We start from the raw sequence: 60,948 nt of genomic DNA, 5'->3' as shown, positions 1-60,948 counted from the left end.
CTCAGAAAAAATGGCAGACCTGTAGTAACTGGAAAGGATCAGTTTCTGGATTAGAATACAACTGACTTATTACATGTTTTAATTTTTTCTTCTACGGCAACTTGCGTTCAAGCTTACAACTTCTTTGATAAAAATTAAATGTTTTCTGTGCCTTGCTCCTAACCAGTGTGTCCCTCCCTTCCAGCTTGGGCTGCATTTTCCAAGCTTACCTCACATTACCTTTTCTTCTCTGTTTATTATGAGGACAGGTTATGAAATGCAGCAAGCCATGCAACATCCTTTGGAAAGTGTTTGATTTGATGCAAATTTAGTGCTGGGATCATTCTGAATAGATGGAAGCTCTCAGCTGCTGCCTACCCTTCTACATCTTGGAAGAATCTTCTTGTGGAATGGGTTAATGGTGGGAGGCAGCTGCCTTGCTGGGCTGAGACACCTGTCCCTATACAGCCCTTTAATCTCTTAGCTACTTCTACAGGATTAAACCATAATCCTGAACTAGCATGGGCAGTGGCAGAATGCAGGCAGTTGTCATGTTGTCTGTGCTGTTCAGAGGAAGGGGTGATTGATAAACTTGGGCTTTTACTAACTTTGGGTTTGGCTGCAGTAAACTGCAGCAGCCCAGCCTAAGGAGCAGCAAGAAATACATCCTCAGTCAAGCACAACTTGAATGCCAAGTACCACCCTTTAGAAAAGCAGACTGCAATGGGTAGATTTGTCTTTTATCTGGGAACTTGAAGCTGAACACAGCCTCCCCTTTGTTTTAGGGGAGCATCTGAGTTTACCTTTAGTAAATACCTGTTGCTACAGAATTTCACAGAATCAAGTCCCATAAAACTAATTGATTAGGCTACATTATTCCCAGACAGGTCAGTTTTTAAAGTTTTCCTCCAAGTACTTCATAACTGTTTGGGTGTTCAGGGATAGAGTAAGTTGTATAAACAATGAAAATTAATGCTGGTTTAGGCACCTTAATTCTTCACCCCCTTTGAAATGTTTTTAAACACAAAGTTGACCTTGAGTTTCCCCTTTGAGAAATCACAAATGCACAAAATGATAGCCTTATGAAGTGATCAAGTAGTTGCTTGTCTACACAGCAAATCAGTTCCTGAGCTAAAAATAAAAAAATCAGGAGCAGTCCCTTAGATCATCTGGTTAATTTCTCTTTTTCACTTATATAGAGAAACATTTAAATATTATGAAGGGCTGGATAACATAAATGAGGAGGAACAGCAGGTGTTTTTTAAAGAGGTTCTAATATTTGTGGGTTTACATTCTTTTCTCACATTTGAAAGGATCCCAGCCATTAATATGAGTTCATCCAGGTTTCAGAAGACTCCTAGAAGCTTAAACAAGTGCACTGAAAAAGTTTCTGTTTGTAAACATTTATTCTTTTGAACTGAAAAAGGCTTGCATCAGCACACATTGTACAGACTTGCAAATTACACAAGTTGAAAAAGTTTTGTTTCATTTATGTGCAATGAATTTTTAATGTCCAGTGAGCATCTGCAAATGATGAAAACTTAAACCATTAAAAAGGTTTCCAGCACTTATCAAACACAATTATCTTAGCGTGAAAAGGAAGAGAAAGAGACCCATACTGGTGGGAACACAATTAAAGTGCAAACATTTTGTCACTTGTATGAAGATACATGAAGTTTCTTCACACTTTTGTTAAAAAGAAATATTAAAATGTGATTCAGTGAACATTCTTTGTAACCTATTCATAATCCCCTTCTAGTAATTATTAAACTTGCTGGATCAGAAGCAAATTCTTCAAGGGTACAAACTTGTAATTTTTTTGACATTGTTTGAATGTATTGCAAAAGAGAAGGACCATCTAAGGAGTTAGTTACTAAAATGGTATTATTTTTTCCTTAAAAAAAAAAAAAAAACAAAAACAGAAGAAGAAGAAAAAGGAAAAAAAGAGAAAAAAAAAAAAAAAAAGAAGAAAACACAAGGAACAAAGAACAGGTTAACTTGAAGATCTTGGGTAGTTTGCTAGGAAATGAATCTAATTCCTTGAGAATGGTTCTCTTTTCCCCTCCACCAATCCTCAGGTTCCTGCCTTGGAATGGACAGCTGTGTGCTGGCTGTGAAAAGGGATTATAAAATACAAATCTGCATATGGTTTTTATGAACATCTGCTGTACAATAGAACTTTGGATCTGATACAAGATTTCAAAAATATAAAACAAAACTACTATAAAAGTAGGGGCATTTCAGCAGCATTCTTTACGGAAAGCTGCCTGTCGCAAAGATCATTCCTTGCTATTGTCTGGGATTAACTCTGTAAATTTTTTTCTTCATCTTGCTGGATTCACTGGGTTATTTATTCTTCAATGGCAAATGTCATGTGACAAAACATCCCAGGAGTCTCTATGAAGAGAACAGAAACCCCATGACATCAAACCAATCGAGGAGGGAGGACATGGAAGTAGTCAAGGCCGAGTGTCCAGCGGTGTGACTGCTACTGAGAGCTGGCCCTCTCCAGGACGTGCAGGTCGTAGTGCTTCTTGCTGGTTCTCAGGCGGAACTTGCTCACTGAGGTACTGCTCTGTCTCTTGAGCGCGCTCTGCGCGGCCGCCATGCTGGGGAAGGTGGCCAGCACCGTGTAGGTGGAGGCCAAGTCCCCGGCCCGGGAGGGCTCCGTGCCCCCGCTGCTGTCCCCGCAGAACCGCCGCTGCTGCTGCTGCTGCTGCGCCTGCAGGCACTGGGAATCCCTCAGCCACCGGATCTTGGCACCCACTTTCAACAGTTCTCCAAAGAGTTTTTCTGCTTCCATGCGAGTTATGCCTTCTGGCAGCTCAGTAATTTCTAGAACTTTCCCCACAACTGAAAGAAGAAAAAGCAATGAATGTGAATTGGTTAATGCACCCTTAATGAAAAATGACTTATTTCATACTTGTATTTCCAGCTGGTTGATACCAAATCCACAAGCTTTGCCTTCCTGATATTCTAGACAGCCTTTGGTTTCACATTTAGCACTGCTTACAAATACAATTTGCTTACTTGTACAAGTGTGCAAATAAAAGCTGAGAATACAAAGAGGGTCCTCAGAATAAAGACAGGAAAATAACAAAATCGTCAACAATTTATTTTTCAGTAGTTTTCAGAACTCACTATAGCATCTTACTGGCCTTGCCTGGTAACACTTCACACATCACCATGCCAAAAAACCTAGTCTGTCTTATCTCAAAAAAAAAAAAAATCCTTTCCACTAAATTGTTAGAAAAAACTGATTTATCTAACTTTCTGTGAAGAGTTGAGAGTAGGTAGCAAAAATTCTTTCCTGTAAAGGTATTAAAATAGATACCATCAGATTTTATTTGGATGACATCTTTACCAATTCCAATGAGCTAGTCTGTAGATCTCATACTATGTCTCCCACATCCATATGCTTATACATATTAGAATGGGAAAAACTAAAAAAACAAAAACAAAAGGCACAAACTAATTTGTGGTTTATGTCTGATTTAACTTGTTAATCAGTAAAAGGAAGCAGGTGTGTATAATTAATATTTAATGTAACAATATCATAGAAACTAGGTCCTGTAAACGGATATACTTACTCTTTTAGTACTCTCCAATCTTGAACTCTGGCCATTTCTCCAGCCTTCAAAACTACACTTTTCCCATTTAACTTCCCTTTTCCCCTCTCTTCATCCTTACATTTCCAATGTTTGCCATGTCCATTTCTGTCCAATTACTCTTCATTCTGGCCCTTCTCACCTTTTCTTGTACATTCCCAGCCCATCACCACAATTCATTTTTCTGGAGGACTGTGTCAATCAGCAATTCTATACCTGGTTCTCCTGCACCAAGATCTGCTGAAGCAGCCTTCTTTGCTGGTTTCTTTCCCCTGTTTCCATGTCTGTTTCCAGGCTGACACTGGCAAGATTGACATAAAGGGTGTACTTTAATGACAATCCATCAGTATCTTAATATTTCTAGTCAGCTCAGTGAAAAGCAATGCAGAAAGATGTCTGGAAAATAACCTGCACTACCCATGGGACAGAGAAAATTTTCACATCCAATTTTAGTTATTGAGTTTGATAATCTTACAGTCGAGCACATTCTATCCTTCACTACAGAAGAAAGGGAGGCAATGATGGGGGGAAAAAAAAAAATCACCCTAAATCATCTTGGAAGAACATCCTCCTGCCCCAGCTGTCACATCCTCTAAGCTGACATTGGGTACAACTGAGGAAGGTAGAGGCAGGGGGTTTGTGTGTCCCAAGAATTAAATAGAGAGAAAGACTTCAACTTTGCTAACACCAATATTTTGAGTTTGTTTTTCTTATAAGGAACTCTTTGTTTAGAAACTACAGCATGTATTTTTTTAGAAATTGTTACTTGAATGTAAGAAAATAATTTAGCAAAAGGTCGCCTTTAGATTTTTGAATTAGCTAGTGAATTGCTTAAAATAAAAAAAATCCATCATCTACACTGTGCCTAAAAGCTAAAGTTCAGATAAATGTTTCTCACTTTTTTAATACAACAAACAAGAACAATGGGGAGTATTGACACAGAATAAAACTTATTGCAAAGCAAGCACCTTCCACTCAATGACTCTCCAAGTGCAACAACACATTCCCCTATTCAAGGTGGTTGTAATGGTAGTTCTGAATTGATTGTTTTTTCATTGTTGCCATGAGATTGTTCTCTTTTAAATACCTGTTGGCTTGTTACTTGTCCACGTAATAAAGATGGATTGTATTGCAGGGGTTGGCCAAGCAATGGGTATCTGGCATCTCCTTAAAGAGAAAGGTAATTAGAAGGTTTTTTCTGTTACAGGAAATCTTCCTCCAAGTCCCTCTCACACTGAATGTTACACAGAAGAGAAAGCAGAACCGCTGTGCACAAAGGTGAGTGTCTGGCTGGGCTAACAAACTCAGAGCTGCCCTGACTCCATCAGTGTCAGCCACGTCCTGATCCAGAGGTGAAAAGGTACAAACTTTCTGGTATTTACGAATTACACTCAAAACTGCAGTCTTTGTCTGTTTCAAAATGAGCTGAATAAGTATAAAGCTCCTCTCAGCATGCTAATTTAGTAATTTTCATGGTTATAGCCCTAATTAGAGCCAGGTCCTTCTTCAGATTCCTATTTGTTGCAAGGATGCACAAAGACAATGCCCTAGAAGTTTTCAGTAATCACAGCAGATTAAGGGAGCTAAGAGGTGTGCTTCAAACAGGCCACCTGGAATTTTGACAACATCAGAATACAATGCAATGACAAAGATTATGCAACAAATAAGACAAAGACAAGAAAATAAGGCTCTATCAATAAGAGATACATACAGAATTTTCTGTAAGTTTTGTTTTAAAGTAAATCTTTCTATAAAATGAACCTGTTAATTTTGAATTTGGGAATTTTACCAGGATATTTTTGCTCACTGACAAAAGGGGTTTATATCACTGTATTTTAAACAGTATCTAATAACCCATCTCAGTGAAAACTGCCTATTTTCTGTTTTTCTGTTGACATGGCAGCAGAGGATTGAAATTCTTCTACAAGGAATTTTTTGTGTCCTTGGGTGGGTCCTATCTGAAATACTGAGGTACAGTCCTGGCTAGAGGCTCCATCCCATCATGCTTCTTGTTCTACAGAGGAATGAAGAATACGTGCTTAGGCAGTGGTGCAATTCAGTGCATTTTCAACTTATGATTTATGTTTAAGACTTGAAGCTAAATTCTAGCAAACATTTTATAAATATTTTTTAATGCTGAAATGGGAAGTTTCACAATATGAGAAAGTCAGTGTGCTAGAGAAACACATTAATGAGGAGATAGATGAAAAGCCTTTGAAGATATGGGGGACAGTATCAGTGCAGAAGATAAGGTGAAATTTTAAATGTTTCAGTGAATAATTTTGGTGATTCTGCTTCACCAGCAATACTACTAAAATGACCCACAACTCATCAGAAGATCCTCATATAACTTGTATTTTAAGGCACTAAAATAGAAATCACACACGCGTTTTAGTTAACTAAAAATATACCTTGTCCGGGGACAAAAGGTCTAGAAAACTGGGACACGATAGAAAGAGGAGCCAGTGTGGGACGGATGTTCTTCATGTTTGACAGCTGGGCTGGTGCTGGTGATTGGGCTGGTGAGGTGACAGGGCTGCCCAGTTGAGGACTATGCTGCAGCTGGAATAAACAACACATTAGTGTTTCAAAAATTACTACCTGAACAAGCTGAACAACACCCACAGCCTTCAAAGATTTAAATGAACTTAAAATAGCTCTATTAAGTACAATGAGAGCAAGATTTTTATTCCCCAGAAAGAACTTTTGAAAAAAGACAGAATTTATGCATATTTTGAGTCACGCTGGAGAAGCAAACAGCACATCCTACCTGTGCAGCACCGTCTAAAGTGCTGAGTTCCGTGGCCTTGTGCCCGCGGGGGTGATCACAGTAGTACTTGCCGCCTTTCCTCTGCGGCGGTGACGGGTTCCGCGGCGCGGCGCTGCCGGGCACGTTGAGCTGCATCATCACCACCCCCCCGGCGGGCGGCGGCGCCACGGCTGCAACGCAAGGAGCCACAGGGACCCGTCAGCACCAGCAAAGGGAAACAACACACTGAATGTGCTTTGCTAAAGGAGCTGCTGGTTCTGGAAAACGAGCAGTATCTTCTGTTCAATAATTACATTTCCACTATCAGCTATAGTGGAAATAGTTTACTTAGAGAAGGCTTTCCAGAACAGGAGATAGTGGAACCACTGAAACTCATTGCTGGGAATGCTTTTGAAAGAAACAGCTCTGTTTATTAGTAATTGACAGTATTCAACATTCACTGCAGTTTCTATCAGAGCACTGTTCTGCAGAATGTGATATTAAGCAAAAATATGCTTCATTTAAAAATATAAGTTTCCTAATTAGTTTTACATGATGTACAGCAATGAAGACAAAATGTTTTCTCTGATAGGATGGCATGTATCAGCAAGACCTGGGATCAACCTTTAGTCTAGGCAAGCTTACCCTCACAAGTTCTCCCTAGGAATGCTTTTCTGCAAATTGATCCCTGTATTGTGTCCCACTTGGGAACTGTGGTAGCCACAGGAACTCCAGAGTCAGGGGGAGAACAGCTGGACATCCAGCACTGTTCCACAAGGTTTTAAACCAGGAGCTGTAAGGAGAGGCTGCCCAAGAGAGAAACTATCTCCCCTCTCTGCCCCAGGTAATTTATATAATGCCCTTTTGATTTGTAAATGGTTGTTGGTGATTTCTTTCTCTGCTCTACCCATTGTTTACAGCATTTTTCAGAAACCACGATTAAAACACACAGTTTAAACATCATTTAATCATCCATCTTTAAAGCAGGATTCTGCAGTCTTCTCAATTTACTGCCACATCATAGCACCAAGATATAATGATAAAATGCAGTCATCTGGTGTTTTTTATAATAGGCTGTTGTCTTCGCTGTCCCTGGGCTCCACAAAAAGAGAGACTTCTTCAAAAACCAAACAATGTAGAATAAGGAACTCATAACATTAAAACTACATTAGCTTTTGTAAATTGTATTTGGAAATATTTATTACATGGGTAACTGAATTAACAATGTTTTTACATCTATACTTTCTTTTTAATGGCAAGAAGTTTTACCCAGGTGTTTGATTGCAATCAAAGCATCAGGTATCTGGCCAGCTTTAGCAGAGGATATAAATTAAGGTATCCCTGCAAGAGTCACATTGTGAATATTTCCGTTTTGTTGCACAGCATAAACAGAGCTGTATTTTATTCTGACTGCTACACAATCAGAATATACAACACAACAGTTTTGCACTGTAAAGCCATAAACGTATCTAGTCTCCATATGTAAACCTGAGATATACCAAATGCCTCTTTACACTCTATGCCTAACACACTTTTAAATATTATAGTCATTTTAATATTATATGCATATATTTATATATTTTATAAATTATAATAATTTACATATTACTGGTTTATATACAGAATTTCACTTTGCAACACTACCGTACTCTTGTTCATGTATCTCTGTTCTATGAGAATAGAACACCGAACAAAACCATGTTTTTCTTCCAGAAACATCTACACCACCATCTCTAAAAGAGTGCCAATCTAAAATGCAATTTAAACTGCAAAAGAAGATTTTATACATTCAGAAAAATCATGTTTTTTCTTTTGCTTCTAGTTCCCCAGCATTTCAGGAAATTAAAATAAATAGAATTCTTTTCCTAACCAAGTACCCTGACACAATGAAGTGCCATACAGTGCATAAGTCAGTTTGCAGACACTTTATGACCTGTCAAATCCCATGAGAAGGGAAACCCAGAAATCCTTCAAAGCCTCCCCAGCTTTCCAGTCTGGTCCCCTGTAACACAACTCTGCTGATTGTGGACCTGCTCATTGGCCCTACCTCAGAGGCCTTCATTCAGCACCTGCATGTCTTCCCTTACTGAAAAGCACAAGTTTTGATTTATTTCCCAGAATTTGCTCCCCCAAACAGAGCTTCCTCCTTCCTGAAACTTCCTTAAACCCCAGGCCATCAAAACCACACAAAACCAGCACTTCCAGGATAGACAGGAGAGCAGAGAAACAAACTACTGCAAGACCCACTTTAGACATTCTGAAATGACAGTCTTCCAGAATTAGAGCCAAACAAACTTGAAGCAAAATGGAAACCAAACCAAACCTGCCCATGAACTGCTAATCCGTTTATCTTGCCACATAACTGCATGTTATCTATTTACTAATAAACAGGTTCAAAAAATACCTTCAAGATAAATGTTTGTAAGAAACACTACACATGTAGCAGAATCTAGGTCATTGATCTAGGGTTGTTTAATCTAGTGCTTGCTTGCAAAATACTGACATGGCAGAAGTTGAGACTATCCCTTTTTTACCAACCAAGCCTCTAATGTATCAAATTCCCTAAAAGTAAATAAAGTCAGTGCAACTGTGGTCACAGGATTGTTCTGTAATCTCTTGGTCTGTGGCTAACCCTAGTGCTCTTATTTTCCTGAGCAGGCTATCTATTTTATGATTGGACCTTCAGAATTGTGTTTGGATATTAACATTTATAAAGGTTTCATGGACTGACAAGATCTATATCAACACTGCTTTCAAACACGTTGGGGCTTTAGTTTACACACCTTCTAAAAATTACCCAAGTATTTTGTAGACCAAAACCTTCTGAAACTGATTTAAATATTTCTGCTGAATAACATTTACCTGCTAAGGGTGGCCTCCAGGCCACCCCCAGGCAGCCACTGTTTCACTTAAATTCCAAGTTATAATTTTAAAATATACAATAACAGCAATACAGATGAAGAATTAAAAAAAAAAAAATCTGAGATGGCACTCAAGTTTCAGTTGTTCGAGCAGTTAGCCATGAAACCAATCTGAAAATTTACAGCAGGTTCTAGACAGAATGGCTTAGATGAAAATCCCAATAAAATATACCTTTTTTTGGCTGCATGATGGAAAGACCAGTGGGTGAACTTTTACATGATGAGGGTGGAGACACTATGCTGTAGTGCACAATGGAAGCAGCCTGCTGTGGCTTTGACTTGGATGAAGGTGGCAATAATGTAGGAGGTGATGGCTTCTGACTTGAATGGTTGCTATAAACTATGGAAGTAAAAGCAGTAAATAAAGCTGCCATAAAAACAAAACACCCCACACAGCTTTGAAATACTTTCAGCTTTCCAGCAGGTCAAAAAGCTACCCCACAATGCTCAATTTTCAAACTCTTCTCAAAACCTCTTAAGAAAAATCACTGCTCCTATTCTGTTAACTGAAATCTAGAACAGTTCTTGAATAGAAGAGCCAAGTATGCTGCTTCCAAAATGTACCTCACTCCTGTCACAGAAACCCAAATCTCAAAGTTTTCAGACCCATCTGGCTATTCAGGAAAGGATGGAAGTGATTCTGCTCCCAATGTATGGTTCCCATGCCTGTCTTGACTCACCAGTAGATGTGCAAGGCATTATGATGTATGACGCTGGATTTTAAGAAACTTGAGATATTTCAAAGATAAAAAAAATTGAGACTTCAAATTAATCTGCCTCAGAGTTAAAAATGGAAAATTAATTCAAAAATGGAACAAAGCAGCAAATAGAATACAGCAGTTAACTCTAAATCAAACCCTTAATAGCAAATATCCAATCACCCTGCATAATAATAGCTAGACATTTTTGAAGCTTATCAAAAAAACTTTGTTCTCCCAACCTGCACACTGCTGTCCTTGAAGCTGCTGTGAGTTGCATGGTGATGATGTTCTAGGAAACTGTATCTGCTCTGATCCAGGCGGCTGCAAATATCCTACAGATGAACTGTAATAACAAAACCAGAACATGACTAACAGGCATTTATGCTTCACTCATTTAATCACGACTTCTGCATCTGCTGTCTACATGTGCTGCAAATCACTGAGCTTTTGTTAATTTTAAATCAGTAATATTCCCACCTACCCCTGAATTCATTCATTCATTCCTCAGAAGACTGAAGCTTCTCACCTCTTCCTTAGCAAAAACACGTGCCCCACCTACACTGAGTAACTGTATTAATTCACCTATTTAGATATTCTATTTTTGTGTCCACAGCTTTATATCAGCATAAAGACATGCAGAATAATAATAATAATAATAAAAAGACAATTTGTTGTCTTGCTCACTTAAGCAGAATTAGGTCTCAGTTAAGCGATCCCCACAGCCCCTGCCATGAGGATTTGGGACGTAGTCCCTCAGCTGGGGGCTAGCCCTGGGCAACTGGGGCAGCACAAAGACCCAGCTCTGCTCCAGGGTCCACTGACACAGCCCAGAGAGGAGATGGCTTTTCCAAAGGGGGTGGGAAACAGAACCCGACTCCAGGGATAAACAACCATCCAGCTGTTTGCAAAATGTAGGAAAAGGAGAACTTGAAAAGTTTATTTTGCCAGGTAGTTTTTCAGGGTTATCAGGGGAAAAAATCAGGTAACACAGTTAGATTCTATTATACCACTAATGCTCAGCCAGAACATGAGGTTGGTGGCCCATAATCAGAACAGTGCCTACAGAATCCTGTACTAACAGATAAACATTCTGAGAATAAAACAATTCCTTCAAATTGTGGGGGGAAAAAAAAGCCACCTAGGTTTAATCCTCTTGGACCTACTATTTTTACCTATATTGTCAAAGTTTGTTCCATCCTTTGTCCCATAGGTCACTTATATAATTTTAACTTAAAGATTCCCTTCCATTAAAGCAGACCAAATCAAGTGAAAACTAACGCAGATGCTCTCACACAGCTTCTGATCTGCCTACTGATTCTGGTTTTCAGCAGTGACCTGCAGTTCTGACACTCAGCTCCTGCAGAACAGCATTCTGCTTTCCTTGTTCAAGGGCTGCAGCATAACTATTCTGATGAAAGCAAGATGCTCTCTTTGGTTGCTAGTTTGCTCTGAATTCATAATAAATGAGAGGGACATTCTAAATTGCACAAAAGATCAAGCAATCAAACATAATTCAAGAAAAGTCTGCATTATGCCGACCTGTGACTTCACTGAATCTCAAATATAATAACTACAGAAAAGGATTTAAAATAAACTTCAGATACAAAGAACAGGAATTCAGATTTAAGTAGATTAAACCATGTGGCGATGACACAAATACTACTGAAGTCTGCACTCTGAAAAGGATGAACAAGCTTCAAACTGCTGCTGCTTGTTTAAAAGCTCCCAGGTATTTTTAAATGCTGCACATTATTAAGTTCAAAAAATCTCGTGAAAAAAAATTGGTAACAAGCAATAATCCTAGTGAATTTTCCTAGGTACTTGCCTATCTGTTCTCAAATAGACTGCTTTGGGGACACAGATGTATATTCAGGGAGGGCAGTACATGCAGACCAATTTGGTGCTACCAAGGTGGGTAAAAAAAAACAAAAAAAGGTTATTTATCAAACAAAAGCCAAGTTTCTATACTTGTTTCACAGCCAGCTTGCTGCCAGCAGGCCTCATCAACAATACAAAGTAAGCTAAACCTTTTCCATTCCAAAAATGAAGTCAGTCTTTTTCTGGGATTCAAATTATTTTTCCTCGACACATTATTAATGCAGTATCTTGGACAAAACCAGTGAATATGGACAGTCATGTTAAATATTACTGCAGAAGGACTGAGCTGCTGGTGTTTCACAGGTAAGAAACAAAACTCAGAACATTTAAGAGGTGGAACTGCAATAAAGTATTGCTGAAAGTGCTATGGAGACAATGTTTTCCAGTCCAACAAGTATATCACAGTTAAAGCAGTACTGCTTGTTTCACTTAATTGCATAGGAGCAAAAATAAAGAGTGCCTGTAAGTCTGCCTTTAAAATAATAGTTTTAGTATCTGCAGTACTAAAAGCAGATCCTGTCAGTTCTTACAAAAGCCACTAAGCCCAGCTGCTGAGAAATCAAGCATCAGTTAAGCTTACCTTAGGTTGTTCTGTTGACCTGATGGAATGACACTGTAGTAGACTGGCATTCCTGTGGTGGGCAGTCCTTGGCTGGACTGACTGGGAATTATAACAGGCTGCTGATATGTCTGCTGGGGCACTGCTTGGGAACCTTGAGGCACCGAAACCTGCAATGGGCCACACAGTAAGGTTTTCTCCTGCGGACAATGTTTCTGCCTCTTGACCATCACCCAGTTGATACAAGAATTTAAAATAACTCTAGAAACTGAAAGATTTCCTGGAGTTATCTAAATCCAAGACAATCGTGATAACAGCAGCTAAAATAATAATGCAGTATTAAAAAAAAATATTTAAAGCTTCTTCCCCCCAAATGGAAATGTTGGCTCCAAGAGACTCCACGAATTAACAATATATTTTCTCTACAATAGAAAGTGGGGTGGTGGGAAGGAAACCTTCCAAGCTTTTCTTCCCCACCCTCTGAACTGCAACTGATGCAGTACTTGGCTTTCAACAGAACCTAGAACTTGTGCACTTGCAATGCTTTGCTCTCACTTCGGTTGTGGGTTTGTATCTTTAACTTCTGTCCCCAAAGTCACCTTTGACACCTGCTTGCAGCTTTCTGCCATTTCTACCATAAAGCAAAGGACTTCAAGAAAACCCCAACACTCAAACCCACAAAAGAATCATTGGAAAGTTATGAATACATTACCCACCTGATATGATGGCACTGAGGGATATGGAACAATCACACCTTGAATTTGATTCCCAATGTTGTTGTGTTGGCCACTGACTAGATTTTGATTCTGAGACTGCTGAACTCCAACTAAACCCTGGTAGTTTTGCTGCTGGTTGGGCAAAATCTGGTAACCTGAAATTATACATTTAAATCTTATTTTGAAATAATGAACACGTTTTAAGCATAGTTGCCTATGCAACAATACACGTGTAGCATTTTCCAATGGCTTGTTTAATCTGGCAGCTTCACAACAGTTGAACTTATCATGCATATAAAAAGAAGCCAACATTAAAATTAATAGATTTAGTCATTTGGATTCAGCATGAAATATGATCCATACTGTTTGCAATGCTGCTCCCACATGCGTGCACTATTCATTTACACTCTGGCTTACATGCATTAACACCTTGATTTGACAGGTGAAAGCTGGAAGCACTTGAACAAAGCATGCTGGACAGGATCAAACCCAATTCAGTTTCAAAACTCTACGTATGCAAAATTCAGCTTGGACCTCAGGTGCCCCAGGGGTCAGAGCATCTTGACTGCAACTCAAAACTAAATCAGACTTCAGGAATATTTGCATAAGGAAAGTATGCAAATCCTTTCCAAAGGGGCAATTTCTTCTGAAATCTGTAATGCTAAACCAACTGGGGACTGAGAAAAATCTTCCAAGTTCAAGCCATGTTGGTACATAGTGGAAGATGTTTTGTATTCGAAGTTATCTTAGGGATACAAAAAAAGATTTTCATATTCATCCCTCCAGTGTCTCTAAAACAATTTATTATTGCTTATACTGGTATCCTCTCCTATCTTTCAAAAATTGCATAAAAAAACCCACCCCAAAACCCAAACCAAAACACCCCCAAGCATGAGTGCCAAACAGGAAATCTGTGCATTTATAAAGTCCAACCTAAATTCCCCCTTTCCTCTTTTTTTTTCAAAAAGCATTTAGCAGATAACTGCTACCATGATCCAAACACATGCAGAACACAAGTTCTTTTTCTGTCATGTTCTAATCATACAGGTGTGCTCTACTTACCACATCAGCAAAACCCCAGCACAGTCAGTGTTTCTGAGACAAAGCCAGTTATCCCTCCAGAATAACAAAACTGGGCTTGTCAAGATGCACTGACGGCAAGAAGAGTCTGTGTTTGAGTTGGACACATCCACAGCCCACTGACCTTGACATTCCCCATGCTCCCTACCTTGGCAAGGAACTATAATAGAGCAAATTTAGCTGCAAAAACTCGCTTGGGTTTTCTTTAAACTGTGCTAAAAAAAGCTTGGTCTATTCTGAAAGTAAATCAGTTAATGTAAAACCTTTTTGTGAGCAGTAACCACCGATGTTCATTGATTTCATCCACACAGGGTACAATGAACATTGTGCACTAACAGCCTCAGCAGGCTCTCTATAGAAATTGCAACAATGAACACTAAAAGAAGACTGTTAATATAATCAAATATTGCTTCAAAAAATTAAAGGGAAGAAGGTTCAGTTTGTTAAAACCAAGACAGCTATTCATTAGAAACACACAACACTATAAATATTTTCAGAGGACTAGACAAGCGTTCAGAACAATACATGCTTGAAGTAGGATTAGTACTTAGAATTTTTAATAACTTAAGTTGGAACTGTGCACAAAATGCCCTTCATATCTGTTATATACAAAATGCTTTAACATATTTTGTTATAAAATGATCTATGACCCCTAAAAGCAGCAGAATGGGAAGTTGTGGTGTGACAGACCCAATCAGTGCACCCACAGTCTGAATCCCTCATGTCCCAGAAATTGCAATGGACCCATGAGTAGTTCTGCAGCCTTTTCTGGCACTTGCAGAGACAGAGACAATCAATTCTGCAAGCAGAGGGAACTGGAACAATACAAATTGGCTGGCATGAAGGTTCCCTAGAGCGTTCCAAAGAATGCTCTATTTTTAGAGCAGTTTCACCTTTGCATAGAGTGGGCTAACAGAAATGCAGTACTCAGCACAAACCCCACACCTGCCACAGCAGATTGTCCCATTACACAGAAATACTCTGAAACTGGAGGTAAAAATAGGAGCAGGTTTCTTAGTATTTGCATAATTCAAAAGAAATCACAGTTAATATAAGAAAAGTTAACTCTCAGAATATAGAAATACATTTTCTGAATAATGCATTAGGAGTAAGAAACAGTGTTTATTGAAGAACAGAAAAGCAAGTACAACCACTCTGTTAACGAGCTGGGAGTTGATGAGCTTGGTTATGACTATTTTAACTACAGCTACTGTTACAGCTGGAGTAGTTTTATCCCTGGCTTGTGAAGCAGAAGCCAGTTGAACTGCAGCTGATGTTCCTACAGGAACTGTAGTTCAGACTGGATTTTTAAATAACCTGTAGTTAGATCTCATGGTAACTGGGCTCACATTAACGTGGCAATTGGAAATGGTTTTGTTCTTAAGGAGAGTTTTCTTCTCCCAACATCTTTTAGGCAACGAAAGCATTTTTATTAAAAGTGAACCCCCCAAGTATTTCACCTGAAACCCCTTTAAAAAGGAAGCCAGGAAGCAGCTGAAAAAGAGACCGGTTCACTGTGAGAAATGTAAACCTCTCAGACAGTGTTACGGCCCCGAATCCAACAGCTCATCAATAAAGTCAGGCCACTCCTCAACATTAGACCAGAAGTGGCTCCGGTTGCCATGCTCTCAGAAGCTGTCATCTTTTATCTAAATTAGTGTTTGCAAAGTTATTTCACAGTTAGTAACCACTTCCTGAGATGAACAAACCCTATGGCTTTTATGTAATGCAAGATTTGTAACTCTCGTTTTTGCCCAGGCACTTTGCTGTATGAGCCAATTAATGTGGTGGCTTTGGCTCAAAACCACACATTGCTAATATGCATCAACCACTTCAGGTGTAGCTTTATGTCAAATTAATACAAATATCAATACTTAAAATAAATTACAAGTGAGAGAATTTTCAAATACACCATCTTATGAGGTGTTTCCAGAGCAGATAAGACATGGAACCATCCGTTTCTAAAATGCTGATTCAAATTTGCCTATAAAGCATTAAATGAAAACCAGCAATGGCTGAAGAGCAGTTTGGAGATTTTCAGTTAAACACTAATTATGCAGTTTCTGGTAAGATCCTTCTTTCTCCCATTAGTGCTGGTAAACACCAAGTAACCAAACACTGAATAGAATTATTGGCTGGACCATGCCCATGCTACCTAAACATGATCCCTTGATGTCAGAGTGCAGGTACAGGGCACGTGATCAAAGCAGTAGAGCAGCTGTCTTCACAGCTTGCTTATTTTGTTTTTTCCAGGACAGAGAGGGAATTTATCTGCTCACACTTTTCACCCACAGGCAGTGAAATTCAGTTAAATTACAAAGAGCTAAAAACATACAAGAAAGGAACTTACCTAATAGCAACTAATTCATCTCTTTGTATCTTATCACCCCATGCTTTCCACTTCAGACTGGTTTGTTTGGGTACAAATGTACACTGAGCTCTCTGAGTTGGGGAGTTGGTGTTCTACTCACACAGGGTGTACCCACAGTGGGAAGTAATCTCTCCTAAACCTCAGACTTTTTGCTATTTAGTAGTCTAGGTATTAAAAATTCGGAGGAAGGAAAGCAGGTTGTGTAATACAGTTGGGTAACACATCTCTAACACCAGTGGATAACACAAGTTGCAAAATCAAGTAATTTGTCTTCCTTTGAAAAAATCTTTGTGAACTGAACCCTGAATAACTCCATCAAGTGTTGCTGCTACTATTGGAGCACTTCCTAGAAGAAGTGCAGAAGAGGAGCCATCCCTCTTATATGCTGCTTCACAGGACATAAATAAATCCAGTTAATATTTGTAAAAGCTGATCTTCCATCTCTATCTGTAGAGCAACATAGCTGGGGGCATGGGAAGGAATTAAAAAGACCCTCCTGAAGGAAACTCAAAAGGATGTTATGTATTCAACTAGGAGCTGGTATAAAAGCTAGTATAAAAGCCTCTGCCTCCAAATATCTCTAGTTAGTTCTGAAAGTTTTGACCATGAGTCAAGTATATTTGTTTCAGAAATACAAATCTTATTGAAGAAGTCATAACAACATTTACAAGTACAGACTGTCAGAATAAAGGTAGCCTACAAAATCTGTAAGGAAAAAAAGACAAGAAGAAAAGAAGGAGATGGAAATGAAGCTCGCTAGTATTCATAGAAAGGTAACTCAGACAGTTGAGAAATCTTTACTAAAATAAGTAACCACATAAGTCTCATTATATATTCCATCCAATACCCTGACACATTCAATCATAGGACAGAAAGACTGAGTTAAACAGTATCACCAGTATCTTCTGCACAACACTCTTTCCATGCCACAGCATCTAAGATGATGATATTTAGCTTAGAACTTTCAGTGAAGGTACACCTCTTTAATGTTACATCATTTCAAGGTACTAATTTATCTTACTTTGCAAGTTAACCAAATTATTAGTTACTAAGTTACAAATTTTAAAAATTATTAACTTTTAAATTTTAAAAACCCTGTAATTAAAGTTACAGCATGAGCCACTCAAAGGAATGGCTTGAATCCCAAATGTCATGCACAAGTGTCTCAAATTTTTCCACCTAAGGTTAGTTACGCTTGGTATTCTATGTGTGATCTTCTACTTTATTTTAAATTTGACAGCAAAGTAAGTTTAAAATGAAAAAGCAGGAGAAACACCACATGAAGTATTTTAATGAAAAGCTGAAAGAGCTGAACAAACCTGTCTGCTGGCCCGGCTGTGGCAGGGCCTGGTTCTGCTGGGTGCTGAAATGGACAGAAACAGGGCGGTACTGCTGGCTGGAGTGCGGGTACTGGCTGGGGGTGCAGTAACAGGGTGGCATCTGCAAAGGAACAATCAGAGGGTCACTACCTGCCTGCAGCTTTAGAGAAAGACGCATCTAAATGCAAAATCCATAAAACAAAGATGCAAAATTTATTAAAAGGTGCAAAGGACGTTAAATAGTTCAGCGATTAAAAATCCCTTATACTACATAAATTCCCTCTTTAACAGCCAATTTCTCTACTTTTTTTGTTGAAGCAACAATCTCCTATTTCCACCAAGAGGCATTTGAGAGACAAGAAAACTATTCAGAACATGCATTTTACCAGCTACAAGTAGACAGGAAAACCTGTGTGATTGTTGCTCCTCAAGTAAACCGAAGTCATTACAAAACATATACCCAGAAAAGACCCCAGCCCCAGCACAAAAGCAGAGCTGCAGTTCTGCAGGGAGCCCAGACCGTATGAAAAGCTCCTGAGCAGAAGAGCAGCGTGAGTTTTCCCCCCAGCTTTCGGGAGGGCCGTAGGAGCCGTGGTACCTGTGGCACGGGCTGCTGCACAAATCCCTGCTGCGGGAGCACGGGTTGGCCCACGGGGTGCCCGGGGCCCGAGTAGGGCGGCGCGGGCTGCGCTGCGGGCGGTGCTGCGGGCGCGGCAGTGAGGATGTAGCCGGGCTGCTGCGGGGGCTGCAGCACCACGCCGGGCTGGAACAGCGCCGGGCCGGGCTCGGCGCCTTCGGCCGGGGGCTGCCGCGCCAGGCTCAGGTGGCTGAACTGCGATCCCAGGTTGTCTTGCTGCAGGCGTGGGAAAAACAGGAAAAACTACATTTGCAAATGCACGTTCAAGGAAAAAAATAAAACAGCCAAATACCTCAGTAAGTTTCAGACAGCACGTCTCACATTACTGGGCAGTAGCACGAGCGGCCAAAGAACAACAGCAAAGAAGACGGAACTGTAGAAAATTATCTTCAGGGCTGACAGTAGGAGAGAACATCCGTGTTCAGACTTCACTCTTTTCAATGCAAATATTTTGCCTTTTGGATTACATCTGCCTTTATCTACTTATTGTGATAATCCATTTGTCAAAAGGAAAGTTCTGAATTTGTGTCACCACCATTTTCTGACTGGACTCCAAAACTTAAGTGAAGACATCTAACCCCAGTTAAAACACCAGGATGCATCAGGATTGCTGAAGTAAATTTTTGGTTTTAAGAATTTAACATAATGAGGTTCTAATCCTGAGTTAAAAGGTATATTCTTCTAACTTAGTTATTATCCTACATGCAAAGATTAATTATCTTTTCATCTGAAATCAAGCAATAACAGCAAGAAATGTGTTCCAGGGGTTACCCTCTATCTGTGTTTCATTAAATCTGAGAGGATGCCACTGATTGCACTCTGCACTGCAGGGGTCCTGTGCAATCTGAAAGTTCTGTTACTGTAACCCCAAGCTCCTTTTCTTAACAAGCAATTCAACATCAGATTAGCCACATCCTGAACATTAGAAGTGATCACTAACTAGTATTGCTTTTTTTTGCTAGACAGTAAGATTTGGTTCATACTTGGAAAGCAGACTCTCCAAACATGCAGGAACATTAAAACTATTTCAAGACCACTTGGTCTTAGATCATCCTGAAGATAGGAATTAATCAAGAAAAAGTAAGTGCAAGCTCCATCTTTTACTGATTAGCTACATTCACATTTTATGATGTTATGATTTTTTTAGTTTCCAGGCTAAAGGTATTATTAATTACGGCTGGAATTATGAATTTGCACCTAAAACTGAATTTAGTATACCTTTAGTATGTATTTAGTACATCTTAAAAAGCCTTATTTTCATTAGATAATAATCTGACTTTGGTATTTCATTCCTTAATGGTGCCCATTAAATGCAACTATAATGCTTTTCTATGTTGAATTTTACATTCTGCTTTTCCAAATTCTGAGTTTGAAGAGAAGATACTGCATGTGAGTTAGCTCTAAGTATGTCTGAAGGATAAACTCAAGCCACATCACACTAATTTCTGTTACACTACCAGTCTAAGTCTGACCTGGTTACTTTGTGACAGTGACTGGTATGGTACAAGCAGGATTCAGCCCAGGAACATGGCATTCCCAATAAATGGAGAAAGAACTCTCCTGGTGCCAACTATAGACGTGTCACACTTGGAATACAATCTAAGGCCATCAGTCCTTTTCATTATATTACATAAGTTACCATCAGCAGGAATAAATTTTGAAACTGCCAGGACACGTCGTATAGGAATCCATTTCCTGAAGGTGAAATGCTTTGAAATTACTACAAACAGGAAGGAGTTTCCTTCTCTGCTCTAGCACCTATTAAAACTCTCAGCTGACTTCAGAAGCAACATCCCTATTGAATTCAGCTAAAACTGTACTTATTTACACGACGTTTCTGATTAATGCTGAAAATTAGCTATTGTACAACACTGTGGTAGGTTGGCTGGCTCCTAAGTACCCCTCAAGTCACTCCATCCTTCCTCTCATCCTTAGTAATATAGGGGAAGAAAATATGAAAGGCTTACGAGTCAAGAAAAGGACAGGAAAATCATTCACCAATTACCACCACAGGAAGATTAAATTTATTTATGCCAATTAGCAACAGAATAGGATAGTGAGAAATAAAAACAAAACTAAAACCAGCTTCCCTCAACCCCACTGCTTTTTCCCAGACTCAAGTTCACTCCCAAATATTCTACCTCCTCCTCCAAGTATCACAAGGGATGGAGAAGGGGGCTTGTGACTGGTTCTCAGTCATGTCTCTACTGCTTCTTCCTCCTCACTCTTCTGCTCCAGGATGGGGATATCATCCTTCACAAACCTCTTCAATGTGGGTTCAGCCCAAAGGCTGAAGTCCTTCAGGAGCGGAGGGCCCTAGTGTGGGTCCTAGCAGAAAATCTGCTCCTGAAGACTCCAGCTTCCTTCAGAGCACCTGTGGGATGCTCCAAGGGCTGCAGGGTGAATATCTACTCCACCATGGTCCTTTATGCACTTCAAGGGGAGAATCTGCTTCACAAGAGTCTCCTCCGCAGCACCTGGAACACCTCCTTGCTTTCCTTCCTCTGGCCTCAATATCTGCAGAGTTGTTTCTCCCCCTCTCCCTCACACCCTTTTCCAAGCACACTCAGAATTGCCACCAGTGTGAATGACTGACTCAGCTTGGGCTGTGCAGTGCCAGCCCTGGAGCCACCTGAAATGGGCTCTGTCCAAAGTGGGGCAGCTCCCAGTCTCCTCTTCCAGAAGCCATCCCTGCTGCTCCCTGCTCCAAAACCTTGCCACATAAACTCAACACAAACATATACTCAGTAGAGTATCAGAGCACACTTTGACCTCTAGTTCAGACTCTCCCTTGGATAACAACTCTCCTTTACTAACTTTCAGTTTCAGTTTGTGTGGCTTTTCTTCTTCTTTTTTCCTGCTTTTCGATAGACTAAGATATTTTATTTCCAGCTTCTATTTATTAAACAATAGATACTAGAGAAGTGGGAGTGTTGAAAGTTCTACCAAAGAGGCTACAAAAAGGTAACCAGAAAAAAATCAGAGCAGCTGATCCCTCAGAATGTATTAAGGTTGAGCAGAAGAGTGAGCAGACAATGGAACAATAAGAAACAATGGAAAGAGGTTAATCCAGAGACATAAAAAGGTACTGACTGGCTAATGAAACAGCACTGAAAAACCTCCTTTACAAAGGGAAAGGGAAATAATGGATCTCAAAATATAGAGCTATATAGATATAGCTTAATTGCATATATTCCTGCTGAACGTGAAATGTTCCCATCTTGGGCACTCAGGTGCTGTGTCACTGTGATTGAGAGCCAGTCACTACCCTGGTATCACACAGCACTCCAACAGGCAACAAAGGTCAGCAGCCAGCAGGAATGAGGCAGTGCAGGGAGCAGAGAAGAGAAGGTGTAATACCACAGAGTATTGCTGTGCAGAGGAGGCTGGCAGGAGCGGGGGTGGGTACGACACTGCAGAGTACTGGACAGGCTGGGAGGAAGGCTGCAGAGCCCGCAGAGGCTGCAGAAATAACAGGGTTATGAACAAGGTTAACACCAGAGTAAGAGAAGTGAAAACAAGTCTTTTGTAACACAGAAAAGCATCTGTGCTCCAAAAGAGCAACTCGCTCCACTCCCAGTAACAGAATGGATACTTCTTTTTTCTTAAGCTTAAGACTGCATAGAATGAAAACAGAAGTAACTCTGAATATCTCAGTCTCCCAAAAGACATCCATTGCTTTATTTGTTATACACTATATTAGCTACGTCAGCAATTGCTTCTATTTAACATTTACTGTTTCCTTCAGAGAGACTAAAAACTCCACATGCATCTTTCAAAGCATCTAAAGGCAGAATGAATTTACTACTAACCATGGATTCAAACATCCTACTTTAATTTTTCCAACAGTACTGAAATATTTTCTCTAGATAGTTATCATTGCTCATAGTATTTCAGGCAGGTTTAATTTCAGCATCCATTAAGAAGGTAATCAGAGAATTCGTACAGAATTTGTGAAGAAAATGGCAAATATTACATACACACTTCTGTAAATTAGAAAAAGTACAAATGAGACCTTTTTCAAATCAAACCAGCTCTACTGTGGCATACCCAGCTATCGGAACAGGTTTAAACATGGAAAACAAACAAAGGTAAAAGGTTTAGATGAAGTTCTAGAAATAACTTTTCGATAAAATTTAAGAACCATCTGAAAATACCACAGGAGACTACCGCCAGTACCTTGGTGCCTGAAATAGCTGCAGTGGAGAGGGAGAACCCTCCCTTCTCCTGCCCATACATTTTGCCTTTTTTCTTCTTCTAGGGCTGGGGCAGTCTTTAATCTGGCCTATTTTACTAAACTCTTGTACAAGACAAGGATAAAAATACATCCTGTACTTGTGGGTGTGGTTTTGTGAGCAGAATAGGCTGCAGTGCTACTCATGAGATGTTCATGCTGTACCAGTCCTGAGCTACTCCTGTGCCATGACTCCTGCTTGTGCTATACAGCACAGGAATTCATCTGGCTGAGAAACAACCCTAAGACCAGAAACCCAAGGTTCCAGCTGGATTAACTCTCTTCCCAGCTGCAAACTATATTGCTCTTAATGCCTGGGTAACTCCACAGTGCAACTAGGGATGAAGGCAGAACCTCTTGGTTCTTGGTAACAGAATATTTTCATACTAAAATTCCTCAATATGTTTAAGAAAAGGCTGTCTACTATGCTCAGGTATGAGCAGAGCTGATAGTCCTGAGGACTGGGAGGGAAAAATCCCAGTTACCCTTATCTGTGTGACTGCTGTTCACAGGCACTGCAGAAGAATAAATAGCCCCCCTGCTGCCCGAGCTGAGTGAGAGCCCTGGTGTCCCTGAGCACGTGTTTGACAAGTGCACCTGTGAGAGGACGGGGTTGGCTCCGGGCTGGTGCTGGGCAGGGCTGGGCAGGGCTGGCTGAGGTGCAGCTCCAGGCACTTGGGTCCTGCCAGGCTGCTGAGGCAGGGGAGGGTTGTACACGACCGGAGTGCCATCGGGATTGAGGAATGGCTGACCTGGGGGGAGAGACAACAAACACAACCAGCTGCACCATCTCGGCTGGGAGAACATGCACTAACACAGAGCAGGCAAAATGAATACAATAATAAAATTCAAAAAGAAGTGAAGTCATACTGGTTTATATGACAGATTCATGCCCACAACTATAACAGCAATGACTACATGCAGCTAAAACCCAAAACACTTAAGCTGAACAAAGACAGCCCAGGTCTTTACATAGTGAACACACAAAAATTTCTTATATCCTACTCATCTTGAAACTTGATTTTTAATCAAGTAGATTGAATATGACAGGAGTAATAAAGGAAAACCCTATTAATATACTGTTTTAAGGATCTTTTAAAGATTCATCTCCTTTAATCAATTTGAAAACCAGTCAGAACACAGGAGAGCTTAAAGTCAAATATTTTTTGAAAACTATATAAAGCAATAGCTGCCCTGGTATTACCATGACTGCTAATGAGATTACTGATAAAGGACTCTCTCTTCCCCTATTCTTAGATTAACTAGCTTTTAGCTTTCAAAATAAATAACACAGAATGATTCTCCTATTTAGTCATTTGCAATCTCAATATTACAGCAATGGGCCAATGAAAAATAACTGAAAAATAAACTCTACAAAAGGAAATTATAAAAAAACCCCAGTGCTTTCTTTTTATGTCTGGGTTAGACAAAACTAAAACAAATGGAAGGAATGACAGCCTGGCTGGCAAGGACCTGTGCCTACCTGCTTAGTGACACGTGTCCTGCATTGCCTTATTCTGATGCTAAAAGGGCCAACTACTGTTGTAAATTTTCTGTCCTCTAATTTAAAGATATTCTTATCCTTTCCAGAAAGGTTTAAACTGAGCCTAAAGCCTTTGCACCCTGTCAAAGGCAAACTAATGCTCCTCCAGACTTCTTGGTCCCATCATATTTAAATGCAACATAAAGAGTGGAACAGTTACGAAGAAAGAACTGGGGAATTCATGGCAGACACAGAGGGAGCATGAACAGACTTCCAAAATGAAGCTACAGCAGAACTGCAGCTCATCAGGTGATACTCAACTGAGCTTAACAGATTTCTCTTTAACACTCAAGAATTGGGAATGTTCACATTAATGGGACTCAGATTTTCTTATTTCCTTCTACTCCTGCCTGCTAATTACCAAGGCTCAGAATCCTCTGTCAGGAACTCTGAGGAATCTCTGCTTTAGCTAGCATTGGAACAATAAAGCCAGAGGAACAATTACAGAATACAATGGTTCAAGTACATAGGAAATCAAAGTTTATCTGCACCTAAATGTTCCTTGCTCTCAAAGTGTTCTTAGTCTTCTATAGAAGCTCATTAGACATTAACATAATTATGAAAGACTACTAATGAAATTAGCTCTAAGATGACAAATACGTTCTCTTCCAAATCCAATGGCTATCTACAAAAATTAAGTCCTACAGCAACTAATTTGTAACCAAATTTTTAGCAATTGATTCATATTAAGGAAAAGGAGGAATTTATCTATTTCAATGTTACACATTCTAGTTAAAGAAATTATTTATTCCATGATCATTTTAACACCACCAATGAGAAACATTTTGCTTCAAACATCATGTGCAGTTATATTCAAACATAATCAAGTTCATCTACAGAATGATGGTAAATATATCCTGAAGTATTTTCTTTTCTACAACGAAAACAAATCATTATACTAAAAATATATAATTTCCTAAAATTATGATCTTGTACATAAAAGGTAAATTAAAATTTTCATGATTACTTAATTTCTAAGTAAAAATTTGCCCAGAGAATGCTAACTCATTATTTAATCCAGACAAGTTATTACATATCTCCTTGCATTACATTATGAAGTATCAATTTCCTCCTACTTGCTAAAAAATACCAGTATTGGCCAATTACACCAACACTGATTTAATCCTGTTTTAAAGTGACAAGGAGAAGTTTAGAAATAGAAATTTAGAAAATGTAATAGCATTACATTCTGTGCTCCTTTCTTTCACTTGTGTTTAACCCAGCCTTGAGCATAGAGATGTGAGTATGTTGCATCAAAAAAAAGGGGTTATAAATGTTCAAGTCAATATAAATCCTTTCTCAGGCTCTCTCCCCTCACAGAAACTGTTTTATAGTAGCACTGGAAAGGACATTTTCCTCTCCTGAAAACAGCTGAAACAATTAAGTTATTCTGTGTTCTGGACAGTAAATCATATGATTTTCATAGTTTGTGCAAGTCACTCATTAAAATTTTACATGTAAATTAAAACTCTTCTAGAGAAAATCATGTGAGTTTACTCATTCCTTTGATCCTCCAGTCATGCTTCCTTGTTAAATTAAGTGCATTGAACAAACACAACCACATTAAAAAAAATAAAGAGAAAAATAAAGGACAAAGGACAATACTGACATGAAATCTTATGCAAACACTCGTGCATTTTTTTCCAAGTTCCCAAGCATGTACCAACCTGTTTGAGGGTTGACCAGCACACTGCCAGGTGGGATGCCTGCTGCTTCCAAGGGAAGCAGAAAGAAGCTACTGCCAGCAGCAGGTGCCACTTGCCCGCTCATGCCACCGTCAAAGGAAAGAGAGTTACTAGAGCTGACAGTTGGATACACGGCAGGAGTGCCAGGGGAGGGCTGGCTTAGAGCTGGCACTGGAAGAGGCTGCTGGCTGTGAGAGAGAGAACCTGTGGAGGACCCTACACTACTAGAAGACTCTGAACCTAGGAAAGGAGTAATGAGAAATTGGTTTTACCTGGAGACAGTAACATCAAGCTCACTTTAAAATATACACTTGTAAGTGCTCACCCTGAAAGCTCAGCATTAAGCACATTATTCAACAGCAGCCTTGTCAATGGACTCCCCCTCCATCTCCCCTGGAATACCATTGCAAGGTCCCTTCTGTGAATCAAGGGTCAATTCAGCACTGCTTTGCACTGCAGAGTAAGGCTTTCATATCTAGCTTGGTTTTCTGGTCAGAAAATGCATATCTGTATCTCCAGAATTCATGGAAGTGATTGGTCATTATGCCAAAATGGACGACTGGATGCACTGAGGGGGTGAATTCCCAGCCCCAGCTCCTGCAGCTGCAGGGCCTCACTGTCCCCGTGGATTTGCCAGCAAAAGCCTCATGCCCTGCACACACAGCCTGCATGCAAGCAAGGACCAGTTTCTTTCCACTGCTGGGGGTCAGATCTTCTCTGACTCACCTGCTGGACAATTTGTAGTACACTAAAACCCTCAACGCTATTTGTTTCCTCCTCTGACAATCTGCAGGCTGAAATCAAGAATACAGCTAGAAAAAATGACATGAGGCTAAGATGGTAGCTTTAGCCTGGCTATATGCAACAATTCAAATTTCAAAGGAGTATGAAATAGCCAATTGAAATCAGGACTCATTTTACAGATATGAATTACTATAAACATTGCAAGGCAGTGGAGAACCAGACCCTGAGGTTCCTTAAAGCCAAGGCAGCTAAAATAAATATTCCAAAAGTCCAGTATGGAGAGGTCTGGGAACTGCTGTTCCCAGGTCACTTGACCTGGAGCTTTAGGTATACAGTTTAACAAAGACTTAAGAAATGTATGATACTTGCAGTACTTGGAAACAGAATATAGTTGTTTAAATTTACAAACTCCTCATTAGCAGCCTCTATACAATCTAGAAGAAAAAGCAAGACTCAAAAAGCACTCTGATGGAATTTATGTACTGCTTGAAGTTACTTTGCAATCCCTTATAAAAGTTGCTAATTGTAACCCTACAATTTGTGTTTACAAAGAGAGCATAGCTTGAAGCATTGGCCTTTTTTATTGCTGAATGAAGTGAAATCAAAGCTATTAATTGTAAACTGAGTGAGACAGCACATCCCAGCTCTGTAAAACCATCATTGCCTGAGCAGTTACTTGGATTCATTTCCAAGTGTATTCATTTCTAGATTAGGCAGAGAAATGAGGCTGAAGCCATAACCAGAGCCAATTACATCCCTGAACAATGTGAACAAACCCAAGCTCAACATGTGCCAAATCACCACAACCTGGAACTGCATGAAGCAACAACCATTAAGGTGGGCATTCCAAACCTAGAATGTACAAACTCTCAGAATGCCAAAATAAAGTTTCCAGCAAAAATTTTAAGAATCCATTTATGTTCTTGAAATTTAGCCAACTAAGATTTCCAAGAATGTATTTTATTATCAGATTGCAGTTTCTTTTCAAGCTGTGCCAAATAGCATCACTACACTGCTAAATGGAATAACTCCAAATGATGGCACAATTTTACAGCAGAAGTATCTTGAAATGCTTTGGGTTTTTTTATACAAGTATACAATGGACAAACAGAATTTGTTACTGTTTTACTGCATTAAGATATAGCAGTGTGACCATTTACCTAAAAGGTAGTGGTGATCTAAGGAAAAACAAAAAATTTGAAAATAGACCCTCATTAGAATCCAGTTTTATAAATAAAATCAAAACCAATATTAATAAGACAAGCAATTATATTCTGCTTTTTTACAGTTCTGTTTCAAAGCAGCCACCAGTAACCCACCCATGTATTACAAGTGTCAAAATTCTCCACAGATTAGCAACTGGATCAAATTATATTGGCATTTGAAATACAAGTACTTACTAAATTTCATTTTTGACCCACAGAAGATTCATTCCCATATTTTCTGAGATTTTGTTTTCACATTAATTACAAGTTAACACCCTGAGACCCTGACTCTCATGAGTACTTTTCCCCAACATTTTTGAATCTTAAAATTAAACTACTCTTTGTTTCACTGGCCTAATTTCTCAGCATCTAAAAATTAAGTAAGCATTTTAGTCATATTCATTTTAATGTAACAAAGGAAAGAACACAAATAGTAACTTTATTTTTATTAATAATTAATTAATTATTAAAGCCAATTTGTAGGCTTTAATGCTGCTGTATCTGAGCTACAGGGATAGCACTGCACAGTTTCCTAAGACCGTGCAATGCAGCTTTGCCCCACTTAGAACTGAAGAGCTGAACTCCAGGTATTTTATACAAAAATATTTCTGGCACAAAACGTTTTCAAACCCTTTGCACGGCATGAAAGGCATTGAACTTCAAGCCATCTACAATGCACTTAAAAGTTCTCCTTCCAAAGCCTGAAGTGTTCACCCGATTTGTCCCGTTCTGGCTCTAGGGCTGGGTGTGGAGCTGTTCCGTGTGTGCAGCCCCTGTATCCCGAGGGAATGGGACGCACGGAGCTCCCCACCGGGACCGCCTGCCTCTCCCTCCCGGCTCGGCCCCCAGAGCCCGCCCCGAGGCTGCCGTACCTGTCTTGGACAGCCTGCCCGTGCTCTTGCTGCTGCCAGAGCTGTCCCCGCGGCTCAGCACCGAGATGCCGCTGAAGCTGCTGGCCTTGGTGACCGCGGGTTTCAGGTTGCGCAGGGAGCTGTCGGAGTCCGTGCTGCTCCAGGGCCGCGGCTCCGTCTCCGTGCTGCTCTGGTGGCTGTTGGCCGATCTCCCCGAGGCCTCCTTATTGATTCTGCAAGTTACAAACTCAACTTTTAGCACAAGCAGCGCTTGCAAAATACAGGAAAAGAAAAAAAAAAAGGGAAACAAAAAACAAGAAAGAAAAGGTAAATGCATGCAGAATATTTTGGGTTTTGCTTTTTTAAAAGGAAGCATCAAATACCTAAGTATCTGTCGTCTTTGTTGTGTACTATTAGTTTCTTCCTCCTGGATTCTGTTGACATTTTAATAAGATAGCTTAATATTTATTAAGAAAATAGGAAGACAAAACAGAATTAAACAGCAAGTTTTCTTACCTTTTATCAGTGAAATAATTCTCTTGGGAACACAGGGACTGAGGGGCAAAGAAGTGCAGAAATTAATATGAATGGCATCAAGAACCCCTACTACAAAACACAGAGCAATGTGGAGTCTTCTTCATTATACACAGGTTCTACAGCACTCTCTTTATATTAAGCTGCCTGAAAAACTTTACTTCTTGGTGAATAATTTCTATGAGAAAACAAGACAGTATAAAAAGGCCCGTGTGCAGGAAATCAAAGTCAGCATGAAGATTGTTACAATGCTGCTCTGTAGGTTTCTATTAGACTTTTTCTGAAGTTACAGTTCTTCTCTTGGGCCTTTGGTGCCTTCTGTCACTTGCAGCTGGTGTGTGATTCCCAGAGCTGTCACTGCACCTGAGCTGCCTTGTCTGCTGCTGGGAAGGGTGGAAGGGGAGAGGCCACAGCTGCTGCAGTAACTGCTCAGTGCCCTGGGTACGTCTGGGTATGCTACAGAGCACAGGAACAGAACCAAAAAGGCTGCTCCTGACTCAAATTGTGTTGTCCTTGACTGCGACTCCCAACATCTGGCACGAAGCTTCTAACGGTGTAATACATGGTAAATTAAGATGCAAAAGGAAAATGTATTTTTATATCCAAAAGTCCATTCTTCTTGTTTGTAACTACGGTGGACAAAAAAAAATATTAGCCTCTCAAGAGCTCATTACTCTCTTCAGAATCTGGTTTTTGATGTGCAAGAGTTATCTATAAATGTCAAGTGGATTATTAAAAGTAACACATTTTTAAAGATATATTTCTTCTGTTTTACTCAATATAATCACTACTTGCAATTGAATTGTAGCCTATAATATTGTTCTGCAGGGTATCTCCAGGCAGGAGATCAGACTGTGAGATTCCCGATAGGAATTTCACATATGGAACCTCAAATCATTTTACTCATAATGTGGTTGCTATAGATACAAGCAAGAACAGAGTTGGATTTTTTTTTTTTTAATTTGCTTGGATTTTTTTCTTCTAATTATTGCTCTGAGCAACTGAAATGATAGCAGTACCAAAACTCTGTAACTTAAATTGCAGTGAGGGGTGAAACAATGCAAAGGGGGGAAACACATTGATCTAGGTAATGCTAGAGAACACTGCTTAATTCTTGGGCTGTTTGAGTTTCATACAGCAGTGATTAGAGAAAACAGAAGATTTCTCAGTAACTGCAATATCATTTAAAACTCACTCAGGCCACACTCTCTTATCTGCTCAGTGTCATTCAGAAACAAAGTTTCCTGGAAAGCCACCTGTGCATGTACGTGTCTGAAGGGTTCATAGAAAACAGTGCCAGGTTGGTTTTGATACGTACATCTTGTGCAAATATCCTTTCTCTAGCTCTCTGATATTCTTCTTCACGTTCTTCTATGGATTTACTTCTTCTGTCATCTTTTAATCGTATTCTCATCTAAATTAAGTGGTACAGTGTCAATTTACACAGGAAAACAGGAAGAATGCACAAACACAGCAAGTGGAAGGAATAAGCCACATGTGCTTTACCTGGTTGTCATCTTTATCTAAACTAGAGTTATCTCTCTTAAGGATGTACCGCTTCTGGAAGTCATCACTCTTCTCATCCTTTATATGCTCACAAAACTTTTGGTCAGGTCTGAGAAAAGTTGTTACAAAGAAAACATTTGTTTTGTAAACATACTGTACACACAGTGGAACAAACTGGAATATATTCAAGAGTAATTTGAAGTATACTTAATATTCTAATTGAAATAATAGATTTTGGCTGCCTCAGCAATGGAAAAGATGAGGTGCACCCTGGAGAATTCCTGTCCTGAGGCATAACAAACCTGCCTTTAAAAACCTCTTCTTCCTTCAAAGCTTCTGCTGCAACTCTCAATTAATGTGGGAAGCAAACCACATGCCCTTGGGGAATCAGAAGTGCTTTTCAGTCCCAACTGGTGCCATGCAATGGATATTGGGCATGCATGGAAGTGAAGACAGGTGTTTGCCACCAGAGCCGCAATACCTCCGAGTTCATTTCAAGGGAAAACAGAAGAAAGAAGGTAGAGGAGAAAGCACTGAAACTTAGAAACATCTAAAACAAAATTAAGTAGAAATGAGTAAGAGAAGAACAGTATAATGCAGGCAAGCAAGAGCTTTACACAGTCATAGGGAGAGAGTGAAACAACGGATTATAGATATTGCTTTGTTATTTTATCTACTTTGTGAAAGAAAAAGTGCTATTTTGCAAATCCTTATTATTAAGGAGAGATATCAAGTACCTGAATAATAAAACTACTGCTATCGTAAGAGAAGAGCTCAGACAATCAGGAAATACTTATCTAATAGAGGACAGAATAAATGTATGCTCTTCTCTATTGTTATTTATCATTACCTAAGACTTCTGGATGGAGTCAGGGGAGCTTTTTCTATGGAACAGCCAGCACTGCCTATTGGGTACTGGATGCCCAAACATAATTAGCAGGCATTTCAGAGAACCTTTAGACTGTCTTACCTCTTTCTTTTAAAGGTCTCTGAATTTACTGCCCTGCAATCACCAACTCCCACTCCACTGAGACGTGCCAGTGTGCACTGGGTGGTTGATGTCAGCAACATCCCTGCTCGGCGAGGGAGCCGCGAACCTGCCTATGAGGAAAAGGTAAGTTTGGCTTTATTCCACATGGAGCAGATCTCCAAGGTTTTCTTTTTAAATTCTTATTTTATATCCAAAGAGATTTAAAATAAGAATATTGAAAACATCAAGAATCGTTATGTCTGCAGGTTAGATGAAATGCCTGCTAATTAGTAACTATACCTACAGGGGCTTCCAGAGGTCACAAGCTATTCAAATATGGTCTAAAAATTTTTTAAAAGCATAAAAATGAAATAATCTTTTATCCATTCTCATTCCACAGCTGAAGTGCTAGACTGAAGCTTTAATCTAGAGATGCTGGTAGATGCAAAGGCAACAGATTTGAAATGTTTGGCTTTCTAGGTCAATTTAGATATAGATTGTACAGCCAAAGCAAAAATGCATACAGAAATAATACAAGTATTCAACATACACTTAGGGCCTATATATATTTCTAAAACTTCTGAGGAGAAACTGTTTACTTAAGTGAAATTTCAGTGTGGCATATCCTTTCAGTCCTACTGACGTTAAAATAGGGTGGATAATTAGATTTTTTTTCTCCCAAAGCTATAAAGAGTGTACCTAGACACTGAGATTAGGATGCAGGCACTGTAATCTCCTGTCTTCATGTTCAAGATCAACAAAAAACGGTGTCAGGCAAATGCTCTAAGTTAAAACTAGAAACTAGGTGGCATAAATATGTCAACACATTAGACCTTTGTCTTTTTGAGAGAGAATGAGCAGACAGAGCAAGTGCAGAGGATGGAGAGAACAGCTGGGTCCCTTGAATGAAAACCTCAATTCCACACAGGTTTCAGAGTTGCTGTGGCCCCAAGTGCTACCCTCTTGGCAATATGGATTTTCCTGGGGGTTTCTCCAAGAACTCCCCAGCCCTCACAGTAAAGCAGCACACCATGGCTTGTTAACCTGGTTGACATTTCCACTGTTGTCTGTCTTCCCTGCTGTGTTTATTTGTAAGGCCATGAGAGATCTGTAAGCAACATTATTCCAACAGAAGAACTTCAACAGCTGATTTTTCCCTGTAGAATTTTACAATACAAAAGCCACAGTTGTGCAAGTCCCCTCCCTTCACCAAATCAGAAATGACCTCGTTCTAAGATAAGAACTGGCTCTGCTATCCAAAAGAAACAAAGAATGCACTTTGTACACTTCACTGGTGTAAATCTTTAAACAAATAAGCAGTTGCTATAAATTCATATTTCACAGAAACAAAATTAGCAATGCATCTCTGCCAGAAAAGTAAAAAAAAATTCTTAACTTAGAGATAACATCCTTCTTTCCCCAAAATAATTCAATCATGAAGCAGCAAGAACATGAACAGTAAAGAGCTCTCAACCACCTCTTCTTGATGCCTGCTCCCAGTGAGACAGGCCTCACCTGCTACAGCCTCACAGATCCCAGGCATTAGAGCTACACATCAAAAGGGTTTTTCAAGGCTTTGACACTTACATTCTTGTATTGCTAGTTTTATTTACTATGACTGACTTCCCACTCTGGTCCACGTTGTGCTCTAATCCAAAGTAAGCAGCTACCCTGTGCAACAGCATTCTATGGTAAGATGTCATTGGGGGAAACTTTTTTCTTGGTACTCTGGAAGAAAGGAATAGTAGCTTTATTAAATAAACAGGAACACTCTTGAATTCTTTTTTCCTATGAGAGTACAGTACTTACTCATTATTACCAATGAAATCTAAAATTTCCTGTTCTAATTTCAGCAGCATCATTCTGTCCCTGAAAATAAAAACACATCAACTCACATATGAGACACTCCAATAACTGCAGTTGTATTCATCTTAAGAATACACAGATCAGAGCTGTGATCAAGGGATGATGGCAGACTGGAAATAGGACCAGCAGGTGTCAAATGCAGAATTTTTAGGACAAAGTATTCTTTTTTTGCTATTTTGTATTGAGCCTGCCTAGTAAAACATGCTGTTTTGCTCTCACATATCAGAGTACACAGATCCTGCAAGAAGTCCCTGCCCAGGAGGCTCAGCAGGAAGTGCAGTCATGGAGAAGACAGGCTCCAGGAGGGAAAGCAGTGCTGAGGTTGTTCCTTGTTGGTTGGTGTGGGCAGGGAGATGTGCAGAGGCCTCAGCTGGCCCTTGGATTGTGAAGCACATCAGAGGATTACTGAGAAAGTGATGGGGCACATCACCAACAACCAAGGGCTTAAAGCTGGCACATGTGGCAACGTGCTGACATATTAGAAATACAATAAAGCTAAAACTCAAGGTGGTAGAAAGGAACACTGTTCTTGAAACTGCTTGCACTGGTTCTAATTAACTATTAAGATGCAACAAAATCCAATAATGCAGAGTTCATAATCTGTGCACATCAAGTAACTAAGCTTCCCAGTTACTGTGCATGGAAACCCCTGGAGATATTCATCCACAATTCCTTGGTTCATGGCTTCAAACAGGAACCACCTACTAAGAGTCTCAGAGGTCTGTGCTTTCTAATTTTACTCTATAGGACTGTGGCTTTGGCTGCATTATGACTCATGTCACATTTTTTCTGAATAAAATGGAATCCAAATAAATTATCAAATTGGAAGTCCTACCTATAATATGAATGAGTAACAAATAGCAGTGAATCAGCTTTTGTGGCAGAGCACAATTGTACCAAGTTAATTTTTTGCCTTGTACTACAGCCACAAAGCCAGCACAAAACCCCAGTGAGGGAAAGAACAAGAATGACAGAGCAACAGAACCAGGTCAGCTCTGTTGCTAACAAATGATGGACTCAGATTAGGTCAGACTTGGTTTCTGGTGTGCAGAATGAGAATCTCTAACTACAGTTAAATATGGTACAGCTTTAAAAAATGCCTTTATCAATAAATTCAGTGGAAGACAGATGAGAGTCAGAGAAGGCAGTTTGGTCTCTAACAAGCAGGTGCTAAGACAGTACAAGGTTTACAGACAATGTACTGAAGCCCCTTCAGGGAGAGAATTGCACATAGACTGAACACATCATTTGCATATTAAGCATTAAAAGTATTTAAACCACTTCAATGTCCTGAACCCCTGCTCAAAAAGCAAACCAATTACAGTGGTGTTTTAGACAGTCTGTGCAACAGAATCTCACCCTGAATAACTGACATGGAGGGTTAGACATATAAGGGGGGAAAAAATAAAACCACAAACAGAAAAACAGGTAGTGTGACACCTCAGGCAACAAGAAGAAAGAAAAGCATAAAGGAAGTTGACATTATTGATTCTTACCTGGGATTGTTTTTTAATGTATTTACTAAAAATTCATGAAGATCTATACCAGTGGAATCTGTATACTCCTGGCTGGAATCTAAGGGTGAGGGGGAAGAGAACAAAATTACACTCTGAAGAAGCTGTTTTTCAATTATTGCTGAACACACTATATATGATTGATACTATATAACCATTAAGTACATTATTGCCAACATTAAATCCTTCCAATTTCCAGGAAAGAGGCCCACAAGTCAAAAACAGAACAGAAAACCCATCACCACCCACTATCCCCTAATTCAAGGCTAATACAGAAGTTTCAGTAACACCACTATTAACAACTGGCTGTATGTCGTGAAGCAGGTAATCACCTTGAGAGACCTGATTTCCATCAGCCTGCCACATTTTCTCACTATCCCATATTGTAGTGTGTGTACCCACCTGTGAAGCACCAGCAGCCTATCTACTCAGCTACTGGATGTTGCCCAAAGAAATTTTGTAATTCAGAATGCAACAGTTTAACCTTCACAAGGTGGTGCTTTGCATTACCAAAAATCCTTGCTCTGCTGGCCTTTGTATGCTCAACATAATGTTCAGGTGCTTTCAAAAAGAAGTCTTAACCTTTCCCCTCCTTTCTGATTTCAGTGAAAGAAAGTATTCAGTTACATACCAGCCCCTAAAATCTATCCCTGAAAGGAATGATTTAACCCCATATCTTCCCTTACATGAGCACCTTCAGGTTACAGGTACTAGGATTCAAACCAACAGGTATTGGAACAGTATTTTTAGAATTAGAACTACTTACTCCAAGAACTACTTATATGCTAGCTTAGTCTCAACTTAGTTAGGCACAACTCAAACTTATGGCCAGGTCCCAGCTCTTCCAGCTGCCCAGAGTTTAAACAAAGCCAAGCAAGTCTGAGCATTTATGGCTTGGAATTATTTTCAATTCTGAACAGGAGAAGGCAAAAAAAGACTCTCCTTGGTAAAACCGTCAAGATTCAATAATTATTTACTTCAATTTTTCTAATTTGCAAGTTAGCAATGATTTAGTTATAATTACTAGAACTGATGCTAAAATTCCATAATTTTCTATTTTGGCACATCCTATATTGGGAAGTAATTAACCTTCAGAGGAGAGAGAGTGGTTGAATTCAGAACAGCCACCTCTACCACAGGTATTTTGTCACTCACTCTCAACCCCCCATCGTTACCTGTAGGGTATTTGGGGGTGGTGGGGGTGGTATTTAAGACATCATTTCAAAGACAGAGATTCATAAATGCAGGTTAAGTTCTCCATCCCAGTGCTTTTTATTTCACAAATACCTGGCTGCCAGCTGGAACAAGCTGCACTGAAATTCCACACGAGGAATGCCTTATGGAATTGCAGGACATGAGATGGACAAGTGCTACTTGTCTCAAAAAGAACTCCAGCTCTAAAGGTATTTCCTATATTCTGTCTGATCTAAGATATTTAGGTAAACATTCTGGGTATTTAAAGCAAGAGCTGTAAAATTATTTGCCAACTTAAATGCATAAAGTCTTCTACCTGTAGGAGGTATTAGGCAGCATGGACAAAAACTGGTTTATGTCACTGGTTTCACAGTTCTCTTTCAGATTAAAACCAAAGATTTTCAGCATATAGACTTTAACTTTAAACCAGAATGCAGGAACATTTAAGTGAAAATATAATACTTGTCCTTTTCATTTATGTAGTTCTACTCTTACTCCAAAACTTTACTGAAAAATTCTAGATACTACCAAAAGTAAAATAAACAAAGGAACACTGACGCCTGTTGAATGAGGATCAGAAAAAGTACAAAGGGAGCTGTGCCACTGTCACTTCAGTTTCACAAGTCCTGTAACAACAAAACCCAGGAACACGACAGGGGCTTCCACTGACTCGTAGAGACAGCTTAAAGAACACTTGGACACAACTGAGACAACACAGCTGCTTTTTAATGCTGCTCTGCACAGTCAGGACAGAAAGAAAAAGCATTTGCTGCAGTGTTTGATGAAGTCTCTAAAGGTCCCTTTCCTCAGGGACCAATTCCTTCTCCAGTTCAAAGGCACCTGATCGATGTGCTTCATTTGCAAAAAAAATTTTAAAAAGAATGCAATGTTTATGCAATGAAGACCTGGAAGCAGAACTGTATTTTCATATGTTCTTTATCTGTACAGTATATTGAAAAGCACAAGGAGAGAGAGCAAACCTCTTGATAACATTTTTCTGGACAGTTTATCACTGGATTTTTCCTTTTCTGATTCATCTTTCGCAGGTTTTTCTTCTTTTTCAAAAGACTGTGACAACTGGATCTGAATCTTCTCCTGTCAAAAAGTAAAAATCAGTCACCACACAGATTATTTCAAACAATACCTGCAGGAGAACTGTTCAGTACTATATTACCTGCAAAATAATGAGGCAACAACAACAAAAAAATTGTTTAAATATTTTGATTCCACATGTGTTCCATGTGACCACACAACAAAATTATTTATCAGTAAATCAGAAAGTACAGAGAAGGCATGTAAAGGACCACAGGTATTTTAGAATTTACACACACTTCCAGGCCCTGAATGCCATTGCAAAATGACTTCAAAGTATCTTACTCCATACAGGTAAGAAAATACTCCAGTTTTTCAGATGTATAAATTTTACACTGTCTCTATATTTTTAAGTCATGTCTCATCCACCATGCTTTTTTCCTCCCCATTCTTCACAGTTCTTTACTGTAAAATCTTGTTTCAAGTCTTGATTTGGTTCATACCAAGAAAAAACAAAACAAAAATTTCTAAGACAGACCAGAATTTCCAGATCCACAAAAAAGGGGAAATATTTACCGTACAATATATCAAGGCAAAGTTTGCAGACCTGTCATCAAGGCTTAGTTTCATAACTTCCTGTGTATTTTGATAGACTAGCTTTGTGTGCAACCACCTCAAAATCCGTAGTTTTATACCAGTAGGTGAACTATTATAAAACCTGTTTCTCAAATACAGCAAGTAGTTTCCCTCTGATATTAGTGACATAATGGCCCCCTAAATACCCTGAACAGTGCAAGACTGCAGTTTGTTTTTCATGTCCCTTTACTGTTTCAGGAGGTTGTCAGTGGAGGACCAACACATTTCAGACAGCCAGAGCCGAGGAGTTCAGGAGCAGTGGAGTCACCGTGCCTGAGGGACTCCCATGGGAGCAGGGGCCAAGTCCTGTCAGAATCAGACTCTTCTGTCATCTTTTACCTCCCTCAATGTCAGTTCTGCTCCCCCAGATGCCAACTGAGTCCGTGTTGTCCCCTCCACATTCCTGAGAACATCTAATCCTTCCAAATCCAGAGAACTGCCCCTCATGCACTCCTGCCTATCCCTCGTGCCCTGCACCTTGCTCCTTTCCCACACAAGTCCTCACTCTTCCCTCAAACCCATTCTTACCCACATCCAGGCTCTTGTGCTAAGCTCTGCTCTTGTGTCACTGCACAGCCCTGATCTCACCCGTGGAATGCAGCCAGAGTTAAATTTAGCCAGGATCCACCAGGCTGGAGCCTGCTCACGTGCCCAGCCCGCAGCCACTCCTGCCTGTGCTGGTGGAGCACAGTGGGAGCCCTGCAGCACCCAGGCTTGGCTCCAACAGCACTTCCCATCTGCAGCTTTGGGGCAACAGCTTTTTCAAATGAGGGAAAAACAGTCAGAGTTTTACCAGCTCTCCCTTTCCTGATGACTCTTCCCCACACTAAATATTTCAATTAGACTTCCTAATTCACGAACACCCTCTAAACAGCATCTCAGTGTGAATGAAGACTTCTCAGCTTTGGACAGGATCTATAACCACATCTGATAAATACCATCTCCAGCAAGGAACTCTCTCATCAGATTCTTTCCTAGTCTTGAGAATTCACTTCACTACAAACCTTAAGGAGTCCAGAACAAGTCTCTGCATTCCTTGCCTCAGACTTTTGTGCAATTCAAATGAACAATTTATTTGTCACTACAGAATGCACTACCACTCACCAATTAGCTATTCAACCTTTTTTTGAGAAAGAAATGTTTCCGTCCTACTACAAAATTATTCCTGGCTTGGATTTACCAATGTGCTATCCTCCATTTTACAATAACACTCTACAAAACTATCAGTAAATTCAGGAAATTTTCATAGTCTGAAGTTTCTCCACTAGAAAAGTGACTGCAACTTCTGAACTCATTCCAAGTAATGCATACAGCAACAGTTTAGTCAAAGGATCTCAGCAAGCAATCATTTTCATACTTCCTTCCCCAACAAGAGCTAAAAAAAGGAATCACCATCTGAACAGCTACTACCACCAGCTCTACTTCAAAGTGTGATACACCAGAACTGGGTACCAAAGGGCATTTTCTTGTGATTTCATGCTATAAAAATTGTAGCATCTAATTAAATACGACCTACTTGACTGGAAAGCTGCTGAAAAATCTTTTAACTTTACTTTCCCTATAAAACTCGCCTAATTCCACCCTGTTTGCAGCAGGTCTCTGCTGGCATTTGGATTGAACAGACTTCTCGCCCTAACTCTGATCAGCCAAGCTAAGCCCTCATTGCAGAAGAGGAAATTGTCACCAAATTTTGATTAAACAAGAAAAAGTCAAACAAACAGGAAAATACCCCCGACCATCAAAAACTGATAAATCCTGCCAGCTTAACACATTTGAGGAAAAGGTAAGAATATTTCTCGAAGGCCTTCGTGCTGAAGCTGGGCTTTTTACCAGAAAAAACAACATGAGTCAATAGAAATTAACATTACAGCCCCTTGCCTTCTCTTCCCACTCCCTCCCCATCGGGAAAGTTCAATCTTTTGAAGGTTTATTTACTTGTTACTCATAATAACAACTGTCATTCACATGAAAACAGATCTTCCTTAAAAAGGGCTGAACTGGATCACCCTTTGCTAGAGTGCTTGTACTTTGTATTGGAGCATAGAGTCAGAACAACCTGACGTTTACACAAATGATGGCAAGAGAATATACAGTTAGTGTTATAAAGATAAAAGATCAAACATATCACAGTTATGGTCTTCCTCTCACAAACTTCTAGGCTCATACTTTCACAGCACCTTTTAGTAAAGGGCTGCCAGTGCTTTTTAACAAGGCTTTAAAATATGCAAGGCTCTTATCTAAGTTTCTCAGGAAGAAGCAGTATCTTGCTTCATGTTGCAATTGAAAATAGAAACATAGATCAGAAAATAAATTTATTTGCTTGAAACAATTTCTTTGGTCTGTCACCCTCTTCCATCACAGCCTTCTGAGGAGAAGCAGCCAATGGTGCATTGCTAAGTGCCTCCTGCACCAACCTGTGTTCACCCTGCTGGAGCTGCTGGTGTGAAGGGGTGACTGATGAACAGTCACAGACAAGACCATGGAGTTATCCCCAAACTCACACCACTCTAGTTTAGTGCATATCTTTTTCATCCTATCAAGGCTAACATTTTCTAATAATTGGAAATTGTGGCTCTTCAAATATCACCAGCAACATTATCCTGAATTTAATTTGTCCTGTGTCTTAAAATCCATATTGGGTATTAACACTAAACTGGCAGCTGCTTTTTTAGTTGCAATCACAGAAAAAACAGAGCAGTGACTCTTCCAGGAAGGAGAAGTGTCAGAGGTGATTCCCCTGCTGCCAAGACACCTGTGCAAGGCAAGCTCTTCCTTCTCTGAGTTACTGGACCTCCCACACATCCCAGGCACAATTAATGCTTCTGAGTATGGAGCTGGAAGCATATTAGTCCCAATGGCAGCAGCTGACTGGCACTTATGAGCTCTTCCATGCTTTCCCAAATATAGTTTGGGAAAGGAGGCAAAACGGGTGAAGAAATTGCCCGTGTAAGTGGTTACAGAGGGTCATGGGAGACCTGTGCCCCACAGGATGTGCACTCCAGCATCAGAACTTGTAACAGATTCCCACTTCTAACTCTGCAACACATTTCTCCACCCTCCAGAGAAGAACTAAATTTGTACTCGCAATCATTTCTCTGCACAGCTACTGGGATTCATAAGCCATTTCTTCTACATAACTGCTTCCAAAGAAAACTCACAGCTAGCTCTAATTTTGTTCTTAAGGCAATCTGCTTTTGGTATTCCTTTTGTACAAACTTACATTATCACACAATTCAATTCATTCTGCAGAAGCAGCCTTGACATCCCTCCTGCTGCTGCAAGGACTTTTTTCAAGAGCCACCTGGCAGCACAGAGCTAGGGACAGATTCCCAGAGGACTTGGCCACAAATGCCACCTTATAAATGTCTAACTTTAAACCATTCAACACATGGTCTTGTGTAGTGCTGGAGGTTGGAAAATCCTAATGCCTCATGTTGGAAACATACCATGGATGATCAGTCCACCAAATCAGGCTTCTGTCTTGTAATTCACTACTGTGACTGAGAAAGTTAAACCCCACTGCTTCAGACTGAACAACTCAGCCTGACCAGATCTCTCAGTCTATTTTGTTATCTTATGGGAAGCATTACAAAAGAACTGTAAATCATAGTAAACATCAATAGCTCTTCTGTTGGCTTTTAATCCTTTACTCTGCAACCTATTTCAAACTATGACTTAGATTTTCATCATGGTAGCAGGCCCAGTTTCTGAATTCCTCTAGTCAACACTTCAAATTCTGGTATATTAGTCAAAGCCTACAAAAACACTATTTTCTTATTTTTCCAAAGGAATAAAAACCCCCCAACCTCAAAAGATTTTAATTAGCTTGACAAAAACCTACATGAGCTCTCAATGTCCATCTTTCCTCAGAACTGGATTATCACCTCTCCAGCAAAACCCCCTCACACCCTGCTTTCTACTGCTTCTTTCTTAACCAAAGTGAGGTGAGACTTTTCACAAAAGCACAGTTTAGAAGCTTTTCAAGAACAGCAAGGGCCCATTTCTGTTTTGATAGGCATGAACAAAACCAGCATTTGGATGGCCCTCACTCATGCACAGAACTAACGTCAGCAGTAGGGTTTTGCTCTGAAAATACAGACTGGTACAGGAGTAAAGTCAGGAAACTTGGATTTTGTGTGAATTCTCTAAAGTAATTTTACATATTTTGTTCACCATGTAGGAACTTCTGTAAAGTGTGTTCTATAATTTTAATAGATTAACTCAGACATACCTCAGGCAGGTATCACAGAGCTACCAGCAATTGGGACTAATATGCAGGAATTCAGTTACAACTCCAGAAATTACAACTCTTTCCACTTTCAAAATATACAAAGCCAATAAATTAGGCTTCATACTAATCACAATGTTTCTGTCTTACTGATTGCAGACAGCACTTAAGCAGTTCAAGAGTCCCTCAGGTGTACTGTTGGACTAAAAAGTTAAAAGAACTGACAAGCACCCCCCTTCTGTCCACAGATATCAACTAATATAGTTCAGAAATACAAAGCAGCAAATTCTGCACCTGATATTATCACCTCTATTAGATCAGTATTAAAAAAAATTAAAACCATATGGTGCCCACATATTTAAAGAATACCCAACAGATTTTCTTTTGAACAATGAGTTACTTGAAATTGTTCCAGAAACTTCAGTAAGGTGATTTTTACCTGGAGGTCCTGTGATATTTCAGCTGTGGGAGGTGGTGGATATTCTTCACATACAGCAAGGCTCCGAACTAACTTTAACTTTGTGTTTGACTAAAGGAAAGTATGTAAGATTAAAATCTATGGCTTATAAAAGATAATATAAATATACCATAAGCCGTTTTATTTCATTCATTATATGAAACACAAAATGGCTGAAAACTGCATTTTTAATGTTTTCAATGGAATAAATAATTCCCTTTAGGATGAAAATACCCAAGCAATTGCAGCTTTTGAAGGCACTACCAGCACAATAGAGCACATCTAAAGAAAAGTAAATAAAACGTTGGGAAAGTGTTTCTCTCCGTAACAATAAGAAGCCACCAAAAATATAAAGGCAAATCACAAAAGCAGACAACTAGGCAAGACAAAAACCCAACAGAATAAAACAAAGCTACAATGCCAAAAAATAAAACTAAAGGCACTTTCCACAAAGTAACAAAGCTGCACCAAGCATGAAGGGCTCCCTCCGCATGCCAAGGGCTACTGTACCTTGGACCTTTTGGCCGTCTGTCCAAAGGACTGCGCTGGCCGCTGGCAACAGGCACAACAGAGAAGGGTTACATTAACTCAGTGGCACAAGCTTGTTAATGCAAAAGTCTGTACAAGAGAAAGCTTTGACAGTTAGCACTGACACGGGCAGATCTGTGAAAGGAACAGCAGATGCTTTGGGCTGACGGATTCAGAGCTCTCCCACTTTGATCGAGCTTGTCCTTGATTTCCCTTCTTCATTTATCAACAATAGATACCAGAGCACTTTTACAGGAACCAAATATTATCCTTGTTCAGTGGCATCCAAGCAGGTTACTCTCTCAGCCAGCTCCTACACTTTCAATTCTTGTTTCCTAATCTCCTTGGCAACATGACATGGTTGGTATAAATTTTCTTCCTATTCCTGAAACCTACCTGGAAAAATGATATTAAAAAAAGGAAAGCATTGCCTCTACCAAGGGAACAGATAACAGATGATGGATGACCTATCATAAGAAGCTTAAAACACACGAGTTTTTTTCTTTCATCCTGGGACCTATACAAGTATATTTTAAAATGGGCTACTGATCCTTTTTTGGTTTCATTTAGAAATTTACTATGAATCAATATGATTTTTCTCCTCCCAGAGCCATTTTAGTAACTTATTATGCAATAATTTGCTTTTTCCTCCCAAAGCCCTTATTCTTTTACAATTGCTCCTTAAAAAAAAATTACCAGGCTTTTACTACAGTAAGCACAGCTGAAAGGTACATTTAAATCAACAAAAGCATTTAATGATTTGTTAACTGCATAGTTAAAACTAACTCAACCCTCAGTGCCAGTAGCACAAGAATAGAAACATTTAGAGTGGCATCATGTAATTTAAGTACTGGTTTCCCTGGAGAACTAAAACTGATGAATAGACAAGCTTTTAACAGAACTGGTTTTAGTGAGCACAGGCCTAATATTTGTAAGGAGAAATTAACATCAGTAATGCAATTTCAAAAGTTGTTTAATAGACAATATTTCCTCCTTTAAAAAGGAAACTGGACAGAAACTCCACTGGAAAACTCCTAAATGCAGCTCTCCTCACCTTAGCTCACAGGAGATGTCTATTATGTGCCTGAACTTCTTAGCAGGACACACAGCATCGCTAGAAAGAAACCTCACCTACAGCAAAGAGCTCTACCATGTAAAGGCAGAACTGCTTTTTCTCTCCTTTTCCTCAAATCCCACATGTCTATTTTGGATGTTGCACCAGCTTAGCTAAGGAACAGCAGAAGGGGAGCTCATTTAAGCTCATTTCACTATGTAACAGAATTTTAAATAGCTGCACTGAAAACTAACTGAACTCACCACCAGCTTTTTAATGGAAGCTTGCTGAGATTTTGAGCAGCAAAGACAGTTCAGTTCAAATGCTTCCATACCTGGAACCATTCAGACTCTGAATTTTGCCGTTTCCACACCTGGAACCACACAGAGACTGAGTTTTTCTGTTACGTGCAAAATATGTTTTCCTTTCCATCATCCCCTCTGAAAGTGTTCCTTGCATTCTGAAAGCTGGCACTGCATGTCCCTGACAAAGTTTCTGTTACACCAAGCTACTGAATTTCAAAAACTGGATGATTTCCCAAGCTCCTATCAATTACTCAATCAGCTCAGATATGTTCAAATCAAGTAGTGCAAATTTAAAGTCACATCAGAACTGTCAGCGGAGTCCTCAGTTCACTGTCAAGAGGCAAAAGAATCTGTACTCAGGCAACTGTTTATCTTCTGCAAAATTTTGCAAGCTTTGAAGCCAGTACATAAGTCAAAAGACTATATGGAAGCAAACACTCCAGATCCAGATTTGATAGGGCACAAGAGGGAATTCAATCCAGTTATACATCAAGCTACTGCTCACTAATTAGGTAAATCACACATGTTTCAGTTATTTTTAAGAGTCATTTGAAAAAAAAATTATTTGCTGGGGCTAAATACCAACAATATTGGAGAAAGCTGGGGGGTCACTGTAGGAGGGAGGTTTTTCCTCACAGATGAGACAAGTACAACTCCACCCATCATATTCAAATTTCTCATCTAGAAACAACTGCCCTGCCCAACACTCCTGTAATAAGTGTGGACTTCTGGCTTTCCTGTGTGACTTCAGGGATGTCAAAACACAAAATCTCAGCCCCTGAAACCCAGCTGTGACTGTGAGCAGTAAACACCACACACACATCAGACAAGAAGCACTGGAATAAAACTGGTAGGGCCAGACTGCAGGGACAGCTCAGGTGAGCACAGCCCAATGGTGCAAGGTCTGGCCTGGAAGTACAAACCCCAAAGTCCTCTGACACCACCAGCAACTGCACTCTCAGAGCTTGAAGATGGGTGGGTACAATTCAATGATTCCTTTCTGGGACAAAACCACACTGACAGAGGAATGACTTCCACTGGAATTCCAGGACAGTAGGTGGCCAATGCACATTGTAGCTGTTAATGCACATTTTCTCTCTTTTCAGGCCAATGAATTTGATCTCTGTCCTAATTTCTCTGCATTTACTAAGTTTTGCTCCTACAGAACATCTTTATGTTCCCCATTTGTGAAAAAGAATTTCTAGCTAATTTAGAATATGCAATCCTTAGTGAGTGCAAATTAGGCAATTTCTTTATATTTGCAGCTCTCAAAGACTTTTACTGCCTTAAGAAAACACTGTGTTAATGAAAGCCCTATTTATAGCCATTATGGGCAGGATTTCAAAACAGCAAGTATTCCAAATAATTGCATAACGAAAATAATGATTAGGTTCTTGCCTTTGATAAAACCCCACCAACACAACGTTTAAGACCTACAACTACTATGCTACATTTCCAACGGCAAAATAAAAAGGGAGGTAAGATAGCATTTATCAAAAACATATAAATAACCAGGTTTTCAGTAGGAGTATTTGCCTACTTTATTTTTTGCAAAGTACCTCACTAGATCACAGATACTAAATGCAAAGTAAAGATCTGGAGCTGTTACATGCCTTCCCCTATCATCACCACGCTGTCTAAACAAGCTGGATAAAAACAGGTCAGGCACAAGATGGCAAACTCAGACGTGTGAAAGGTTTTGTGAGAAGGGGCTCTATTTCTGAAGTACCATTTGGGCATTTCTGAGGATATGCACAACATGACAAACCTGAACAAAGAGTGTTCTAAGGACATTCAGTTTTTTTCCTTTCTGCTAAATTATGTCTCAATTTTAAATCTAGTCAAGTGCTGCAGTCCCAAGAACCATGGATAGCTTAGTAATGCTGAGGGAAAGAACAGTGTGGTCCATGGTTACTTGCTGTCCTGCATTAGTGAGCAGTGACAGCAATTTTCCATGATACAGAAGAGGATGACTGATGGAAAAATAGTTTCACCCTTGGACATGGAGGCAGCTCAAGAATAAGACAATCTGCCCAATTATTTATCTATTCAAAAGTATTACATCACATACTTTAGAGACAAAGGTAAATCTGGACAAGATCAAAACAGCTGGGGAGGAGGCAAAGAAAGGCTTCAGAGAACTTCAGCTGTGAAACAGAGAAAAGCTCAAGGTTTGTGCCAGTATGGAAGGAAGATACTTGTAGGAAGAGAGATGCCAAGTAGCTAAGTAAAGAAATTATATAATTGCCCCAAAGGACAAGGATATCCTCTTAATTAGCATAAAACAAAATCAGAATTATACTCAATACAACATTTGCCTTGCTTTTATCATACAGTAGATGCATACAACCCTGCACTCATGCCCATGAGGCTTCTCTGGGTTTTAAAAAAGAAGTCTTCCTAATAATAAACATAAAGGACTATCTTACAGGATAAATCCAGGATCTTTAATTTGTAGTCAGTATTTCCTGCAGCTTTGTCCTTGCAGTGGATGACATCACCTGTCTCACCACTCAGAGGAAACACAGACCCTGTATTCCAGCTAAGTCTGAATTCATTTGTTGTCACCTGGCCTGGACAAAATGAACAGGTGGGAGACAGCAGTGACTGGTGAAACAAAACCCTTTTGATCACAAACCCTACCATAGTGCTGAGGTGCACATGACTTCTGTGAAAGTACTTTACATAACTGTGCCTCTTGTCTCCAGTGCCATTTAAACAACACTTGAAACTCACTGCAAATATTCCAGTTTAGAAATGTTCTCTGCATCTATAACACTACTTTTGCACTGATTAAAGAAATTGAGATTGCTGGCCATGTACTCTAATTAGGTATTTTCCTCATTCACATTGTATCTCCAACAGCAGACAATCAGTTATTAATGCACAACTTACAAATAATCTGGAATTTACAATCACAGTTACATTTCAAAATATAACCATCAGTTTCTTAATTGTGCAGTTCCAGAAACATGCCTCAATTCAATCCATGTCAAGTTTAGACAGAGGAAAAATCATTTCCTGTTTCTTCCTTGGAGAAGTCAAAAGTGAAGTGATAACTGTAGTGAGGAACGTCACTGCAGTTTGTCAGTAGGCACCAAACCTATTCTGCCACCAGGGAGGAGAGCCCAACTCATCCTCTGATGCATTCAGTTAATAAACAAACACAAGTACACAACAAATTCCAGGAAGTTTCTGATAATCTTTTCTAACGTTTCTCAGCAAATTCTTTGCTCTTTTTCCCACCACCACAGTAACATTTAACCTGCACTTAATGACAAGTACTATGTCCACTGAAATGTCATCAAACTGTTTAACCATCCATTAGTTAAAACCTTGCTGACTACTACTGTTCTACAAGGGTTTTTTTACTGTGGACAACCCCAAATTTTTGTTTTGTATTTTAACATAAAACATGCTCTAAATGAGAAATCTTCAAATATAAGACATATATTTGCACTGGCAGCCTCCACAGTACAAGTGACATTAACTTTTGCTGATTTCAGTTGTTGCAAGGGGCTTGCTCACAGCAGCCAGGTTCCATTTGGTAAGTGTCTGTCTTCCTGTCACTCTGGAAGTCTGCATCCTCAGCCTCAGTTTTTAATTAAACTGCTCATGTAACAGCAATGTTCTGATGCTGATGGATACTCCTGGACACCACTCTGGCAGCAGAGCTGTTTCTATCCAACAGCCTTCCCTAGGCAGTGTCCAGTTCATTTGGTGGATGTGAGATAATAATTTCAGCCACCAGCTCCTGAACAAGCACCCAACAATGAGCCCCCTGCCAACCCACAGCCTCTGGCAGCACTGGCAGGTTCCTTCCTCTGCACTCCGATGAGACAGCAGCAGTTGTTTGCAGGAAGGCTTATTTCTTATTTGCCACTTGAGTCTCATAGACATTTCCACACTAAAATTTGTTAAATGAGAAAATGTGAATGAGATTTTTTCCAAATTACTGAACTGTATGAAAATAACTAAACCATAGTTGAATTTTTAAGGCTCACTACTAGAATATTGCATTAATTAAAGAAAATACCAGCTCAGCAATATCTCCCAGCTTTTCAGCAGCATTTATTTCTCATGTTACAGCAGAAGTATTTCATTTCAAGGATTTATTTTTCCATAAAATTATCTATTTACACTGATGCCAGCCTTAATAAAGCCAGCAGATATTAAAGTGTAAAACTATTGTTATTGCAGTGGTCTACAAGATTTATCTGGAAGCAATTTAACACAGCAGATAAAGCTTACTTCACTCAGTGGAATATTGAATTGTTAGTCTTGAACAAAACTACTCCCCAAAGAACCTTTTACTCAAATCTCAATAACAAGAATCTAATAAGCTACTGTCCTGTTTTTGCAACCCACAAGAGATCCCTCAGATCCCAATCAGGATTTCTATAAAAAAATTTAGTATTAACCCACAGACACAAAATTCCTATAGACAACTATAGCTTTTACCAAACAAAAACTTCTGTGTTTCCTTTTACAAATCTGGCCTGTTTTGTAGGTTAGAAATTTTCAGTTGCTTTCCTGAATTCCTCCCCTCCCATGAGCCCAGTGACCAGCTGAGCAGCCTTAGCCAGGAGTCAGCTCTCTTGTCCCACAGCTCTATCTCAGAGGTATAAAATCTGCTGTCACAAATTCCTAACCCTTCCCTATCAGTGTGTTCTCCATTGACACGAGGTACTTCCACACTATTTGCTTTGCCTCCTTCTCACTTGAAATGTGATGCCACGACTTCCTTACAGATACTTCACTTCTCCCACCTACAAAAGCCATCCATTTACATGCCTCAGCTTTTCAGTGTGGGCACAAGGAACTGCCTCAACTTTCCTACCTAAAAGACACCTACCAAAGCTGTCAAGCAGTGAAGATCAGAGAAGGCAAGGTGCAGGGAGTATCTGCTGCCCACCAAGGCAGGATGATGCTCCCCAGCTCATTCTGCAGGTGGCTGGGGCAGGACCCAGGGCAGACCTGCTGGCCTCAGGAGCTCTGGATCCCTCTGTCTCCTGGGGATTTGGATTAACTACAGCTGATTACTTCAGCCTTATGCTGAACAGCTCTGCTGGAAAATCTACACCTGAGCCACATGTAAAGTGCAAAAGCTCAAGAGCCCTGGGCTGGGCACTCCTGCCCAGGGCAGACAGGCCTGGCTGAGCTGCAGCACCTTGTTAAAAGCAGCAACACTCAGCACACAGAGCCCAGCTGCAAACTCTGTCAGGATTTAGCAGCAGCAAAAGCCAGCCTGAGGTTGTTCCTTGTTCTGCTACAAGGAAAGACTTCACATCTGCACTCAGGGAAACACAAACAGGGGCAAATTGCCTGGTTCCCAGCAAAACCACTCATCTCCTTCAAAGAATTAAAAATGACTGAGTCATATTTATGTGAGTGTAAACAGAGAAGTGGGGCAAAGGAGGAGAGAGGAAGCAATAATCATCATATATGCTTCCCTTAAACCAACCAAGTTTTCCTCACTGTACCAAAGAAACATAAGAGGATCAAGAGAAAGGAGAATGAGACACATGATATACACGATATTTAACAGGATATACTAATGAAAAATAAAGTGAAAAGCTTCTTACCGGCATATTGTTTTTGTTATCAGGACAATTTTCATCCTTTTCCACTTGAATCTGTTCCTGACTTCCTGATTTTTTTAGGTTTTCAACTGTGTCTGTATCTTTGAATTCAGCTTCTGAACCCTTCATTGCATCAGTTTCATCTTTTACAGTAAGAATATCAGACATCCTCATTAGAAAAGGTTATTTAAAAATTCTACAAGAAATATGGAACCTTTAAGACAAAGAAAAAGTGAATTACTGAGTAATTTTAAAGTAATTAAAAAGCCACCCATACCTAAAAAGCTACCCAAAATAAACACGATTGTGCTGCAAAAAGGACTCCCCCCGCTATGATACTTTTTCCTGTCTTCTATTAGGAGTGATTTCTTTTTAACCACATTTATCAGTGGCCTGTAACAGCAGACATCTACACAAACAAGAATTAAGAGCTACACTCTTGGATAACACTCATATTTTCTCTTCCACATTTTAAAAATAAACACCTGAACATTCAGATACTCCAAATCAAACTAGGCTCCAACAGAAACAAGGCAAGATTTTCTCAAAGAAAAGATAATTACATATAGATTTATTTTAAAAGGGTTGAACGTAAACAGATGAATCATAATGCCCCAAGTGTGCAAACATCCATAAATTTCATGAACTTTTTAAGTTTCCTTGTTGACTGGACAAGTTCTGAATGCAGGAATTATCTTACCTACAAACTGCAGCAAAACTAGACTTAATAAAATTAAGCACTCTCAAAAACAATAAAGAAGAAAAAGAAACAATTTGGTAATTAGGATAATAACCATGATCAGCAATTAGAATTTACAATAATAATTTAAAATACTATATAAAGATGACTATTAAACCGCAGATTTTCCATAGGAAATAAGAAACAACTCCTTGTCATTACTCGGCTACTGCAAGATGTAAAACCAAGGATTTTCCACTTCCTACAAGAAATAAAGAGTAAGATCTAAATGCCTAAACTCCTTCAAAAGAAACAAATAACAATCCAATAATGTTATGGAAAAACTTAAGTGTTTGATTTAGTACCTGATATGTCCTACAGTTTGGGGATTGTGGTCTCCCACAAAAATAAAATAGAATAATCCGAAGATTCTTTTCACAGTTGTCAGCCAAGATGTCAGTTGTGATGAACCATCTGGAATCTGGCAGGAGGAGTCCCATGTCCTTATCCCCAGTGTAGAGTCCTGGACAGAACTATTTGGTCTTGAATCAGCAAGAACATCCCTTTCCAATGCCTGAAAAAAAATCAACAGATGAAATGCATTATACTTTTATTTGCTGTGGGAGGGGAGAAGGAACATGATGACACTTAAAAGCTGAAATAGTTATTTTAAGGAAAAAAAAAAAGGAAGAAATCAGCATTTGTCATATCCATCCTGTTCGCTCTATCTAGCGGCGGTAACAGTTTCATTGGACATCCAGGACATTTCTGTATTACAGAGTTAACAAGCAGTCATAATAAACATTTTGTTGGCATTCCTGAAACTCTGTTTCTATAAACAGGCAGGTATCTTCCCAAAGAGTCTGAAATATGCAGCCCAGCAGGTGTGGAGGAGTGACAGGCCATGAAAGCTCACAAATGTGTCAGCAGAAGAGCATTTTTCTCTTTGTTGGAGTTAATCATCTATGAGCACAACCCATCAGCCTTATTTTGGGCATCTGCTTTACTTTATTCAAGAAAATAACTGCCCTGGAATGAGGATTTACACATTTTTGCAAAGCTGATGATTTTCTATCTTCCCTCTGTTACATATTTGAGAAATAAATAAGAGCAGCAGCCCCAAGGAAACATTTGAAGCCCAGGCCAGAGTGCTGAGAGCAAAGGCAGTGGAACCCTGAGAACACCTCGTGGTGTGTAGCTCCTCCAGGGCCTCCTGCTCCCTCGCAGGGGAGATTAGAGCCTGGCTGCAACCACTGCTCCAGAGCTGAAGAAACACAGTTTGGTAAGAGATGAGGCACTACAGACATCTGGAGTACTGAAATTTGCTGCAAAGCATGGAAAAGAAAGATAAAAGATGGGCTGTGATTCAGGCCTGTAAGAGATCGTATTTACTGAATCTAATGGAGGGGAAAGGATTATAGATGAAAGAACAAACTGGAAATAAAAAGATACAAAAAGGCAACAAAGAATATCCCAGATTGCTTGGCTGTTGAGGTGGCTTTTCCAGACAATTCAGATGCTGATATAAAATTTAAGAAGCTCAGAACCTTTACAATAACAAAACTTGAATAGAGATGCTGTTTCACTTTGTTGTCTGACATGTGATTTGTAGAGTATTTAGATAAATGTTAAAAACCATTACAGGCTGAAGACAGCAACAGACAAAACCCAAAACATTTATGTCCAGTTGCAAATATAGTACTGCAAAGTAAGTCTAATTTATTTACTACTTCCTACACAAATTACAAATATAGTAATGACAATCAACATCTTCAAGTTTTCCTTTAATTTTATCAAATACACTAAGAGCTCCTATCCCTTTGCAACACCATTTTAAAAACACATATCAACATACTCAGTTACCAAAACACATTCTCACTTGCCTAGGTCAATCCAGGTAACTGATAGAGAAGAAAAGTCCTTATATTTCCTAAGACAAACTAAGTGCAAATTAGTTTATAACTTGTTCTGAACAGATTTTTCCCTGCAGACAGATTTAAAGCCTGCAGATTTGGTGTTATGTATCCTACAGTCGAAGAGACAGAACTGAGGAAAAAGCTGTAGAGCTCCAATTCACACAAAAAAAAAAATCTCAATTTTGAGTTCATAGAATGGAGCTATTTTGAGTCAACTGGAATCACCATATGTGCATCTATGAGTAAATGCCAAACCCTGTACTTCACACTAGCAGCAAAACACACTGAATAGAAAAATGAATCTTTGCTTACCTGATTATTTTTTAATAATACCAGCTATAGATTTATTGAGCTTGGTAATGCAACCTTGTGTTTGTAATCCACAGCTGTGAGTTTAAGTACTTGGATAACATTCTGTCCCTGAAGTTTTCTCTAATTCAGCAAATTTTCAGAGCTGAGATAATATGGTTCTAGTTTCTAAATTTCCACAGACTGGATTAAAAAAGATTTAAGGAATTTAGAAATTTCATGTGCTGCAGACTGAGTGGGGGAACAAATCACAGCCCATCCTTATGAATCCCACCTCTTTCACCTCCCCACACAGTCGAATGTTAATTTCTTGTGTCCCATGTAGGACAGGTAAAAGGAGAAAAAAATAGCAGGAAGGCAGTCCTTAGGAGCTGACTGTTCTTTGGGGAGAAAAGGGGTCTGGTAAGCAAAATGATTAATTGAAACAAAATCCCAGCACTGGCTTTAGACTAGGTTGCAACACAGACCAACACAGTATTTGCAGATTTTAACAGGAGGGAGACAAATAAGGTTCTGCCCTAAATTAATCTAAACAGTTAAAAGGACTAAATATTAGAGGCAGAGTATTACCTGGGTTTGCAATTAAAAGTTCAGCAGCTCACAACATGTCTCATGAAAGAAAAGCTAGTAATAATTCCAGTATCTTTTATAGGTAATAAAAATAGACACCTACTTTAGTAGACAGGAAGTAAAAGTACTTTCATGTGAGACTGGAGGATAAAATGTCATACCTATATTTTTCACCCTCAGGACTGCTGTCCCCATCGAAATACTCAGTACTGAAATGTACATTCTTCTTCATCATATTAGCAACATTATACCCCAAGAATCATCCTTAAGTCTGGTAATCCTCTTTCCCACAGGTCACCACTTGGTCTATGCAGCTCCTCTCTCTTTTCAGAGGGAAAAGTGTTATCATCAGCTGTGAGATGGATGTCCAGTACTGCACAGACATGAGCTTTGCAGTCAGCAGATCAGGAAGTTGGTCAGTGCTGTGCTCTTACTGCTTTCTTTTGCACAGCCTAGAGGATAAGTTATAAAAAACCCCAATAGATCAAGCAAAGTCATTCCTGAGTTTTATGATGGCAGCCTCCTGAATCTTCATACTGGGTCCCTCATTTTGGGTTCTGACTTTAAAATTACCCTATGTAAACCCACTAAACTGACTTAGAATGAGCAGAGATATTTCTGGGAATAGGATCTACTCAATCCAATTTCTCTAAGAGGCATCAAGAGCTCCAACTCCTTCTTGGCAGTGTAGATGGAGATAGGAAGCTCTGCACTGCCCAGACAGAAGAAATACATTCTTTTTCTTTTAAAAAGAAGGTAAAAGACAGAAGGTTATTTTTTTCTTTAATTGTTGTTATTGTTGTCAGAAGACCCCAGGAATGGGTGTCAAAATAACTTGAATCAATTAAATTCAGGGCAGAAAATTGGATTAGAAAGGTGGGGGTGAAAAAAAAAAAAAAATCTATGTTCAACACGCAAATGGACATACGGTCCATGGAAAGCTAACATGAAAATTTGTTTCTTAAACAAGCTTCTGTTGACTGATAAATCAAAAGAATTGCTGCAAGCAACACACACTGGCCTCTTCCCACAACTTCTATAGCAGCTTTGTACAGCAACTCCTTCCACAGCTCAAGTGGAAAAACCAATGGATGAATCCTACAAGTCTGTGGGAAAAGTTGTGCCTTACCCTTGACATAACAGTGGTACAAACCTTTCTTGGATGTGGAAGTGCCTAATTCTTTTTTGAGAAAAGTCAGGACGTTTCCTAGAAAAAAGGATCTTTGAAGATTCATGAGACCTGCACAACAAGAGCTTTTTCCAGCTGTTTTTCATCTCAATTATATAAACAAATCTATATTAATATCACAACCTCAGGGTTCCTGTGACTAGAACTCTCCCCACCAACTGAAAACACTCAAAGTTACATATGTTTCTTTGTTAGTATGAAAGAGGAAAACATTCATACCTTAAGCAGAAAGGTACCAAACAAAATTATCTTACTAAAAACCATAGGTATAACTAAAAGGATTACTGCATCCAGCTACTGCTTAATCCCTGTGGATCACTACCTACACACAGCTCTTGGTAATAACTAATTTTGGTAAGGCAGACTGATGTCTTAGACACCCAAATCAAGGGAGAACTAATAAAGGGGAGCTCCTGCTTCTTCCTTCTGCTCCCTACAGCCTCTGCCCCATGGTCTCCAGGTGTGGTCCCACCTCCACCTTTCCACCAGCTCTGGTGTTTGCCAAACTTTTCCACGGTGTGATTCCTTGAGAAGTGACCCAGAACCATGAAGCTCTTTGGCTAGGGCAGGTTCTGTTGGGCTAACGAGTTATGGGGGTGCACAGGACATTCATGGGAGCTCTGGGCAGCAGGAACAAAGCCCCAGCAGGAACAGCAGCAGCTCTTTCTGCAGGGGTGACTTTCAGCTCTGCCCCAGTAGTTCCAGTAAGGGCATTTCAACAGCACCGGCCCAACTCAAAGCAATGAGAAGGTGCAGATGAATTTATTATCTGGTAACTGAGAGCCTGTAGATGAATCCTGAGACAAAAGGTGGACAACCTGACAAACATCTATATTTGGAACAAATTAGTCCCTCCCAGGAAACTTTTGTTAAGGCAGAGGTGGGAAAAAGACTGGAGGAAAGTGCTCGAGGTGATAAGGGAAAGGAAAGGAGAAGAAACAAAATAAAGCAACCCCACACAACCTTGAAAATCCTGACTTTGAGAGCAAGGGAGGATTCCAGAGGGAGCAACAATTCTCCTGCCCACAAATAGACCAAGCTGTGCTCAGGGATGATCCAAGAGCCATTAGCCAGGCTCTGCAATTTTGCTCTCCCTAATAACTAATGCCTCAGTGGCCCAGGCTCTTAAAAAATACTACACAGCACCTTTAAAAATGTAGCAGCTGATATTAAGATTGCCATTCATTTAACAAAAAATTCAAAGCAGCTTTGTACAATTATCAGAAGCATAAACTGGAATTATGCAGAGGCAGCTGTTCCCTTTTTCCAATAAAGTCAACACATTCCTGCTTTTTCCATGCCATCTTTTGGGTAAAGTTTGAGACCCATTAAATGACCAACTAGGGAGCAAAGAGTCCTGGCCTGCCTACTGAACTCTTGATATTGTGCAGGTCTGATCATAATTAAAAAAATTAGAAACAAAGAAATGAGAAATTGGTTCCCTTTTGAAGCATGAATCTAAAAGATTCCCTATTCTTGCTCACTGGGAAATGCCATACAAGTGAATCCATGCTGCAATGATTTAAATACACTTAAAGATTTATGCTTTTTTTGATGATGCTATTTACACAGATTTTGAAGTTCTACATTAATCAGTTAACAACTAAATGCTATTTACTCTATCAGCATTAGAAGATACTTCTTATTTGATTCAACTTACCAAGGTACTTAGTAATCAGATTTTCAAAGAAAGAGTATGATAAATCAAAACACAGAAGTGTAATGTACAGTTATTCTACATCTTCAAAAATTAATTAGGGACTGAATGCATCTCACTGTCTGTACATGTTATGTTCTACTACCAAGTGTAGACATCATTAAAAATTAACTGGACAGAAATAGAACCAAATGCACCAGAAGCCATTTGCAGACTTTCTCGACAAAGTTTCATCCAGTTTAGAAGGAAAGCCCCCGAACTGTGAACCCAATAACAGGCTGTCCCAGGTTTTGCTCTAATTCATCTTGCTGCAATTTTACAAAAGTGATCTGCTCCCCTATTTCCTGTCGTGCCCCTCTGTCAGAGGAGCTGCTCCAGCAGCAGCAGAGCACAGGCTCAAACTCCCTCCCTCCCTCCAGCCAGGGCTGAGCTCACAGGGACTGACACTGCTGCACCAGGGCACCAGCACCCATCTCCCCTCACTGGCACAGCCTGGAGAAAGGAAGGAAAGAGACAACCTTAAAGCACCAGAACACACCTGTCAAACACCCATTCCAGACCCACACACACCTCAGTACACAGGGTGTCATTTGGACAACAATAATACTGAACATCAGAAACAAAACCTGAATCTTGCCCCCAGTCTTCTTAAATACCTTATTTTCTTTACTGGGACATTTTGCATGATACAACCTAACACTCTTAAAAAGCAATTTAGTGCCCTTCTTTTTCATCCTCAGGGCCTAAGCCAGGACGCTACCACTGCTCATAAGACAGTTGACAGGCTTTTAAAGAGGACACCTTTCACAGGAATAGGCATGTGAGAAGCCAAGGTGTATTATTAGCAACTATCCCTCCCCCTCCTTTTATATTTTAAATTCTGAACAATACTCTAAGGCTCTTTAATCTTGCCTTACCTTCTCCAGTGAGTTTATTCCTGAATGCAATGGAAACACTGAGCTGACAGCAACAAAGAATAACAAGATCATTCCTACAGGAATGTAGTTGCATAAATGAGAATAAGACATTTCATGATGAACAACGCTAGAGCAGTCTTTTATTCTATATATTGAAAGAAAACTGCAGTATTCAAATATCTCTGTAAATCAGGAGTTTGTTGCCATCTGTTATCCACAAACTCAAAAAATAAAATTTGAAATGTACCCTGAAAAAAACTCTGCCACTACCCAATGCTTCTTCAGAGCACTCTGGTCCCCAGGAGGCTCAGCTGTTCCATTCTGCACAAAGCACCTTCATTCTCCTCTTAGCTCCCTTCTTGCACTTCACTTTTGATATAAATGATCAGAACCACTTATATCAAAGGAAGTAAACACCTTTGGTTTCCTCCTGGAAAATGAAACAGTTCTCTGGCTGTAGCTCCTGCTACAGTGGCACATGACAAAGGGGTTCTTTTAATAATGAGCTGAAAGCACCTTACATCTGGCAGACTACAGGCACTGTTCTTTTCACCATTTAGAAAAGGAAGATGTTTGGCCTACTAGGATACTACCTAAGGAAAAAAAAAAATTCCACTACAGTCCTTGTTTTGACTAAAGGAGCTACTACCCAACATGAAGAGCAATGAAAGTCCAAGTTGCAGAGTTTCTGATGAAATGACAGTTCTAGCATTGAACAGTCTGTGGTGGATTGAAAACCAGCCTGGCTAACATTCACATACTGTTATTATAAAACACAGCTCTGTGGTTAGGCCACCCTCATTAAGGTAACCAAAATAATCTTAAATGGTTTATATACTATTTAAAGTTGTAGCTCTATTAGGATCTATTCTCACTTTTTTTTTTGGTAGATTTAGAGAGAAGGAAAAAAATTTCCCAGAGAGACTTCAAAACAGTTCACTGAACACTATTTTTTATATAATTGTCTCCTGGCAAGCATCTGCACAGGGTAACATACGTTGGCAGACAAAAGCCATTTCAGCTTGAACACTATTAGAGCATTAACCTTTCCAAAATGCCATACCTCAGAGAGAGCAGAGCATTAGGTTAGTGGAAAATCCATCTGTTGAATGGCTAAGCCTCTCCTCCCCCAAAGAACACGCCTGTCCAAAGGCATGAGGAAAGAACTATTTAGAAATGCTTATGAAATACAGCATGACATATCTTTAGTTTTTGCTAGCATAGTTCTGTTGGCTTGGGAGGGGAAAAATGAATGCCCTTCTCACATGACATTGCTGTAGCAGCAAAAGCTCTGTAGAAACAACTATGCTGACGAAGATTTTGTTGGCTTAGCTTTCATCATTCAGAGAAACCCAACTGACAGCAGAAAACTCCTCCTGGCTCTTGAGCCATCTCTAGGGCTGATATTCAGAAAATTCCGTTTCCATGTGCCCACACCAGCACCCTCCCACAACTTCCAGCAATCCCCAAACCTGCCCTTGTTATCTCCTCACCTGGTTCATGCTGCATAGTCACCCATCATCCTTTATCAGCTCCTTTTGATATCCTGCAGATTATTTTCACACAAATTTTTCACTTACTTTTAACTATACCTTTAGAAAGCTTTCGAGAATTCCAGGAAATGCACACTGTAATACCACATAGCACAAGTCTGCATCACCATGTAATCTGTATAATATTTATCTGTATGTATCTATTTAATACCTTTAAGTCATAAAGTCAGGCAGATCACAGGCCCAAACCCAAAGTATCTGTTTTCAACTATCAAACAACAACAGTTATCTTATTAAAAACATTCCTTAAAAACTGAAGAAGAATCATCTGTTATTACATCATTCTCTGAAGCCCCATTTCTAGTGTTAAGGCTTTAAAATGGAATAAGAAGAATAACAATATGCTTTTTTTTTTTGGTGTCAATTGGAAATCAATAGTTTGGGAAAAAATAATTGGTTTTCTCCTTATGAGGCTGTCGATGCTTGCTAAAGGTCAGAGGTTTTATAGCACAATAAAGTACAAGTACAGCCTGAGCTGTTCACAGTTGCTTTAAAAGACTTTCAAATAAAATTGGAAATTTGTTTTATATTACCCAACTGTAAATTAACCAAAGAAAATCTTCAAGAATCTTTTAAGCTCTGCATTGATTAATTTTGGTATATTAGAAACAGTACAGAAGTAAGAGAACATAAATATTTTAAGTTCAGATAACGTAAAAAAAATTATCTTGCTACTCAAAACACTCCATAGACAACACATAAGATCAAATAAAGTCATGCCATCTATATTTACATGCTACTGCCAGATGATGCAGTAGCAAAATAAAACCTCAAAATAGTCCAATATTGATTTTTTTGTCCTCAAGTTATTTTAAATAAATTAACTGAAGCATTGCTTGTGACAATTTCCAGTGGAGATCCTCCAAACAAAAGCTTTCTAAAAGGACACAAATCTCAATTTCATTTAGAAAACAGCCATCCACAACTGCATACAGCAGCTAACAATTTTCTGTATATAAATCAGAATTAGAATATCTAAGATAGCATTTGTCCATCATATTTCCATCAGTAACATGAAAAATTGTCACTAAAACTGACACAAATTTCAACAGTGGATGGTAGGAACAGACTCCTGGAGTTACCAGGCCAGGCTAAAGATTCTCTTGAGGGCCCTAAGATATTCAGGATTATGCAAAGGACTTAGTTCTCAAAAAAGTTGAGAATAAAAAGGTCCTTTTGCTTCCAGCTCTAACAGACCCTTTCTTTCCATCTTAAACCAAAATTCACTAACTTGGTAAACTAGTGTACCATTATGGTCTTTCTCTGCATCAAAGAAAGACAAAAATCACCAAAGCAAACAGGAGAAACATGACAAAACTGTCCCTGGGACACTAGCAATGCTCTCACCTATGTCCTGTTGCCACAGCTTCACAAATACCACAGCACATCACCACCGTACACACAAACATCATCTGGCTGCTTCAAAATGTGGTGATTACAAATATCAGGTAAAAACAAATCAGAATTTCAAAACTGTCGACCCTACAAATTTTAATCCTCTAGAAGCGTATTTTTGCTTATTTTCTGACACAACCACAGCAGGTCTGATGTCACCAGTTCTGACAGTACAGTAACTTGATAAAAATTAAATTACTGATTTTCATGGAATCAAATGTCACTAATTTAACAGCCATCCAAAATTACTTGTTATTAAAAAAAAAAAAGACATTTGGTCCTCAGCACAAGACAGTCATCAACTGCATAGGAAAAACATTTTCATGTAGCCTACTATAAATACTGTTTAGGTTTGAAACCTATTTTTCAGTTCAAAACTTATCTTTCAAAAAGAAAAATAAGCTTATTTGTAGTTCATTGCTGGAACGGAGATAACAGCAACATTAAAAAAAAAAAAACACGCTAAAAAAAAAATTTAGACATCTCCCCCATTTCTGCCACCTTGGGAAATTCTTTTAGCAGAGATATTTTTAATGGTCTTCCAACTACAGCACGAATAAAACACCCAGTGAATAAA

At 39.4% G+C, this 60,948-nt stretch overlaps 1 protein-coding gene across 7 annotated transcripts; it reads right to left on the bottom strand.

Annotated features, from left to right (window-relative positions):
* Positions 1-1,366: 1,366 nt before the first annotated feature.
* R3HDM1 (R3H domain containing 1) lies at positions 1,367-51,369 on the bottom strand. Of its 7 annotated transcripts, none has more exons than XM_014870812.2 (27): positions 51,231-51,369; positions 50,190-50,400; positions 43,228-43,269; positions 42,700-42,789; positions 37,345-37,459; positions 35,153-35,231; positions 33,600-33,659; positions 33,378-33,518; positions 30,821-30,929; positions 30,633-30,728; positions 29,297-29,334; positions 29,164-29,214; positions 28,802-29,013; positions 25,963-26,220; positions 23,350-23,504; positions 21,879-21,980; positions 18,480-18,734; positions 17,882-18,002; positions 13,112-13,266; positions 12,417-12,565; positions 10,198-10,301; positions 9,430-9,597; positions 6,358-6,527; positions 5,999-6,149; positions 4,675-4,754; positions 3,804-3,888; positions 1,367-2,832 (listed from the first exon to the last, which is right to left on the bottom strand). In XM_014870812.2, exons 2-27 carry the CDS (start codon positions 50,358-50,360, stop codon positions 2,468-2,470), a joined length of 3,522 nt encoding a protein of 1,173 aa, XP_014726298.2. In that variant the 5' UTR covers positions 50,361-50,400; positions 51,231-51,369; the 3' UTR covers positions 1,367-2,467. The 7 variants fall into 7 exon arrangements, with proteins under 7 accessions (XP_014726298.2, XP_088024502.1, XP_088024507.1 ...); XM_088168376.1 differs by having other exon boundaries at positions 4,675-4,751; XM_088168381.1 differs by lacking the exon at positions 9,430-9,597.
* Positions 51,370-60,948: the final 9,579 nt, after the last annotated feature.

This window comes from Sturnus vulgaris, chromosome 7 (assembly GCF_052056855.1).
Source record: "Sturnus vulgaris isolate bStuVul1 chromosome 7, bStuVul1.hap1, whole genome shotgun sequence".
Classification (NCBI taxonomy): Eukaryota; Metazoa; Chordata; class Aves; order Passeriformes; family Sturnidae; genus Sturnus; species Sturnus vulgaris.
This window is presented reverse-complemented; position numbering and strand designations above follow the sequence as displayed.

Coding starts and splice junctions, on each gene's coding strand:
- R3HDM1 (XM_014870812.2), bottom strand. CDS start 50,360: ATGAGGATGTCTGATATTCTTACTGTAAAAGATGAAACTGATGCAATG. Junction 9,598..10,197: donor TCAAGGACAGCAGTGTGCAG/GTTGGGAGAACA, acceptor TTACTTCCATAG/TTTATAGCAACCATTCAAGT. Junction 6,150..6,357: donor CTTTAGACGGTGCTGCACAG/GTAGGATGTGCT, acceptor TGTTTATTCCAG/CTGCAGCATAGTCCTCAACT.